This window comes from Lepidochelys olivacea (assembly GCF_965140295.1).
Source record: "Lepidochelys olivacea isolate rLepOli2 genome assembly, chromosome: 1".
Taxonomy (NCBI): Eukaryota; Metazoa; Chordata; order Testudines; family Cheloniidae; genus Lepidochelys; species Lepidochelys olivacea.
In genome coordinates this window covers 188,120,755-188,181,702 of record NC_140411.1, presented here as the reverse complement: position 1 = coordinate 188,181,702, position 60,948 = coordinate 188,120,755, and the positions used below count along the sequence as shown (strand labels likewise).

Genomic DNA, 60,948 nt, shown 5'->3' with positions numbered 1-60,948 from the left:
TGTGGCCGCCATTTCCTCAGCAACTGCAGAAAGGGATCCCAGAAGTTCTGGAAGCAGGAGGCATGTTCAGGGGTTTTCCAATGCCTGGCCATAAAAGTTAATTGAAGCAAACGCCCGCTTTTGGCACGCAGCCTCTAATAAGGTCATAGAGAACCGTGGGGCAGGTGCTCCGGTCTCCCGTTAACCCACCTCATGGTATTAAAGGGAGCTGGCGGGGTGGAGGTGGGGAAGCAGGCAGCTGTTTTCCAGCTGCAGGGCAGATAAGTGGAGGGGAGGCTTCCATCAACGAGGCCCCGGAACCCATATCTGTGTTGAGATTTAAAGCAGAGTGGGGCTGATGGTGGAGATCAGTACATCAGCGGGCCTTTAGCTGTCCCGCTAAGGGGCTGTCATCCTGTGAGCGCTAATAAGCTGCACAGGTTGGGCCTACTCAGCATCTGGATACGAGAGAGATTCTCTTCCCCCGCTGGAAAATGTGGTTGCCAAGAGTGGTGTTGGTGGCTCAATCAAATGTGGTCTTAATCGGAGCCAGTATGGAGTCCGTGCCCCAACACTGTAGTGGAGGTGCCCCGCTGCCTGTTGTATAAGTTGTGATGCCAAGTTCTTGGCCATACATGATCATGTGAACCCCCGTGGATCTAAGTAAGGGTTTTGTATTGCTCCTCAGCACCTTCCATGCACAATGGGGGGGGGGGCAGTACCCAAATCCCGAAGTAGTCTCCTATGGAATTGCTAACTCTTCTCCCTCTGCTGTGTGGGGGTGTGTCTGTTTTGGTTGGTTTGTTTGGGGTCTCTTTTTAGGTTTTTGTTTAATAACAAAATGAAGCACAGCGGTGTGAACCCCAGTGTTGGGCACATGGGGCTGTATGGTGAGCATTTTAATGGTGGCCACAGTGACAAACGAGGGGGGTGATCTCTATCATCCGTTGCAGAGCACTTGCTGCATGCTAGGTGCTGTATGGACAGCAGAGAAACCACAGTCCCTGCAATGAGAGGCTTACAGTCTAAGCAGGCTGCACCTCAGCACTGGGTGAGATGCATCACAAAGCACGGCAAGGAAATGGGGGCATCTGACACGTAACATCTTGGTTTTGTGTCTGTGCACTGGGACCCTGCCTTTGCAGCTCTGAAATAAGTCACTTCGCTAGCCTCTTTCTGCCCCCCCCCTTGAAAAAAGGGAAACCACGGCGTGAGCCGGCTGCCTTCCATCCGGTGGCTCTTGCAGGGCTTGGTGGCTGCAGCTGTCTGAGGAGAACTTCCTGCCACTTGCAGGGGAAGGACCCGTCTGCACCTGTTTGTAATGGGGTCTGTCCAGCGCTCGGCCGCTTTGCTTCTCTTCGTCCTCGGTGAGTGTCGTGGAGCTTGTTGGCTTTCCTCTCCATTCAGCACTTGAGAGGGTGGGGGTGGGAGGGAGTGTAGGCAAAGGCCAAAGGGAGGGCTTAGACGTGCAAGCCATCCATCCCCCTTCTCTGATTTTCATCAAAGCCACCCACTCCTTTGGCTCCTCTCAGGGAGGGGACTCAGCCCCTGGGGTTCTGGGTGTATCTGGGGTTCTCTGTCGCGCTGGCCACTGAGCTGGCAATGAGGTGCACTAGGGCTCAGTCGTGGACAGAGATGCCCCCATGTCAGTGGCTTAGCATAGCCCATAGGGGTGCTGAGAGCACTGTGGAGGTACGTTAGCCTGGACAGGTGGGGCTGCTTTCTGTCACTCTCCTTTTAGTTGCTTCCTCTTGCTATGCTCCCCTGGCTGAGCTACTCCTGATCTCCCCCTTCAATGTTCCCGCTCCCTTCCCTTTTCTGTCCATTTACCTGGTCCCCTCCCAACTGAAAAAGCCAAACCAAAAACTTGTGGCGCTAACATGATATTTGCTGCCATCCCATCATTCACGCTGCTTGTGTATGACAGCCCTTCCCCTGCCCTGGCTTGGCTATTTGGACTGGAAGCACTCCAGGGCAAGACCCCCTACTACTCTCTCTGTACAGTGCCTAGCTCAATGGGGCCTTGTTCCTGGTTGGCCCTTGATTAATATGATGACGATCTCTCCAAAATAAATGGCAAAAACTCCTGTCTGTTTCACTCCATTTTGTACAACTGCTGAATGCCCGACTGGCACACGTTACATCACCTTACTGCATACCCCCATTTATCACTAGCTTACACTGGATCTGCATGTTGCACCATAAATTCCATCCCAACTTAATTTGGCCCACAGCCTCCCTTGGGAGCTGCACCTGCTGTTATTGGTCCTTTTGCTTATGGTGCTGTTTGTACTTTACTCAGGAGACTAAGGGCTTGTCTCCAAGGGAAGCTATTCCAGTATAGCGCAGGGTGTGACTATAAGGGCTGTAGTTATACTGATATAACTCTCCAGGTGGACACTGTGTTCCAGAATACAAACACCTTTCTCTGGGTTAGTGTAATCTACTTAATGGTCATTCTGGTCAATGTCTCTGTGTAGACAAGCCCTTTTTGGGACTCTCAAATAAAATGTAGATTAAAACCACTTGCTCTGTGAACTCCACTTGTAATGAGGGGAGAAAAACTACCAGCTGAGTAGATGACCCTGTTGCTTCCCATTCCCACTCCATTCAGGCCCCATGCAGACAGAAGGAGGATGGGTCATACAGCTGAGGGGTGAACCGCCCTTGCAGACTATTCACCTCTGCTGGGATGTCCTTATCTGTCTGCTCTGATGAGGCCTCCTTTGGCACGGCTCATCACCTGACATGTTCCTATAGCTGTTTTTCTAATGGCAAACCAGCCTTATCCCCCACTGCACTTGCAGCCCATCAGATGTGCATGCTGGCTAGTGAGATCAGTTTTTTCTGCCCTCTTTCTAACATCCCTTATGATACTGATAGGAAATTCGGATATCCACTCACCCCAGCTGTGTTATTCACAGGCTAATCACGCCCAGTTCTCTTAACCTCTTCATAAGACCCTACTGAAACCTGTTATCTTCTTTGGTGCTCTCCTCTGAACTGGCCCCACTTGGTCTCATTAGAACTGTGGGGCGTCCATCTCAACCCCATGTCACTCTGCTCTCCCCTCCAAACAGAGATCTAAGCAGCACCAAGGCGGGCAGAATAATCATTAAAAGGGCGCCATTCCTTAAAATGTGAGGCGCAGTCACTGGAGCTGTATGTGCCACCTGGGTATCCGCACTTGTAAATGACAGTTGCGCTGATACTTGATTTGCTCTCGCAATTGTGGTAAATGCACAAGTGACTTAAGCCTGTGACTGCAAGCACCCCACTTCTACAACTCAGATTCCAGGTATTTTTAAATCCCAAATCCCCTCTTTTGGGATGTGCCTCTAGAAGAACTTGCATTGCCACATAACACTACTGCTGTTTCATTATTCATAAGCAGGCCTCTGCGTTGGCCAGAGAGTAGTGCTGGTTCAGAAAGGACGTCTTTACCGGGCTAGAGGTTATCACATCACCATCTGGTGCAAGGTCAGTGGCTACCAGGGGCCCTCAGAGCAGAATTTCCAGTGGTCCATTTACCTGCCCTCTGCCCCAGAGCGGGAAGTGCAGATTATCAGCACCATGGATCCCTCCTTCCCTTACGCCATCTACACCCAGCGTGTGCGGAGTGGAGAGATCTATGTAGAGAGGGTACAGGGGGACTCTGCCCTGCTGCACATCACGGAGCTCCAGGATCGGGATGCCGGCGAGTATGAGTGCCACACACCCACCACCGACGAGAGGTACTTCGGGAGTTACAGCGCCAAGATGAACCTCTCAGGTAAGAACTAGAGAAGGTTGCTAGCCTCACACTTGCCATTCGGCCACCTTCTATCGGCTGCTCTGAGGCACTGGGTGAGGGTGGCGAGATAGGACGGTTCAGGTTTTGCTTTTCTTTTGCTGTTGACGCTGTCCAGCTGTGGCGGTCCCAAGTTGGCAGTGAAACCCTGTATGTCAGCATCCCATTTAGTAAAGGGAGAGGCCAGTGAAGTGCAGGGTCTAAAAAGCACAGAGACATCAGATGGCTGTTCTCCCCACCTCCTCAGAGTAGATGGAGGGACAGGTGTCTTCTTCCTTGAAGGGAAGGGGCAGATGGTGTGGTATTGGGAGAGGAGGTGAATAGGGTCTCTTAGCTAGGCCTTTCTTTCTTCCCCATCTGGGGCTTTTGCTGCTGCTCCACCCGGGGGACTCCTCAGCCAGTCACAAACCCCTCCAGCGGCTCCCACTTCATGTTCCTTTCCTGGTGAATCCTCACTTCCAGTAGGGAGGAGGAGCTGAGCTCCCCCCCCCCCCCCCACAGCCAGAAAAGGAGAAAGGAAGGGGAGCTGCCGCTCTGCTATTAGTTGAGGAAGGGGAGCCGTGTTCTCCACACCTCATTTCTTGAACCCCTAGTCATGACAGAGCTCTAGCAGATCACATCAGAACATCTCCATGAATACAAAGGCCCTCAAAACTGACCCTCAGCATCCTTTAGGCCATGCCGATAGGACACAGGGTCACTCTGACATACGTGGGATGCCCATAGATGTTCCGGAAAGGGTGACCATCCTAAGAGACATCTTTGGGAAGCGGGGAGAGAGCTAGGAGGGGGAAGCATGACTGGGTGGGAGAGGCAAAAGAAAACTCCTTATTCTGAACTCTCCTATGTAAATGATGGTGCAGCATTCCCTAGAGGGAGATGCTCTGTGGTAACTTTGGTGGGGCCTCTGGGGTACCTCCCCCTCCTCCACACACGTTTTCCCTTTATCCTTGGGGTGTACCAGCCCATACTCTTTGGCCTACACCTGATTCTCTTTGGAGTCAGTTAACACTGGCTCACGTTGACTGAAGAGGGCGCAAGAGAGCGTTGCAGCAAAGGAGACATGCTCTGCCCACCCAGGTGCTGAGCCCCTTTATGTATCGGTGGCAATCAGCAGTGAAAGCTGCTAATGCCACAGAGTGGAAATCCCTGCACCAGGAGGAGGGCATGGCTGATAAGCAGGGTATCTATGTCTAGACAGAGAGTTGTTCCACTTGTGACCAGCATGGCTGTGTTTTTGTTGTGTTTAGTGATCCCTGACACCCTCTCCGCCACCATGACACCGCAGGCCCTCATCCAAGTGGAAGGAGATCCACTAGAGCTCACCTGTGAGGTGTCAAAATCCACAGCTCAACACACCCACCTTTCTGTTGCCTGGTACCATCTCCAGGGATCAGGAGATGGTCAGGCCATGGTGATCCTTTCCTTGTCCAAGGATTTCATCTTGACTCCGGGCTCCTCCTACACGCAGAGGTTTTTGTCAGATGTCCGGCTGGACAAGGTTGGGGACACCACATACAAGCTATCTATTGGCAGAGTGCAGCCCTCTGACCAGGGCCAAGTGTACTGTGAGGCGGTTGAGTGGATACAGGATCCTGATGGGACTTGGAAAGACATAGCTCGGAAAAAAACGGAAAAGACATCGCTGACCATCAGAAGCCATGGTAAGATGCATACAGCCCATTGGTGAGACGCACTGTCGTTATAAAATACCTCCGCTTCCATCTTAGGGACTGCAGAGGGATCCTAACTCGTGCTTACCCTTTCTACAAAGATGCCTTTTATGTAAATGAGAGTCAGGATTGTTGTGTGTCTCTAAAGCCTCTTCATCCACCCAGTCATTAAGCCACTGCACAAAATGTCATTTTACACAACAGCATTAATGTGAATGAGATTTCTGAAGGTCTAGGTCCTGTAACATTTGACTGACAGGGGCTCTAGACAGGAGACAGAATGGCTCCAGATGTACACAAATCCTGTGTGTGATGATCAGAAGTGCTTAAGGGAGGGATGACTCAATATTGCCTGGCCCAACTCTCCCATCATTAGTTAATCCCTGACAAATTTTAAGATCATCTTAAAAATCATGACATTTTAAAACAAACTTTGGGTTCTTATTTTTCTTTGGGCATCTGAGCCTTTAGGGTTCAAGTTTTCAAGCTTTTCTCTGCAACCATGAGGGCTAGAAACACTGTTTTTTTTAATTGAAAACTGAGATTCTCATATAATCACCTGACTCCACTAAAAACACCCAATAGTGTGAGACTTTTCATAAAATTGTGAGAGTTGGCAACACGAACACCTTCCCAGATACAAATGTAGGCAATACTCCCATTGACTGCAGTGGGTACAGCATTGAGGCATTGGTGACCAAGACAAAGGGGATTATAGCAAGCACAGAGGTAGCATGGAGGAAGGTGGGAAGGGAGCAAAGGCAGAAGGTTAGGCCTGGGGTGGGGTAGGGAAGTTAAAGCAGTGAGAGAGAAAGGAGCTTAATGGAGGATACTGGCCCTGGCGAGGACAAGGAGCTGGAGCGAGCCGGGGGATGCAGTGAAGAGGTCTGACTAGAAAGTGATGTGGTGGGAACGGTGCACAAGGAAGGCTATCACAGAAATATTTTGGGAAAGGGTGGCTGATTTGAGATGTAAGGGGGCCAGAGGAAAGGAGGATGTTGATCGCTGAGGTGAGAAATGACCATGGTTTGGGCCAAAGTTAGTGGCCTGGGTGGAGAGGAAAGATCGGGTTTTAGAGTGTGGGGTAAAGGAAGCTGGCATCTAGTAAAGACCCTGATTCAGAACAGGAAACCAAAGAAACAAATAGCTAAATCAGTGTTTTTCAACCTTTTTTCATTTGCAGACACCTAAAAAATTTCTAATGGAAGTGTGGACCCATTACCAGGGGTCCACGGACCACAGGTTGAAAACCACTGTTATATGGTAACAACTTTTTGCGGACCCCTGAGAAACAGTCTGAGGACCCCAGAGGTCTCTGGACCACAAGTTGAAACCCACTGAGCTAAATGGTTCAAACAGTTCATTAAGCTGTGGGCAAGATTCCATGCTGTGCACCCGTCAAACACTGCAAAAATTCTCTCTTCATGACCATAGATTTTAATTTGGAATGGCTGGCAGGTTTGACAACGTTTGTACCCCTCGTTCCCATTCATAGGAGAGGTTTTTGTGTGCACCATTGTTTGGAGAACAGCTGCAGTTCATATGAACATTCATAGCAGACAAGAATATTTGCTTTTCATTATTCTCCTGTTTAAAGTTTCGTCATCCAATCAGAAAGCAGAAACAATACCACGTAACTTCAATTACCAATCACATGCTATGATTCATGAATAGGGATTAGTCAAAGTAAAGAGTTTTGAAACTCCCTATAGGCTGAGAATTCTATTCTACTTAGATTAGTGTATTATACTCATCACCCAGGTACCTGAACAGTTTACACCATTGTGTGAACGTGGAGGCCTCTAGATCTCATTATGCCTATAAACTATTCAGCCAATATTTGGGAATACCAAGCATATGTGCAGGAATCAGGATGTTTCTTCTTGAATTGTTTATGAACCAAACATTTAAAACTGTAGGATAACTTATTTGCAATAAATACTTAAAGCAGCTGTAAATCTCAGGAGTTACTGTATTTTTACCTTTGGATGATAATGTATGGTATTTCCCCTGGAGCTAGGTGTTGTCTGTGTAGTATTAATCTAAGGAGTCAACGCAATGGTCATGTAAAAATGCGACCAGTATACAGACAGAGATATGTTCTGCGTTTGATTTTTGCGCAGAATTCTCATTGATTTCATGAGTTCCATGCATGGGAGTTTGGTAGGGGATCTTATTCCCTGCTCACTCAGCAGTGACCAGTTTCTATTAAAATCTTGTCCTGAATCACCTTTTGGGGCTTTGGTTCAAATCTAAGAATTCCTGGGAGATGCCTCAGCAAGGATGGAAGTTGGTCTACGTTGTACTAGACCTAAAAATACTTTGCCCTCCAAGAAGGGAGAATCTTATCCAAAGGAAATGGACTAAAGGACCCATTTGATAGAGGTCCCTTCTGACTCCAATGAAGCTAGTAATAGGAAGGGATGATTGAACAGGGCCTCTTGACATACACTTGCCTTGCTTTTGTTTTTCTACAGACAGAGATTTCCAAGCTAATATTGCTGCTGTTGAAAGTTCCCTTGCAGAAGGGGAGCCCTTGCAGGTAAATTGCTCTGTGAAAGCCCAGAATAGCCAAAACCGATGGTTCCAAGTGGTTTGGCTCTTCAAAGGAGTAGAAGTAGCTAGGATTGACCCACATGGGGTACTGGCCTTGAAGGAGGAGTATGAAGAGAGAGCTGCCTTGGGACATCTCCAAGTGGTGAAGAAAAGCAATGAACTGTATATCCTCAAAGTATACCAGGTGGAGTTAAAAGACAAAGGCACATACAGCTGTAAGGTTTCAGAGATGGAGAAGGCTTCCACAGGCTTTTCCACCACCCAGTTCAAGACATCGTCAGACATTGATGTCAATGTGATGCCAATAGGTCAGTGAAACTAAATGCCCTTTCTTCTAAGTGAAATCTGAAAAAGGTCCCTGGTCTGGGTTCCACTGCTATTTGGCCTCCTGCCTTGGCACAAGTAAGCCGTCCCCCAAAAGGGGTAGGTGGGCTATAGTGCTCGGTACAGTGATAGAAACCAAGGTATTCACACTGGCACACGTAACATTTCTACTGTAGCAAGGGAAGTGTGCGCTCTAATTCACTGTCTGCACCAATTCACCGGGTCACCTCCACAGAGTGTCCAGATGACCTGCTTCCTCTCTCCAGTAGGCATAAGAGTCTTTTCCCTCTCACCTACAGTCCCTCTTGCAGTTTCCACCACCTCTTCTGAGGCAGCTGCCTGTGCACACAGGGTGACTGAGATCCTACATTTGGTAGGATCAGTCCCAGTTTCATCAGGGCTCTCTACTTACTGCCTTTTTTATTGCCTATGCTTATGCATGGTACAATTAGTGCTTAAAATGTGGGGAGATGTGGGGGGAGAGGGCAGATTCCGCCCCCCCAAAGAAAGTTCAGGTCAAGCTGGGCTGTTGAGAGATGTACTTTAAGCACTGTCTTACCAAAGGTCCTGCTCCCAGATTGAGCCACCCCATTCCCCCCACCCCATACACATACTTTTCGCAAACCGCTTTAACCATTGGCTACAATAGCCTACATGGTAATGGTCCAAAGTCGGACAGCTTCCAGTATTAATACTGCCGTGGTGGGGCTATTATAGTAGAATACTGCAGTATTTTTTTTTAAGGCCTGGATGGCTAAATGAGCTTTACTGACACTCCCAATGACTTCTCCTACCATGGCATGCTGTTCTACCCAACATTGCAAAGGAGACAACCATCACCATGGTGTTCCTGTGAATAAACTGTCAGGGGTGGTTACAACATTGGACTGGGGCTCAGGAGATCTGGATTCAATTCCCTGCTCTGCTGCAGTGACTTTAAGCAAGTCACTTAATCTCTCTGTCCCTCAGTTTTCTATCTGTAAAATGGGGACAATAATACTACTCTCTTTCACCCTGCATTTGCCTGTTTAGATTGGAAGCTCTTTGGAGAAGGGGCTGTCTCTTATGCTGTTTGTGTGCGTGTGTGTATGTGTGTGTACGTGTGTGTACGTACACACAGGAGCACAATGAAGCCCCTGTCTTAATTGAGGCTTCTAATACTACTGGAACACAAATAATAATGAAGGTCATGCACATATAAGTCAGGAGTCCACTCTAGAAAAATATCCAAGCTAGAAGAGTTCTTACTGTTTCTGTATTACTTGGTTTTGTTCATACAATGATGCTGTGTGAATTTTTGGTTTCAGAGTAGCAGCCGTGTTAGTCTGTATTCGCAAAAAGAAAAGGAGGACTTTTGGCACCTTAGAGACTAACAAAGCATAAGCTTTCGTGAGCTACAGCTCACTTCATCGGATGCACGCATCCGATGAAGTGAGCTGTAGCTCACGAAAGCTTATGCTCAAATAAATTTGTTAGTCTCTAAGGTGCCACAAGTCCTCCTTTTCTTTTTGTGTGAATTTTGCAACTGTGCTAGGTGAAAAGAGGTATCTGACTGACTGATTTTGCTTTGACCATCCAGTTGTGCTTGGGATGCACCCTTTACTCCTTTTCATCCTTTGGTGTGTCTGCAAGTATTGACTACTTTTCCCTCATCATGGCTTGGCCCGACTTGTCCTTCCCTATTATCTCAGCTCCTTCTCCAGAGGACACCTCACTTTCTGTTCCAGTTCACCCATGCTCTTTAAACAGAGGCAATTGCTCTCGCCTCAGAGGGTGCTACATGCATTGTGACATGTAGTTAAAAGCTGGCGTGTGGAGTAGAAAGAACAGGAGGACTTGTGGCACCTTAGAGACTAACCAATTTATTTGAGCATAAGCTTTCGTGAGCTACAGCTCTCTTCATCGGATGCATACTGTGGAAACTGTTGCAACAGTTGGCCCAACTTGATTATCATACACATTGTAAGGAGAGTGATCACTTTAGATAAGCTATTACCAGCAGGAGAGTGGGGTGGGAGGAGGTATTGTTTCATGGTCTCTGTGTATATAATGTCTTCTGTAGTTTCCACAGTATGCATCCGATGAAGTGAGCTGTAGCTCACGAAAGCTCATGCTCAAATAAATTGGTTAGTCTCTAAGGTGCCACAATTGCCACAAGTACTCCTTTTCTTTTTGCGAATACAGACTAACACGGCTGTTACTCTGAAACGTGTGGAGTAGGTGTTTTACTGCAGGCCTCTTTTAGCCGTGACAGCTCATACGTTCTATTTAATACCCACAGGTGCTCAAATGCCAGGGTGATGGGCATAGTACAAGAACCTGAAGAGAATAATTTGTTTTCTTTAATATATTTGTCACAACTCTTCTTGTGTCTTTTTAAAAAAAAACCCTTTTAAAATGAAAGTTAAATGCATCTGGCTCAGTGGTGAAGAGCTGACGCGATGTGTCCGCACTGGAGCCCAGAATTTGCCTGTCTCAATGCAATAGGCAAGACTCTGCCAACTGAGTTTATTCACTGACACATTCCCTAATGCTACCACTCCAGGAATGCCACTGGCAGAAAGAAATGTACTTCAGGGTACTGAAAAGATGGCTCCAAATTTCAGGACAACTCCCCCTACCCTTTACATTGAGATTTACCTTGTCACGAGAATACTCCTGACTAGCTTGGAAAGATAATTGCTGCTGCTGTTGTTCACAGAAAGCCACATGCATGTGTCTGTGCTCGGCGGCGAAAGTCAGATAGTGGAAGGAGACACCTTGATCCTTCACTGTGAGGTGAGTGGAGCAACAAGCCCACTCTCGGTGAATTGGTGGCACCTGCGAAAGAACGGAGATCAACCGGAGCACATAGTTGGGATGGAACAGGATGGCATGCTGAGGCCAGGCCCCTCCTACCAGGAACGCAGCGCTAATAGGGACCTCCGACTAGAGAAGATGAACTCTACCACGTTCACTCTGGCAATCTACAACACTTCAGCCACCGATGATGGAGGGTCTTACAAATGTGAAGTGACAGAGTGGTCCAAGGACAGGAGCTGGAAACAGGCACAGGAAACATCAGTAGCCATTAGCCCTCTCAGTAAGTTGATAGAATCCCTTCCTTACGTTAAAGTTGGATGACCTTCTATCATAGGTAGGGTGGTCTACTGGTTAAAATACGGGCCTGCGAAGGAAGAGACCTGGGTTCTGCTCCAAGCTTTGCCGTTGACATATTATGTGACTGCAGAGAAATCGCTTAACAGTTGTGTGCTTTGGTTTCCCCACCTGTAAAATGGGGGGATACAACCTGCCTGCCCGCCATGCAAGCTGTTTTGAGAGGTTATCAATGAACACTGGTAACGTGCTCTGAGACCCCTGAATGCCAGGCACTGTGTAAATACCAATTACTACTCAGCAGGAACCCTTTTGGATCCTCAGCTTCTTGAAACGAGAAGGGATTAATCTATTGCCACAATGGTATATGGAAATGAAACTGAACAAAAGGGCTGGCTGAGTTGTACTACAAGAGTTCTCGGTGGGGGGTCCTTGATTTTGGAGCACTCTTTGCCCCCCCCCCCCCCAGAGCCTCGTTTGGTTAACTTTTCCAGGCAAGCCCCTTTTCTTTTTTCCCGTTTGGCTGTTGAGGAGGGTTTGGGTTGACGTGGATCTATTTAGGCACCTTTCTTTCTGTCCACGTGGTGACTCTTAGTTTATGGGCTAGTTTAGTTTAGACTTTTAGTTTACGGGCTAGTATGGGCTAGGTGCCTGTAGCACTGGATGGGCCATTGCATTTTAAAAAACGAAATAAATATGTAAATAAATACTGCGGATGGTCAGTGGGGAAAGTGTGCTTGGCAAAATGAAGCACCTAGCATTAATCGAAAACAGACCCTTCCGTTAGCAGAGCTGTGATGGAATTCCAGACTGTCCTGCAGGGCAGGATTGAAGTATGGTGTTGGCAGAGCTGCATGGGGGACCCAAAGCTTTATCTACATTGAGGAGCCTGTGCTGGCAGAGCCCCCTAGTGTAGACGCAGTGGATGCTGACAGAGTTTTTCTACCGGTTCAGGAATGCCATCTCCCTATTACGGTAGTTGTGCTGACAGGAGCCTTCCTCTGTTGACATAGCTGTGTCTGCTCTGGGGGTTTGTCCATGTAGGTCTGTCACTAAGGGATGTGGTTTTTCACATCCTGATCCACACAACTATGCCTGTATAAAAGTGTAGCTCAGGCCTGAGCCTGGAATAGCAGGAGATGCTGCAGCTCAGGATTTAGGCACAATGCCAGAGCTGCGCATGGGATCAGGAGTGGAATAGCAAGGTGCACGTCAGGAGTGAGATGCATTCGGAGAACTGAGGGGCACAGGAATGGGAGAGCAGGGGATGGATGACTTTAATCAGGATCGAATTGTATTGGCAATGTTTGTATGATCCAGAATAGCCTGGGCGCTCTGTGTCATGACGGAGGCACACTGACAGCGCGGGGCAGCCCAGATTGAAATAGCATTGAGGGGTAAGGAAGGAGCAAGGTGTGTTATCAGAGCTGTGGAATGGCAGGGAAGCTGGGTCAATGCTTCCTACATAATGATCAGGACAGAGCTATTAGTTTCCCAGTATCACAACCCCGAAGTTCACTTGTAAAATAAACAGCTAAATCCCAAATCACCCAATCAGTGTGGGAACAGCTCCCGGCAGGGGAGGATAGTGCTGCATGTGAAGGGATAAAAGCAGGGAGAATGACTGTACAATCTCTGTTATAATCTTACAAACCCAGTACCAATGATGTGCTTCCCTGTTAACAGGTCTGAATTTGAGAGCCACACTGAGAAGCCGAACAGCAAATGTCAAATTTACTCAGGATTTTGAACTGTTCTGCCAGGTCTCTGCCACCCATCTCGTCTCCCAAGTGCCAATATCGGTAACTTGGCAATTCAAGACCATCCCAGAGGCTAATGGTTATCAACAGCTGGTCAAAATCATGCCCTGTGGCACCATCGAGTGGGGGGCTGCCCAACCTCACTTTCAGAGGAAGACCAGAGTCACAAAATCTGCATCTTCCTCCGAACTTCTAATCCACAGTGCCACAGAGCAGGATGCGGGCAGGTACAGGTGTGAGGTGGAGGTCTGGAGGAGAAGCTGCCAGCAAGCACGACACCCAGCGATGGCAGCAGCTGCTGCTGTGAAGTCTAACGTTGTGGAGATAAAGGTCAATCCACCAGGTGAGCTGCAGCAAATGCTTTCCTCCGGAGCAGCTTCTTGCTGTGCGACTTGCATAAATCCAAAAATGTAATTAGCAGTTACTTTGTCTCCATGGTCCTAAAGCTGCTAGAATCCCTCCGGGCTGGATCATGCACCAAGGCCACAGCAGCAGGTGCTGCTTGTATTAATTCTGCCTCATCCAGTGTGGCTGTTACGCATGTTAAAGTGAACTTAGTGCTGGTGAGTGCAAGCCTCTGGTTATCCATAGAATGGGTACAATGTGGGGAATGGCTGTTGAAGATTCTCCCCACCCTTCCCCCCCGACTCAGAGAGAGAGAGAGAGAGAGAGAGAGAGACACACACACACACACAGCCTTGCTGGTGGGCTTTAAACCTAACCTCTGGGGCAAAGTGAGAGTTCATTCCGTGGCCTATTCAGTCTTTGGCCTCTCTGCTCACACTGTCACAAAATGGGGCCAGTGGAGGAGATTCTGAAACATGAACACCTCATTTCACTAGATAATACTTAGACTGGACTAGATGACCTACTGAGGTTTCTTCTAGGCTACATATCTATCCTAGGCCCCCGAATGGCTACCATATGGTCACTACTGCTTTGGGTTGGACAGGAACCAGTGACTTGGATGTAAAAAGCTCCATTCCCTACTACCAGTCCCTTGAGCCTTCCAGTCTCCACTTGTCCAATGTATCCACAACACGTTCTTCTCTTCTTACCAGCCTATATACACTAGAGGTCAATATAGCCTACTTGGGAGGTGTCATGGCTTGTGAAAAAGAAGCTGAGTGGATCTGGGTGTTTTGTACTTTTTACCCTTCTGACTCCAGTGGCTGGGAAGGATCCCTCTGAGGCATGGTACATCCTGGATTAAACAGCATCTGTATATCTGATTTTCTGTCAGTAACCAGAACTTTGATAGGGATCTGTACTCTGTGTCGTATCTCTCGAGAGTCTCCCAGTATCTTGTAGGAAGTCACAGACTGAAATTCCCCATATGGGACCATTGAATGTTGTTAGTGAATTTAATTCCTTGTGCAGATCCTCAGCTGGTCTGTGTAACTCCATCAAAATGGATAGAGCTACATCAACTTACAGCAGCTAATTATCTGGCCCCTTGAGAATACATAGTGACTGTCCAGGCCTGATCCACTAGGCCATTGAAGCCCAAGCCGAGGACTGTGTCCCTGTTACCATGGGGATTTCCTAGTACCAGTTCTGTTCACGAAAAATCAGTCTTTTTTTGCTTGAACTATTTCTAATTTTTCCACTTAACCTAAGGCTGTATCTACACTTAAACTGGACAGGAGGGATTATCCCATGGCTATAGTTAATCCACCTTCCGGAGAGGCAGCAGCTAGGTCGATGGAAGACGTCTTTGATCAACCTTGCACTGTCTACACAGGAGGTGGGGTCAGTTTAATTATGTCCCTCAGGGGTGTAGATTTTTCACACCCCTAAGCTACATAGCTGGGTCAACCCACTTTTTAGTGTAGACCTGGCCTTTGGCTAATAGGGAATGTAGTCCCATGAACTGAAATCTTGAGCTTTCTGCGGTCATAACTGAGGGGCTTGCTGTAGTGTATTTTAATATGTCCTCTCCTGTTCAGCCCGACTGCCATGACTCCCTATAGGTCCATAACTTCTTAGAACACAAGAACAGCCATACTGGGTCAGACCAAAGGTCCATTTAGCTCAGTATCCTGTCTTCCGACCAGGGTGCTTCCTACGGGGCTGCCGGGCCCAGGACATAGGCGCCGAGTTTCTAATCTACGGGGGCTGGGGAGGTGCTCCGCCCAGGCCCCACCCTCACCCTACTACTTCCCACTCCACCTCTTTCCCACCCAGTTCCGCCCCCCCGCCCCCAAGCGCGCTACACCCTCGCTCCTCTCCCCTCCCCCCAGCACCTCCTGATGCCACAAAACATCTGATCCGTGGCAGGAGGTAGGTGCTGAGAGGGAGGGGGAGGTTCTGGTAGGGGGGCTGCCGGTGGCCACTGGTAGTCTCCTCTCCCTCCCGCCCGACTGCTGCTCTCCTCCTCGCTATCTGCCTGCCTGCCTCCTCATCCCTCTCCTGCCTGTCTGCCTGCCGCTCGCCTCCCCGCCTGCCTCCTCACGATTTTACTGAAGCGCGGGTTCCCCTAAAGTGCAGGGCTTGGGGCAGTTGCCCTGATTCGCCATACCCAAGGGACGGGTCTGCTTCTGACAGTGGCCAATATCAGGTGCCCCAGAGGGGATGACCAGAACAAGTAATCACCAAATGATCCATCCCCTGTTGCTCATTCCCAGCTTGGCAAACTGAGGCTATCATTGCTCCCACCATCCAACATTGCTGCCCCTTTTCTTTCCCCAAGGATTTGGCCATTGTGACTCTCTGGTTTGCATCTGGAATACAGACTTTCAGTGAGCACGAGGACCCAGGGAAACAGTAACACTGAAGGGGAACAAGGGGTGATAGTGAAGCAAACTTAAATTTTTTAATCTAAAATGGCCACAAAAAACACCAGTGGAAGGCTGTAGGTTACTTATGCAGACATATCTTGGTCATGGAGCAGGAAGAGGCTAGGCTTGCTCTGTATGCTCCCAGGATGTTGTGTTCATTCCTGGAAACTGCAGTACAGGAAAGATACTAAAGTTGAGCGGAGAACAACAAAAATGATCAGGGGGATGGAGGGATTGATTGGAAAGCTAGCTGTGTACTGCTTTGGTAAGAAAGTCATCGGCTTATGAGTCTATCTGGTGGACAAAAGTACCAGAGAGGATAGTACAGGGGCTTGGGGAAGGGAAATTAAGCTAGGCATAACGGAATGAAACTGAGTAACAGAAAAAGGAGGCTGCAAATCAGAAAAAACTTTTGCAATGAAACCTACTAGGCTAAGTAATATTATCAAGTGGGAGATGGGAGCCCCATTGTTTGGGACACTTTAAACGGAGACTGGGCAAAATTCCCTAGAAAATGAAGGCTAAGAAACAATCCTTCCTTTGCAGGAGGAGGCTAGATTATAAAACAGATTACGTCCATATCTAATTTAGGCCCTGACAGTTCAGCATCCTACCTCCCTAGGGTTGCCCATACCCATTGCTTCAGAAGAAGTTTAAATCTACCCATAATGCACCTTAACACTCTACTGGAGAGAAGGATAAAGCTCCTTTCTAGCTCTTGCCCAAATGGATTCTTCCAGAACCCCGAGAGATGCCCTTCTGGTGGTGCTGTTGCTGCTGTGTGTGTGTCTGTCTGTCTGAGAGAGAGCGAGAGCAGGTAGGTTCTTTTGCATACTCCAGCTGTTCCCCAGCTTGTCAGAGCAGAAAGTGCATTGTCAGCAGACAGGGTTCAAAAACGAGACCATCAGTGGGAGATTCTGCTTAGTTAATTAAATTGAAATTGGTTCTGTTTTTGTGTTCACATCTTTCTATAGAGGGAAGTGGCCTGTCTGTTTTTTATAGTAATTGAACTTTAGCAATGTGGTGGTGAGAGACAGAAGCTTAAAGCAAAAGGGGTGGGGCTTTAGCAAGCACTCTGCTGCCTCTTGGGGACGATCTTTAGAGGAGTTGCAACAAAAATTCCTCTCATGGGAATCAAGTGTCCCTTGTTAATAGCAGGCTATGTGAGCAAATTCCCTGTGTGAGCTCTGCTGAACCCCCATCCGTTTCTCTGGAACATTTCCTGGGAGGAGACTGCCAAGCCACACACATTAAAGTGAGGTCCCCTCCCACTCTCAGGCTGCTGTAATACTAGCTAGGACTAACAACCCATCCTGACATTTTTGGAAAGGTCCCAGTTTTCAGTGAGTTCATCTTGAATCCCATGGGGCCGGATGGGCTGCATCCGAGGGTGCTCAAGGAGTTGGAGGATGTGATTGCAGAGCCATTGGCCATTATCTTTGAAAACTCACGGTGATCGGGGGAGGTCCTGGGTGACTGGAAAGGCTAATGTAGTGCCCATCTTTAAAAAAGGGAAGGAGGAGGATCCGGGGAACTACAGGCCAGTCAGCCTCACCTCAGTCCCTGGAAAAATCATGGAGCAGGTCCTCAAGGAATCAATCCTGAAGCACTTAGAGGAGAGGAAAGTGATCAGGAACAGTCAGCATGGATTCACCAAGGGAAAGGCATGCCAGACGAATCTAATTGCCTTCTATGATGCGATAACTGGCTCTGTGGATGAGGGGAAAGCAGTGGACATGTTATTCCTTGACTTTAGCAAAGCTTTTGGTATGGTCTCCCACAGTATTCTCGCCAGCAAGTTAAAGAAGTATGGGCTGGATGAATGGTGGATAGAAAGCTGCTTAGATCATCTGGCTCAACGGGTAGTGATCAATGGCTCCTGTCTAGTTGGCAGCTGGTATCAAGCGGAGTGCCCCAAGGGTTGGTCCTGGAGCCGGTTTTGTTTAATATCTTCATTAATGATCTGGAGAATGGCGTGGACTGCACCCTCAGCAAGTTTGCAGATGACACTAAACTGGGAGGAGAGGTAGATACGCTGGAGGGTAGGGATAGGAAACAGAGGGACCTAGACAAATTAGAGGATTGGGCCAAAAGAAATCTGATGAGGTTCAACAAGGACAAGTGCAGAGTCCTGCACTTAGGACGGAAGAATCCCATGCGCTGCTACAGACGAGGGACCGAATGGCTAGGCAGCAGTTCTGCAGAAAAGGACCTAGGGGTTACAGTGGACAAGAAGCTGGATATGAGTCAACAGTGTGCCCTTGTTGCCAAGAAGGCTAACGGCATTTTGGGCTGTATAAGTAGGGGCATTGCCAGCAGATCGAGGGACATGATCGTTCCCCTCTATTCGACATTAGTGAGGCCTCATCTGGAATACTATGTCCAGTTTTGGGCCCCACACCACAAGAAGGATGTGGAAAGCGTCCAGCAGAGGGCAACAAAAATAATTAGGGAACTGGAACACATGCCTTATGAGGAGAGGCTGAGGGAACTGGGATTGTTTAGTCTGCAGAAGAGAAAAATGAGGGGGGATTTGATAGCTGCTTTCAACTACCTGAAAGGGGGTTCCAAAGAGGATGGATCTAGACTGTTCTCAGTGGTAGTAGATGACAGAACAAGGAGTAATGGTCTCAAGTTGCAGTGGGGGAGGTTTAGGTTGGATATTAGGAAAAACTTTTTCACTAGGAGGGTTGTGAAGAACTGGAATGCATTACCTAGGGAGGTGGTGAAATCTCCTTCCTTTGAGGTTTTTTAAGGTTAGGCTTAATAAAGCCCAGGCTGGGATGATTTAGTTGGGGATTGATCTGCTCTGAGCAGAGGTTTGGACTAGATGACCTCCTGAGGTCCCTTCCAACCCTGATGTTCTATGATTGAGACCACCATGCAGGTTAGCCTGAATCTGTGTTACAGTGTGAGACATCTTTTCCCTTCTTTCAGTTCAGATTATTGACCCTGCTATAGCTCTTTGTCTCCAAAGGTCTCAGAGTGCGTTGCAAATTGTATACAACAATCAATTTGCCACTGCTGCAATAGCATCCACTCTGGTGTGGGTCACAAGCAGCTGCTTTACCATGCTCAAGGCTGCCATCTAGAGGAAGATTATTCCAAATGTCTGAAGCCCACAAGGAGTTTGAATCTCAGATGATGAGCCTACTCTTATGAGACCACAGTTATGGTGGCCATCACAGGGGATTGAACCAGGGACTTTCAGAGCTAACCATGAGTTGTTATAGATTGAGCTAAAGAGCCTGTCTCTCGAGCTGAGAATGGTATCTTCTGTGGATCAGACACAGAAGGGGACACGACACACTGACCAGCAGGATACAAAAGTCACAGCCTTTCAGGAAAAGAAATGAAGAAGAATAGTGTAACCCTTTGAAAGTGGAGGTGGAAATAAATGGAATCAGAATGCGATTGTATAAATAGGCTAGGAGTCTGGAATTCATAGCCCTATTCTAATAAGGAAGCCTAGTATCTTTAATGACCACAAGTGATATCACAGCCTTTGCCTTTGTCTCATCTAAGAAATGGCTCACTATTCCTCTGAGATTAAGGCAATTAACTCAGTATTGAACAGCACCCTCTATTAAGCCATCACACCACTTCCTCTGATATGCAGGTGTTCTCATGCCATTGACTGTGGCATAATTTTGAAAGCCCTATGGTTTGGGTCCTAGCTTCCTGAGGAAGCAACACCTTACCTCTGCTCTGCCATAAGAGCTGAGATCCGCTGGTGCTCAAGTCTAGATTTAAAAGCCTGCTGGCAAGGTATTCTCAGTGGATGCCTCTTAACCCTGGAATTTCCTTCCACTTTTAGTTAGACGGTGGCAGAGTCTGTGTTTGGCCTTCAGGGCACAGAATAAGACTTCCGGATCTGGGCTGGGGGCAAATGACATTTCTGTTATATTTAGCAGTTAGGTTCTGGGGTTGAATCCGTTTTAGGTTATGAAGAGTTAATCTATGCTGCATTAGATCTGTGCTAATACCCAGAGCTGGCTCTGAGGGGTGCCATTTTAAGGATGGAGAAATAAACAAATGAAGTCAAATCCGAGTCCTGCCCATGCTCAGCTCTGCTTAGCCCATGGGATCTGATATGGAACAGTCAGAGGGGTGCATGGCAGCAGGACAGATGACTAAAGTGGGTGACCCTTGAGACAGAAATGCATTTGCTCCTCTTTGCTTCCTAGCCATTCTGTGCATTCACGCAGGAGCAGCCCTAGCTATTGTGCTGGCCAGGGTGGAAAATGTTTTTTAGCAACTATGCCTCTTTCCTCTCCCCGCAATCCTCCCCCTCAGCAGTCGAGCCAAAAAAGTCAGAGTTAAAATGGTCAGCCAGCCGGAGCAGAGCAAAGAATGAGGGGGAAGGAGGAAGGCTAGTGGTACGGCACCCCCCGGAAGTTGGCGCCCCCAGAGAAGCTGCCCTGCTTGCCTGCCCCTAGAACCGTCCCTGCGTTCACAGCCCAGCTTCAAAGCACAGATGTCATCTGCTGGGAAATACAGAGCAGCAAAGCATCCTGCCACCCCATTTAAAGCAGCTGTCTTTTTTCTTTCCATCACCCCTTTATGACTCTTGTCACAGTAGGACCCAAATCCTCGCTGCTGTTCTCACTCTGACGTGGCAGCCTGCAAAGAGTCGGGCTGCGGAACATGCCTTTTCCACCTGCCTGAAACATTTATGAGGCTGATCCCCGTGTATTGCGTTTTCAATTTGAGAGCGACATGTGCTAATGTCTCCAGTGGGATTTGAGATGCGGGGTGGGGAAGGGAGAGAGAAATAGAGAGTAAGACATAGAGTTGAGGGGGAGGGGAGGATGCAGATGCATTGAATAGGGAAAGGAACACAGGGATAAAGGCAAGAGAGACTTGGCTAGCAGATGTGAGAGGGAGGCAGAGGCACCACCCAAGCCCCAAGAGGGGTTAGGGAGGCTATCTGAGTCAAGAAGCGGCAACGATGAGCTCTGAAGGGAGACACTCCTCTTTGGCCGGAGAATTGAGGGGCTGTAACACCTAGGTTTAGAAGGGAGAGGCACACAGTGGGGCTGGGGGGGAATGTGAGGCTCTTGGGGGGCACTGGGAGATGTGCAGAGGAACTCTCGGAGGGAAGGAAGAGGAGAAGGGGAAACATGAGGTGCTGGCATACATGAGGGGCCCTCTGGAGACAAGGAATGTCCATAGGTTCTGAGAAGGAATAGGGGTGCTGAGGGGATCCCCAAAGGAAAGAGGAAATGTGGGGGGGCTCTGAATAGTGAGGGACCTCTGGGAGAAGATAGGGTGTGGGGGACACCAGATGTAGAGAGGGATGTTAGAGGAGCCTTCAGGGCAGTGGGGAAGGAAGGGAGGAGGCAAAAAGCCTTGCTCCTGAGGAATAGGGGAAGATGCCAAGCTCCTACATCTCCCAGTAACATCAGTGGGAGCTGAGGGGACACAGTACCTCACAGGATCAGAGCCATAATTCTTACCTCGTGAATTAATAGTTCCTTGATGCAACCGTTCCTGACTCTCACTGAAGTGTGTGTGCATGTGTGTTTGTAAAATTGTCCTGTTCCCAGGGTGGCAGGATGTTGAATGCCATGCACCTCATCTACATCTTCACAGGCAATTTCTTCTGCTTCTCCTGAGATCCCACTGACCATCATAGCTGGGATTAAAGACCCCAGAGCTAATTTCCGTCCTCCGCAGTCCTCTGTATGTTCAGTATATGGCAATGCCATTCAGTTCTCTTTGCCATGGTGGCCAGCAAAGAGAATAATGTCCCAGTTGAATGCATAAGGGGGGGCCTCTAGGACAGGATGCAGGAACCATCTATATGGACAAAAGAGTCTCCCTTGCTAGCTCCTCAATCCCACCCCAAAATGATGATCAGATCCCAACTCTAAGGCAACAACTCCCCAGTCCAACCCACCCAGCCCTGCAGCTTCTGGGATGGGATAGTTTTTCTATATCCTCAGCACCTGCTGTCTAAGAGGGTGAATGAGAGCCTGAAAAGGGAAAGAAGAGAAGGAGAAAAGTCCCCAAAGATGTGATCTCCCTGCTTTGTGGCTAGTCTTGCCATCTAAAATAAACGGGCCTTTAGAAAGCAGGATGTGGGGTATGTATGCATGGGGGATGGGAGGATTACGTGAGAGACCTGCATGTTCACATGCTTTTTATTGCTTTCCCAATCGATTTAGCAACAGGTGATGCAATCGGAACTAAGCCCCATAAACAGAGACTGTATTAGCAGGATACACCTCAGTATCATTCCAGTGGGAGATGGTTGCAGAATTGAAGACGGATTAGGATGTTTCTTTTGTTGGCACTAGAGACATTCAGCACTTAATTGAACAATTACCAGGTATAATGACTAGGGACATTCAGAAACACATTACCACATTTCTAGTTATTAACCAAGGCAGACAGATGAGGCAGGAAGTGTTAGTGAAACCCACGCAGACTCTTTAGTTTGTCTGAGATGAAAGGCCCTCATTGTTCAGTTTCCAAAGCTGCACTTTTGTGTTAATTCATCTCTTCCTCCCTGCCCCATTGCTTCACCGAAGAGGACTGGCACCAGTGGGATCTTCATTCCCGGTTTGTCCCCCTCCATTATCAGCTCGTGCATCAATCCCATGCCAGTAATGCCGCCTGGAGGGCCCACCTACTGCTGTGTGAAGGGAGTAAACCTCAAGAAGGCAGGTGAATTGTTTGGGATGGTACACAGGGGTCTGACTAGAAGTAATGGGTTTAACTGGCTGGGGAAATTTTCAGACAGTGAGATAGCAGAACAGTCTCCCAAGGGAAGGACTGGAAGCCCCGTCGCTTGAGAAAATTTAAAACTAAACTGTATTGGCGTTATTAAAGTATGGGAAATATGCCTGGAAAGGAACAATCCTGCCTGGGCAGGGAGTTGGCTGGGTGACTGTAACAGGGTGACCGTCCCCTTAAGGGTAGTAGGGCCTGTAGTGGTCAGTCAACACCTCTTCAGTGGTGTGACCCTTATGTTCTGGGACTTTGCCTTCCCTAGGTCTTCATCCACTCTACAGAGCTAGCTGTTGGGAGAAGGAAAATGGTCCCGGGAAAATAGTTAAGGCTTGGGGAAAACCCAGGCTGTCATTTTTTTAAGGGCCTAGGACCAGGAGCCTTACAGAGTGGGCGAGGCAGGGCTCTGTGCTTTCCCAGTGAATTGGGACGCGCTCTGGGAAGAGGATTGTATATGTTTGGTTTCTACCAGGGGCAGAAGGTTTTGCCTGCTGAACTCTCCTAGCCTGCGGGTGAAGGGGACTGACTGGGGGAAGGGCCAGCTGGAGGGGAAGCTGGCTGTGGCTCTACAGCTGGCCTAAATTATAACTCTAGCTCCTGTCTTAAGGAGAGAGAGAGTCTGAAGTATAAGCCAGCTCTGGGAAGAGGGTGAGAGCCTCCTGAGCAGGGAAGAAAACTGGCCCCAGGACTCATGGGCCCAGAGTGGCTGTGAACTTCAGCAACTAAAGAAGTTACCCTCTGTAGAATGAGTTAATAAACTAGCCCCCACAAAGGTGGTATATGTTTGAACTCCTGTGGTCTGGATAACTGACTGATCTGGTCTGAAAGAACAGAGGCAGGGTGCTGCGGAGCCACACTTGGCCAGCAGGAGGTGCTGCAAGTCAGGCAAGTCCTTTGACAGTGACCATGGAGTTCTTCTATCTCTGACTTCTGTGATTCTCACTGGTGCATTCCTTTAGCCCTGGTGGTCGGATGGGTAGGTCTGTGCAGATTGGTTTGCTGTAGGATTGCTCCTGAGTGCTTGAACGTGTGTGCGCAGGCTTATTCTTGTAGGGTTGCTTGTGAAGGCTGAGTTGGACACACATCTTGTTATTGTAGGATTGCTCATGGGGGTTCTGCAAAGGAAAAACGTGTCCAAAGATTTTTTTTTTTTTAATTACCGAAACATTGCAAGGACTCCTAAAAGAAAGGAGATTGAAATTGGGGCCGGGCATCCTTCAGAATGCGGGGTTTCTAACACCTGAACAGAGCCTTTTATGTGTAATTTCAGACTTGTTCCCTCCAGCTTCTCTTCTCCTAAGGCTTCGTAAGCCATCATTTCAAGAAATCGATCCCTTTCCTGCTGGTGTTCTAGTACTGGTAGCTGCCATAGTAAATTCTTCTTTTTTTTTTTCCTGTTGATTTAGAGAGCAAGCTAAGAGTAAACACAGAAGATAGATCCCTGGAGATCTCTGGTGGCGCAGACACAGAAATCGAATGCAGAGTCACATCACTGACCCAGAGGGATTCTCAGTTAGCCATTACCTGGTACTTCTTACCGCCTTCTCCAGCTGATGCTGCCCCACTGCAAATCGTGAGGGCCAACTATAGCAATATCCTGGACTACGGGGCAGAGTTCAGCTCTGCTATACAGAAATCGAAATTCCACAGTGAGAGGGTCTCCAGCAACCTGTTCTGGCTGCATATTCTGTCTGTGAATCATGGTGACCGTGGCAGGTATTACTGCCTGGTAGAGGAGTGGCTGTGGTCACCAGACCGTGGCTGGTACAAACTTGGAAAGAAGGAATCAGGAAAGACCATGCTGGAGTTCAAGGTTTCCGGTAACTATGCTGTCCTAGAAGGGATCCTTTATCACAGCATGGATGTCCGTAAGAAGCAAAGGCTGGATCTCCAGCTGTACTGAGCTCATGCTAGACACAGCTCTGGTGGAAGGCCTTCCTTGATCAATTATGCAGGCTGGAATGGTCCCTCAGGGATTGCTTCTTCCAACCCCCGTCTTGTCCTCTCCCTGGCCTGGCGCGTCCTGCAGCCCGGAGCCCTGAGTGAGCGATTAGGAAGCCTCTGAACACTGTGGTGCGGAGGTCACCTGCCCAAGTGAGCCGGTGGGGCTGTGGAGGCAGGGGCTAGAGCCGTAAGGGTGGGAGTTAGGACTTGCAGTAGAAGGAGCCCCGAGCGCCTCACACAGGAGCCAGTTACATGACTTCCCATCAACCCTGAAAAGAATGCGATTCCAGTTCTTAAACAGGGGCCCTTTAACAGGCCATCCACACTGACCCCTTGCCCCTCAACCCCCCCCCCCACCCCCCACACACACATACTGTATGGAGACTCAGATCAGCCTCGAACAAGCCTGTGTGTGTCTCTTTGTGCTGTGGAACACAGTCCCTAAATGAAGGCCTCTTCCACTTGCCTCCCACACCAGAGAACAAACTCCATGTTGAAAAAACAAACCACAGCATCACAGCCACTGAGAACAAGGACGTGACCATGAGCTGCCTCCTGCAGGGCCCTTCCCAACCAGCCTCTCTCTTCTCTGCCATCTGGCTCCATGGTTTGGAGCACTCCGGGATGAAAACCCTGGTGAAAGTCCACGCCAACGGCATGGTGGAGTATGCTGAGGAGAAGATGGCGGGGAGGCTGCACCTTCGCCGCCCATCCTTCGGTGACTTCAGCCTGGTACTGCGGAGCGTGGAGCCGGGCGACGCAGGGCTGTACTGCTGCCAGGTGCAGGAGTGGCAGCAGGACAGCAGTGGCAGTTGGGTTCAACGGGCGTCGGAAGTGTCGGGGTACACGAGGCTCACTGCGCTGCCTCCAGGTAACGCTCTCCCCCCCACCGCCCCCCGGCTCATTCCCAGTTCCCCTGCATATGACGTTGCCCATCTCCAGCAAACATCTGCTGCCTCTCTGCAATGTTCCCATGCAGCCAGGGTCGAGGGGCACTGCAGGGTCTGGAAAGGGGAGCACAGCTGGAATAGCAGAGATGACTGCAAGTTAGGGTTCAGCTGTGCTGGGGTCAGTTGCAGGAATAGCCTGCTGCAGGGAAGGGAGGCAGAGCTATGTTGGGGAGGGAGGGCCAGAAGTGCATGGAGTGCTGCTGGTTGGTATGTAGGGAATAGAAAAGAAGGGAGGAGTGCCTGCCAGCAGAAAATATACCTCATGATGCTTTTGTTCAACAACCACCCAGTTCCCTGAAGCCTCTCTTCTCTCTCCTTGTGGGATAGCTGATGACCTGCAGGTGCAGGTTGCAAGCTCAGCAGCTGTGCTGCAAGAGAACCAGGGGGACCTCCACCTAGACTGCAACTTCATCTTGGGATCGCCCGGCATCGGCGGCACCGCCTTCTCCGTCACCTGGTGGAGAATGACCGGGGGAGGCAGAGAAGAGTTATTTAGTGTGAACCACAGCTCTATGTTTCAGTACGGCCCTGCCACCACCAGCACTGTCAGGAACCGGCTGCGGTTTGAGAGGCCTGGGGAGCTGCAGTACAGATTGACGCTGCTGAGGCCTGAGGTGTCTGACAGCGGGGACTATCAGTGCCATGGGGAGCTGTGGGTGTTCGGCCCTGGGCGCGGCTGGTATCAGAGGAGTGTAAGGCACTCAGGGAACATCACTGTGCTGATTCTTCCAGCAGGTAACCAATGAGCAACTTTCTAAGTCCTTCCAAAGCCTCTCCCTTGCCTCCAGCCCTGCAGGGGAAGGAGTGAAGATGGGGCCCAAACCAAACCCCGGAACGGAATGTTTTGGAATTTACTAAGGGGGGATCCGAACTCAGTCCCACAGCTGTCCCTTAGCTCTCTAGTGGGCCAGACCCAGGAGCTGGGTACCTCAAACTCTGGAGGGGAGGGGGTTTCCAGGTTTGGCCTGCAAGGTGCTGAGCACTGACTCCGATCCAGCAAAACACTTAAGCACATGCTGAGCTTTAAGCATGTGAACAACCCCACTGACTTCCAAAGAACTATTCTTGTGCTTAAGTGCTTTGCTGGATTGGGACCGAGCACTCAATGCCTTGTGAAATCAAGCCCTCACAGTCCTAACCTGAATCTTGGAGCTTGAACCTGTGTTCTCATTAGGCTCATTTTTTTTTTTTTTTTTTTTTGGAAAAACTTAGAAAAATCAGGGCTTTCATTCAGCTTGGATAAACTCTTGGGTGGTCATCCGAATCTCTAGAGATTGCAGAAAGCCCCTGGAAATCCTCTGGGAATAGGCTTTCATGGTGATGCTTCCAGTCCTGTCTGTTCTCATAGTTGGCCCCACTGGAAACAACCTTCCTTTGGGGGGTAAACTGGGGTGTGTTGAAGGCCTGGACAAAATTCGGAAATGCAGAGGGATTCTGCAGCAATGAAACTGAATAAACAGAACCAAAGATTTCAAACTTATTTAGTGTGTTTAGGGAGGTGCTGAAGATTTGTCATCACCCATCTGCGGTTAGGATCTCAGTCATCCTCGTAACTGGATGCTAGCTTTCTGTTGTACTGGGATGTTTCTTTCACTAGCTGTTCCTTTGTGTGGATTATTTATTAACCCTCCTTGTTGTTGCTGAGTGAAATAGTAATTGCTGAAAATTTCCCATGGAATTTGGATATATATTTTTGCCAAGTAGTTTTGCATCCTCAGTGTTTTGATTTCCGTAAAATTCCAGGAGACTGGATATTTTTCACAGCGAAGCACACAAACTTGGAAGTGCCATTCACTTGAAAAATGTGTGTGTCCTGGTGAGGATGCATCCCACAGGATTTATGATCTAGAGGAATGATATCTTAAATTCTAGACCCTCTGCTAACACTCCCTGGCCTGAAGAATTCTTATATAGTACTTTTACTTTTATGGAGTAGGGTAAATTCCTCCCATTTTACAGATGGGAGAATTGAGCCTCAGAGTGATGAAGTGACTTTCCCAGTGAAACACAGAAAGTCAGTGTCAGCACCAAGACTAGACATCAGGTTGCTTGACTCCTAGGTCCTGCCTAACTCTCTAGACCACATTGGCTTCCAGGCTAGTCACTTCCTGAACAATCCTAGATCAAAAAAACAACATATACAGCCCCAAACTCATGAACAACCCTATAGCAGCATGCCTGGGTGTTTTATGGCATAAAGGGGAAAACTAAAGGAAACAAACAAAGATACCAGGAATACACCAAAGGGACCATTCTGACCATCGGTGCTAAAGCAGGCCAGAGATGACTTTCTGTGGCCTGTGTTATGCAGATCGTTGGAAACTGCTGATTTCTCAAACCTGAAAGTTTATTGTGAAGGGTGTAGGAGGGAAAGAGAGACTCACACAATTGGTTGAGCTGGGATGTGGGAGACCTACATTCAAGCCCCTGCTCTGAATAAGGAAAAACATGGACATGAATGTAGTTCTCCCATGTCTTGTGCAACCCAGGTGAGTGCCATAACCACTGGGCTGTTAGCTATAATCCCCCATTAGTGCTGTGAATATTGAACAGCAGGAGAAGTAAGTATAATTAGCTGCTGTGTTCAATTGTTTTCTGTTTTTTGCAGAGTCAACAATTTCTTCCAGGGTCTGTTCGTCTCCTTCACTGCTCCACTTCATCCTTATCTACCCCCTGATTCTGTTCCTTGGCCTGATAGCTGCTCTCCTCTACTTGTATGTCAAGAACAGGCAGACCCACAAGGAATCGATCTATCAAAGGAAAGGAAAAGAGCTGTGGGTGGATTTGAAAGGGGCTGGAGATGTTGAGCCCACTTATTCTGACCATAGTAATCTGGAGGAAGAGATGAATAATCTGAAGGAGGAAAAAATGGACTGAATGCTCAGGTGGCATGCAGGGGGAAAGGGACTGTGTGCTGCTGTTCAGCATCATATGCTCTGAACCTTGAAAATGTATGTATGGAAATTTTCCTTCAGTCACCTTAATGTGGCAAAGTAAGAAAGTGATAGGAGACAGATTGGATGGCTAAGGTAATTGGGACTGGAGCTTTCTTGCCTCTCTACTTGCATAGGTGCCTATGTGGATCTCCTCCCATAATGGTAGTTTCTGTGGCCTTCATAATATTAATCAATTTATCCTTACAAAATCCCTGTGAAAAAGGAAGGTACGATGCCTATTTTACAGATGGAGCCTTGACACTGAGAGATCAAGGCTGAGATTTCAAAGGGACTTGGACATCTAATTCCTGTTAACTTTAATGGGAATAAGGCATCTAAATTCGAGATTCGACTTTGAAAATCTCAGCCTAAGGGACTTGACCAAGGTCCAACAGGAGGGCTGTAGTAGAGCTGCGACCTGAACTCACATCTCCCAAGTCCTAGTCCAGTGCCTTAGCCACCAGACCAACTTTCATCTTACGTTAGCTGGCTCTAGTGCAGTGGTCAGTGGCTAGGGGCCAAAAGTCATTACCAACTACTTACGCTTGAATGGTCTATGAGAGATGAGTTGGTGGGTCTCAGGGGAAAGGAGTCCTCGCATCAATAATCACAACTCCAGCTGCCACCAGTTTGCCTCCTTGTTGGCAATCGTATCTGAGTGGGCCCTGGAGACTGGACTCCCCTCCCCTTTCAGAGAGTGGTCCCCTCAGGGCAGGAGGGAAGCACAGTGGCAGAACAGCGTGTGTGTGTAGGGGGGAAATCTAGAGTCGCTCCTATTACTGGGCCTCTGCAGTGCGTAAGTAGAGGCCTTCACTCTCCAAAGCTGTCCATCCAGCATTAAATTCACTCCAAAAACATAAATGTAAAAATCCCCTCTATTTCCCATCCCATCCCACCCCACCCCACCCACTGGAACGCCTCTGTCCAATGCATGCTATGAATACCCCTCTTTCCGCTAGCCGCTCAGTGCAAAACGACCTGAGTGCCCTGCCCCATCTGCTAATTAAAACTCCAGTTGTACCAGCTCTGGCCCGGAACAGAGCTGATAGGCTCTATATTAGGTGAGGGCTAGCTGAGACTGAAAAGATGTCCATGTGGAAAACACCAAGCGCCTTGGAAAGGTGTCCAAGAAAAGGTCTTATTGTCCCAGCAAGGGAGTTATATGGAGCTGGGGATCACAGAAAGAAACCGCAGCTGCCAGGCTAGCTCTGTGTCACTCATGTAATCACTTTGCTGTGCCAGACTTTCTGTTTCCATCCTTTTATTGGTTGACTCTAGAGAAAGCTGCATATAACTCCCCATGGCTGGCAGGATGGCTGGGATGATGCAGCACCTTTCAGCAATGACTTCAGCAAAATTAATCTCCAGTTCTTTCAATGCAATGCACTGTATGTGTCCAGACTAGCCTGTAAACTGCTTAGGGCAGGGGCTGAGCACATAATTAATACATAAGTGGCAAATCGGGAGATCCTGGAGTTGTCTGGCAGTGTTTTAACTGTGATTCTGCTACCACATGGCTACTCCCACCAGTCTACACTGGTTATTTGGACAGCAGCATTCAGAGCCAGTCAGGCATGCCTCAGAGCCCTGCAGCACAAGAAAGTGAGAGATCCCAGAGGTTCTAACCTAAATATAGAGAATGTCTGTCTGCTCTTTACACCGAATGGACAGATGGACCCACAAAACTACGGTCTTGGAACACTGCCCACGTGTATGTGATCGCAGATTTCTCATTCTCCTGCAATATCACCTGTGCCCTGATTCCCCGCAGTTAGTGTTAATTCTTTTTAAAAATGAACAAACAGGGTTTTATTATATTTGCCTTACAATTACATTTTTCACACCATACACTCAAATCAGCATTAAAACCAAATAAGGACCAGCTGGCTCAGGGGACTGGTACTAATGGAATATGGAGCCTTTTTTTCTCTAGGTTGCTGGCTCCAATCCAGATCCATTTGGTCTTGACTGAAAGTCTCTGCCATCTGATTTGTCTTATGAAATGTGTGTGTGTGAGAGAGAGCTTTCAGCCCAATTGTTCGTGGAGAAGTGTGTCCGCTTCCCAAACCCCTCATCACAATTTGCATTAACTTTGGTTGGCTCTAGGCCATGGTCCCAGTGGACTAGGCACATTAGCAGGGGCTTGTACTGGGGGTGGCTTGCCCTGCTGCTTCATGTGCTAATACCTATGTGATAGACAAACTGGTTCCAATCTCCAGTTTCTGAATGGAGAGACGTGAGGGCTTTAGAGGCCCAGTGACCGCTGGGCTTGTTGCATTCTTACTGGTATTTAAATAGCAGATCCTAACATCCCATTGGCACAGTAGCTTCCTGGAGAATTCCACAGCCAGGCCGGGTGGGCTTCTTTGCTGTGGTCCGATGTTTGTTGAAAATGTTTGAAATCTGCTAAAATAAAACTGCACCTGGTATATCCGTGTTTATTCCAGTGGGGAGAATTATTCCCTTCTTATTGCCGCCTCGCCTTTGCCTGACTAGCTACAGGCCGACCCTCAGAGCACTTCCTTCATCCCTGGGTTGGGAGGCTTAATTAAAGCTTGTAAAGTGCTCTGAGAGCCTTGATTAGATGGGGCTAGAGAAGCACAACACCTTGTGTTTGAATTTCCTGGTTTTGCTGCGTTTCAGCCAAACCTTTGACTTTATTTTAACAAATTTGATTTTCTTCCGCGAGTGAACTGACCTATCACTCCTAAAAACCTCCAAAACTTTCCTATTTTTAAAGAGACCATTTTGCCCAGCACTGTCTGAGAAGGAAAGAGACAGAGGGCTGCCAGAACCCTACTTAGCACAGGAATAGAAATAGGGGAGGAGCCAACTTTGTGCATCCCCCTGTTCTGGCCCCTGGTGTAACTTAGACTAGCCTCCAGGCTTCTCTCACTTATGTTGAGCTGCACCTGCCCCCTAGGGAGCATTGCAGCAACTAAGAATAATCAGAGAGTGTAACGGTGCTTCTGCCCCTCCATGCTTTCTGTCCCACCTTGGGAATTCCCTGGGCTAGGGATGTAACACGGTGGGCCGATCTACTGCCTTTATGGCCCTTTTACACCATAAAGCAGCATAGCGGTGGGGATGTTAGAGGGCAATGGAGAGTGCGGCCAAAACAAATCAGTCAGCTGTTAGTCAGGTTTTGTGAAAGCTGCCAGAGAAATACACTCGCTTCCCATCTTGCTCTGATAAGCTTATCTCTCGACTTGCCTGTCGGCACAAAAAAGAAGAAATCAAGGGAAGGTTTTCTTCAGTGAGCAATTCCCTGTTTTCCAAGCTCTTTTTCATGGGGTGTGAGGAAGAGGGTGTGGATGTCCGAGGAAGCAAGGTGGAAATGGTAGTGGGAAGGAGAGAGCCAGTTCGCATCAAACAACCAGACCCAGCCCTTCAACTGTCAGCCCTGAAGTTCAGCTAGCGATTTGCAAGCTGCGTTCCCTTGTTGCAGTTGTTAGTGGCAAGCTGGCTTTGGAGAGAAGCAGAAATGCTACAATGGAGATCAGCTTTACGTGCTGCCACCCCAATGGCTCTTTCTTGGGGTGGGGCAGATGATTGCGGAGGGTGAGAAAGGAGCTGTGGGGCATGGTGTGCCCTGGACTGCAAAGCTGAGGAGGTAGATGGGCAGGGTTACGCTCTCAGCAGGGGCAGCACGGGGTGCAGTTTGCCATGTTGGTGAGTTGGTAGGCAAGTAGTGCATCCTGGAGCTGATAGATCAGTATTTGCTTCCCTGCCATACAGAGCGGGCACTAGGCATAATTTCTAAACAATTGCTTAGGGCCTTAAGCAGCTCAAGGGCCCCCGTTCACTTTTTATTATAAGAACTTCCCTGTTTTAGTATGGGCGGGGGAGGCAAAATATTCCTGCTTAGGGTCCCCCGTGGGCTAGCATGAGTACTGCTGCCATATTCAGGAAACAGGGAAAACCTCACCAGCGTGCTTCCTGACAGTGCCAAATCCAGGGCTCTTGGAAAAGCTGCTGAACCTTCAGGTACTTCTCAGAAACAGCAGAGGGGCTTTCCTATTGCTCACCTTGTAGGGTGTCCCTCTGGGCCTGTCTCAGCTCCTAGGCCAAGTATGGTCTCTTGGTTCCTTTCCATCAGCTCTCCAGGTATTTTGAAATAGGGTTTGTTTTAGTTCCTGTGATGAAATGTTTTAAACTGCAGATAAAGTGTCACAAACAAGGGCATGTTTTCGAGTTTGCTTTGGTCTTACTCAGACTTTCAACATCCTGGGCTTGGTTTCCTCAGCCCCCACTGGTCTGTCGTTCAGGGAGTCCTTCCGTTTATTAGACCTTGGAGCACCAAGGCAAGTAGATTCTTTCCTGAGTCTCCAACATTCTCTTGGCCACCAAGCAAGTGCCTCAACCCCTCACAAAGGCTGATCCCTTCCTCCCTGCTGCTGGAGGAGAATTGGAAAGAACCTATTTCAACTCTCTGTCACTTCCCCCTACAAATCCGGCTGATGTTCGTTTTTCAAGTTGCAGTGGGGGAGGTTTAGGTTGGATATTAGGAAAAACTTTTTCACTAGGAGGGTGGTGAAACACTGGAATGCGTTACCTAGGGAGGTGGTAGAATCTCCTTCCTTAGAGGTTTTTAAGGTCAGGCTTGACAAAGCCCTGGCTGGGATGATTTAACTGGGAATTGGTCCTGCTTCGAGCAGGGGGTTGGACTAGATGACCTTCAGGGGTCCCTTCCAACCCTGATATTCTATGATTCTATGATCAGGGCCCCGTTGCACTGGGCACTCTATGCACATGCAGTAACAGGACAGTCTCTGCCCCTGCAAGCTCACAATCTAGGTTATGACACAATGTAACTGGTGGACACAAACAGGGTAGGAGGGGAGAAGATGCAGTGACAGGAAGGTACCCTAGTGTTTGCTCAACACGCAGGAGGTCCGAGCTCACCGCCCACCTAGCCAGGGTCAGTTTTGCCTGGCTTACCTCCCACTGCTGGTTTTCAGGCTGATGGTCAGGTGGAGCGTCAACAACACGGAGGTCAGGAGACCATGCCTGTGGGGCTCAAGGAACACTGTCTAGTCATGAACAGGCCACAGCTGCAAGTGTGAGAGTCTAAGAGGGCTAAGCGAGCTGCAAATAACTGCCCTGTGGCTGTCCTCAGGCGCCCACGCTGTCAGTGATGTTGCTGGCCGTGTGTCTTATTCCAATAAATAATCTCCCATAGTGCACAGGGGGCTAACTGGAGCCTATTGGCTAGAAATGCCTGCCAGTGGATGAGGTGGTGATAGTGTTGCACCTCGGCAGAGAGGGCTGCGAAGTGCTCCTGAGCAGAGAGAAGTTATTTCGGGAAGCTGGTAACATAGAGCTCTGGGTCGCTCCCTGCGAACCTGTCTCTCTGAGATGAATAAAAGGCAGGTGAACAAGGCAAAGAAATCATGATGGGAGCATTGTGACGCTTCAATGCACACTAGCGTTGGTCTCTGGAAAACTGAGGGAAAGGGGTATTTTTGTCTCCTACCCCTTTGATTGATTTTCCTGTTACAGCCCTGAGAATACTAATCCACAGCTCCTTATCTTCTCTCCCCACAGCAAGCTCTCCTAGCTTCCCCTTTGAGGCTGCTGAGTGGCCCCTCTTGACCAAAGACCTAGGCTCCTTTCCAGCTGGTAGTTCTCCAGACCCGCCCTCAAAGCAGCCCTGATGCAGGTATACCGGCTCCCACTGGTCCAACAGGTAACGCTGCTGGTGGTACTAGTTGCTCTCGTGGCTCACAGGTGGCGAAGACAGGGTTTGGAAGTGCCCAAATAACTGGGTGCATTTTGAGCAGCTGCTAGTCTCCTGCGTTCCCAATAGATTAGGGCGAGCACATTGGCCGTCAAAGAAGTGATGCGTTTCTGAGGTTTGACATTCATGTCCATCCAGGCTGAGAACATGATTTGATCTTTCCTTACATGCCAACTTGGTAATGACAGTTTTCTAATGACCTTTGTCCTGCCTGCACCATCCTGAGTACCAGCAAGCAGCAGTGTGAGTGGGTTAACACAATATGTCTCAACCTTTAGATACCAGAGACTGGCTTGCTGCTTTCCTAAACTGTGGCAGGCAGATCTCGGGGACTGGCACCAGTCCATGGACTGGCTGTTGAGAAACACGGGGTAGTACACTTGCACAGTAATGTTTTCATTTCTGTTTGCCTCTCTCCCTGTGGTAGCTGGTGGCACTGCACTAAGTGGTCTCACTGACCTCAGTAGCAAAACTTTCATTGGCCTTGTTGAGATCAGGACATGGCCTATTGAACGACCAGGCATTGGTTCGGCAGCATTAAATTGTCTTGAGGAGTGTTCAGATTCTTAAATAAACAGAGTTCGGGGCCACTGTCACTAGTTGTGGTTGGGAAGATTTCCGGCAGTGGGAAGGTGGTGGAGCTCAAACCAGAAAAGGTGTTCGCTCTGTCCCACCCTATGGCCCCTCTCCGCATCTCTAGACTAATGCCCTCTAACTCAGGGGTGGGCAAACTATGGCCCACAGGCCCATCAGATCTTTTAATCCAGCCCTCGAGCTCCTGCCGGGGCGTGGGGTTGGGGGCTTGCCCCACTCTGCCTGCCCGGTGCTCCCCAGCCCCCAGTGAGCACCATCTTCCTACACCCAGAGCCACACTGCGCAGGCACCTCTTACTGAGACTTCACGGCGCTGTTTTCGGGATCGGAACCCCGCCCCTACCCCGCACCGCACCCAATCCCCGAAGAGCCGGCTTCCACCCAAACTAGCCAATGATCAAGGCCAGCAGCAATGCAGGATGCCACCCCTAATTGAGTCCAATTAGGAACCACGAGCTACTTCATCGACCAATCCCTGAGGCACCGTTCCTCCAAGAGACTCCCCTCATTCCTCATCAGCCAATCACTGTGGCCCAGACCCTTCCAGTCTCCTACGGCCCCACCCTCGAGACTGTCAAAACTGCCCAGGGGCCATCCCTGTCCCAGCTAGGGTGTCTCCTTCCATGGCGGTGCCTAGTAAGACAGCCTTGCTGTCACTGCCAGCAGAGCCCCTAGGAGTCCCTGGGACAGCTCCTGTAGAGCCCCCCGATTCACAGCCCCATGAGTTCCTCCTCCCGCACCTTGGTAACATCCCTTATAGGGCACCCCGCCCCCCCGCGCCACACCCCATGAGTCCTCCCGCCACACCTCAGTAACATCCGTTAATTTTGTGAGAATTCATGGCCCGCCATGGAATTTCCATAGCCAGATGTGGCCCTTAGGCCAAAAAGTTTGCCCACCCCTGCTCTACTGAATACATTCTAAAATCTACCACTTCACAGATGTCACAAGTAGTTCAGTCTCCCAAAGGTTCCCAGCTAGAAACGCAAACAGGAAAGCCACCCTGGCACCAGACAGCACAAACTTCTGCAATCCACGCAGGGAACTCAAAACCACAAATGAGAAGTTTGAGGACGAGCTTCTATTTATACTTTGCACAACTTAGATGGTTGCTTTACACCTTGTTGTTAGGGGGCTTATTCCTTCACCCACCTACTTCCCTGGTCCTTCTCGCATGAACAGAGAGCAACAATACCCGAAGTCCAAAGGTGCAAAGAATTCGATGTTTATTGGGGTGAACTTCCAGCAAGCATGATTCCAGTTTCCGTCCTTCGTGTCCCCCTTCCCAGCTCTGACACCACAGAGCCTTACGCCTGTGTCCCTGTTCCCATTCCTGCCCTTAGCCAAACATGATTCCAATTTCCTTACCCCCATTCCCTGTTCCCATTTCCCCTTTTAGCCAAACATGATTCCAATTTCCACACCCCTGTTCCCATTTCCCCCACCCACACCCACCCACTCACCTGCTGATTGACTACAGACTATATAGTAAAACTTGAGTTCAGCCTAGCTATACCTTAACCAATCATTTTCCTGAAATTTAACTAACCAATCCTAACATATTGTAACATGATTATGTAACCAATTATATCCCACCACCTTAATTAGTTTACACCCAGCAAAATTAATTATACAGCAGACAGGAACAATCACAGAACCAGACAGAGATTATACAGACAAACAATAGCAAAGTGGGAACTATAATGACAAAACAATACAGATATGAGGATTTCACATCCCAACTATTGATAAGTGAGTTCTTGCCAGACAGGATGCTATCAAACTAAGTTTCCTTTTACATTTTCTAGGCCCTTCCCTTTCTCTGGAGGTGATAGGCACTATCAGGACAGAATTGTATTCCTAACAGCCCAATAGCACCTTCTTTCAGTGTGACTAGTTTGGAATGTGAGGATGTGACCGGTCGCTTCCCAGTTTATGGCTGCCTCTGTTGCTTAGCCAAAGGCCTTAGCCTAAGAACAGGGCCTCAGACTATCACAGTAAGAGAAGGCCCTTACACTGGCAGACAGTGATTTTGATTCTTTCTTTTATACCTCTATAACTAGCCAAGTGATAAGAATACAGCTAAATTCTTAGAGTATAGGCCTTTACAGACAGACCTGAATATCTATATCCTAACACTTGTCATTTACACTGTGAGAGAGATTTACATGTTTATAAATGACTGCAACAGGGAAAGGTCCTTTCCAGATAAAAACCAGCTCCTTCCCAAAAGCCCTAGAATGATGAGAGTGCTGGCAAGCAGTACAAACAGTTGCAAAACATTCACCTCCATTTGCGACCTCACTGAAAGTAATGCAAGTGTGTGTTCATAATTGGCAATGTGCTTATTACTTCTGTAACCTTACAGGAGCGGGTTTTGTGCCAGAGATGCTCCGAAAGGAAAAGTGTTTTGGGGAGGGGCTCCTGGCACAAAGGGCCTTATATATTCTCCTTTCACCCCTGGAGACCTCAGTTCACATGAAGTGAGTTTAGTGCTCTCGCCCTAATCTCTTCATTTGCAAATATCACCCAGCTAACCCAGTATTTTGGCTGGCACAATTTGATAGAACTCAAAGGGCAGAGAATACTGTGAGGTTGGACTGATGTCCGCTTGACAAGGCTGGGTGACGATTATTCTCAGGCCTGGATTAGTGGGAGTTACTGAGAAACATTGGCACGGCTGAGTGAGGGCCAAGGCTTGGGCTAGCATAAGAACATAACAGCGGCCATACTGGGTCAGACCAATGGTCCATCTAGCCCAGTATCCTGTCGAGGTGCTTCAGAGGGAATGAACAGAACCAGGCAATCAGCAAGTGTTGTCCATGCCCAGCTTCTAGCAGCATGCATTGTAGTTCAGGATAGTGGTGCATTGATGGAGCTACGTGTGTGAGGCCCTGATTTGGCCAGAGTTTTGTTAGCCCCTCAATTTCATGAACACCAAATTCTGTTCAGAATTCTACAAAAGGAAAACAGCAATCCCATGTCCACCGTAAACTATGAAGGAAAAAAATGCTTCTCTGCTTCCATTTTGCTCAACACAAATGCCTGCAGGCCTGGAGGGGAGAAAAGAATGTCAAGTATTCCGAATTTTGGATGGGTGGTAGTGAGTGACCAGAAGTTATTATCTAATGGCTGTTCAGTGGCCTGTGAATTGAATTTGGTGGGGCTCTGTCCAATTCTTAGTGGGCAGGATTTCTTATAACAAGGAAATACACCAGCACCATATCTGAGGCTAATCTAGAACTCTTGTCAGCACTCTCTCCGCAGGACCAGGGAGACTGAATGGACCAGGTAGCCTGAATTCACATGTCAGGACTGAGTCCTGTGGATGAATAGGGCCGGCACTATCTTTTCCGTACCAGTTCTGCAGATAGAGTGAGCACTGCCATTTCTGAGCACTGCAGATAGAGTGAGCACTGGTGTCAATAGAGCATGAAAACTGACAGGCAGGGGAAAAAAAGTTGTATTATTTCTTAAAAAGCTCCTGGGAATGAATCCGTGAATACCAACAGCGGTATGGAAAGATAACCGGGGTACCAACTCTTTGTGTCCGCCTTGTGTGGTGGTAATGCCAACAAGAGGCATGCTGTCAAATTTGAAAGAGAAGGGCCATGACCAATCAGTGTGAAACGTGGCAAGAATGCCTCACGCAGTGGCCAGGGGCTAAAAGGCTGAACTGTAAGACTTTTCATTTCTCCAGCAATCAGTGAGACACTCTGTGGCAATGAAAGTGGAGTGAGAGAGACTGAGATATTCTAATTGCTGTTCCCGCTTCTGCTGCTTTGATCTGAGGCATATGCCCATTTCAAATTGCAAACGGCTGTCAGTCAGATACCATCAGCCACTGGCTTATGGGCTTAACGAAGTGGGACGTACACTTCAGTCAGATAACATTATGAGAGGCAGGAAATCCAGAGAGGAACGACGAAAGTCTGAAATGATGGGAACTCTGCAGCGTAGCTCTCACTGGCATCAGTGTGGGCTGTGTCACGGACGTCCCCCCTCACCATTCTGAAAATTCCCTCCTGTGCACCAAGTCAATCCCATTGTGCCAAAGGGGAATCGCAGAGTTTACGGTCCTGTTGCCTTATCCTTGATTATGCAGATACTGGTTTGTGCTGCAATATGTAGGCAGAGGGAGGCAATGCAGCTTTTCTGGCTCGGAGCATGAACACTGCTTAGCGCTATTTCAACCTGCTTGCAGTGGGGTGGATTAGCTGGCAGGAGACTGGCTGGGGATTCAGTCCCAGCTGAGGAACAAGATTTTCCCTTTGTTTCAGGGAACAACCGTGGGGATTACAGGCAATGCCGGCCACCTCGTGAACCAGGTCCCTGCCTCCATAGTTCTCACAGATCTGGTACTCAGGGCTGCCCCTGCGTGGTGCCTGACTCTCCCCAAAGACAAATGCCCTATGGCACTGAGCACTCAACACTGCCTATCCTGAGACTGAGATGCCATGCTTGCAGGGTGTGTTGTTCACCCGCCAAGAACACTTTCACCTTCTGTTTCTAGCTGATAAGGACACTGGGCATCTGGGACGTAGGATTGGTTTTTCATAAACCTTCAAGGTGCTTTTCCTGGTATTAGTAGGGATATGCTGTGGAGTCAGCTTCTGCCAATGGATGGATCTTCGATTGTTAAGCGTATTAAAAAAGGTGTAGAGTAACGCTCTGGTGAGGGTGAGAGTGGACAGTTTGGATGCTGCCTTGTCCCTTGCCCTCAACAGTAGGGGATTCACCAAGCGGCAGTCTTGAGCCTTCTGTTCAGTTTATACTATTTTGGCTGAAATTGTCCCAATGTTAGGAGATCTCAAATGTCTAAGTCTCGTTGGAGGGCAGCAAATGCCAGCTGGTGCAGTCTTACTGTAATTAGATCACTTCATTAGACTTCTGCAGGGTAACGGGGGCTTAGGACTTCAGTAGCATCGTGAACAAGGTGAAAGCAGCTGTGTCTGGTTGTTGGAAGCCTCTGTGCATTACTGCAGATTACCCAGGCTTCGGGGGTATTCAGTGGCTGCTGGGTCATTTTTGCTGCCGCATCAGACTGGGTTTGGCATGTCTAGCTAGTCAGAGAGCTAGTTGCAGGGCTCTGAGGGCATGATAAGTTTCAGCCACATGTCAGAGGGTGGGCTGGTGAAACCTTTTCGAGATGTTTGTTTAGGCAAAGGTCCAAGTTGTGTGAAGACAGAACTGTAGAGTATTAGGCAGCCTAGCTAGGCATTTATACCACACTCTGCACTGTTAGGGGCTCTAAGGTAGAAGCAGGCTACAATTCCTTTTTAGAGCAGTACACAATGTCTTGAATAGACCTGTGAGCTGTTGTGTAAGGTCGGGGTAGTGTTTTACATCTACTTTGCACTGGATTTGTACGGAGATAAATAACTGCACAAGGTGTAAGGCAATGGTATATCAGCTCCTGCTGTCTCCCTTTCATAAAGGCTTCATTTGAATGTGAATCCTATTTGCATAAAGTAAGGAATCCTAGTCTGTGCGTCACTAGGCAAGGTTAAGGTCTGAGAGATTTATATTTCGCTGTTCTATAGCACTTTCCATTTAAGGATCTCAAGGTGCTTTGCAAACTGCTATTTAGTTTCCCAGTACACTGGTGGGGCACATGAATTTATCCCCATTTTTCAGATGGGGAAACTGAGACACTGTGACTTGCCAAAGACCCATGAGTCAGTGGCAGAGTTAGACAAAGAACCTAGGAATCCCTCCTCCTCTCCACAGAAGATCTTAAAAGAAAGATGCAGGAAGAAAATCTCTGCCATAGCAGGGAGAACCAAATAGAATCTCTCTCTCTCTCTCTCTCTGCTGCATCTAACATGAATTTAGGAAGAAGTGTCTGATCCTGGAAGCTAATTGCTTTAATATAAAATCAGGAGCCTATGGCCCCTGTTTCTTCAAAACACTGAAGCACGTGCTTATGTCTAAACCTATTCAACAAAGTATGTAAGCATGTGACTTCTATATATGTAAATTGCTTTGCTGAATAGGGATAGACCCAAGCCTGAGCTTAAATGCTTTGCTGAATCCGGGCCGAAAGTTACTTGAGAATCCTGATCACTGATCAACTTGCTGCCCTGTTCCTTGTGATTCTACCTGCTGCTTTGCTGCTAACCCTACAGCCCTGAGTAGTTCAATCAGGGAGTTGAGCACAAAGTTCTCATAGACTCTCCCCTTTAATGGGGAGTAGAGTCACTGGAGTGCTCACATCACTGGGTATTTTGATCCTTGCGTTAATTAACTCTTACTCTATTTACATGCAGATTTAAATTTACACGGGGTGTTTATTTTGCAAATGTACGCTGTGGTGATTATCAGATAATTAACTTGAGAATTGATGGCAGAAGAGGTTGAGATTTGCTCCTAATCTATCCTTCATGCATCTCTATTTATGACCCACAGACTTTTTAAGATGGGATAGGTTTTTAATATCGTGCATGCTAATTGCTTTTATTATGACTATGTGCCTGTATATAATTGTTTTGTTTCAGCTGGTTGGACCTGTTTTTTCCCTCTGTTATGTTGTTTATATCAAGCTGAATTAATAGGGAAAATAAGGTCTGACTCAGTTTTATTTTAATTTAATATACTAAGAGTAGAAAAAGGTTATATGTACTCAGAATTCAGCTACCCCTGATCCCAGCAATTTCCTTCCTCTGAGTTCCTTTGTCTCATAGACAATCTTTTTTATGCATGACGCTTACAGAAACTGTGACATTGTCTAGTGGCCAGTATTAAATCTCAGGACAGTAAAACAGTGCACTTAAGGGGTATCATCTTTTAAAACGAGATTGCTATTAACTTGCTGTTTGGTTTATAAGAGCAGCTTACCCTAATAAACTGACACATCTGCTCACCAACCCTGCAGACGGTCACTCAACACTTTCCTTCTCCATCCTGAATTGCCTCTGCAGACCTCCATTGTAGCGGTCTCATACCATGTACGGGAGCCACAGAGCCATGACCAGCAGTACAGAGTGGGCCTAGTTAGGATTTCAGTGTTGGGGGACCCAAGCTTATAAAAGATCCTGCTCTACAGCAGTCCCTAGATTCCAGTTTTCCTGCCTTCAGAATACTTCAGCACCATCTCTCGCTCCCATTTCCTGCACTCTCACTTTTCGAATGAATAGATGAAAATAGGTTTGAGTAACAGCCGTGTAAGTCTGTATTCACAAAAAGAAAAGGAGTACTTGTGGCATCTTAGAGACTAACCAATTTATTTGAGCATAAGCTTTTGTGAGCTACAGCTCACTTCATCGGATGCATACTGTGGAAAGTATATAAGATCTTTTTATACACACAAAGCATGAAAAAATGGGTGTTTACCACTACAAAAGGTTTTCTCTCCCCCCACCCCACTCTCCTGCTGGTAATAGCTTATCTAAAGTGATCATTGTCCTTACATGGCCCAACTTGATTATCATACACATTGTAAGGAGAGTGATCACTTTAGATAAGCTATTACCAGCAGGAGAGTGCGGTGGGGGGAGAGAAAACCTTTTGTAGTGGTAAACACCCATTTTTTCATGGTTTGTGTATATAAAAAGATCTTCTGTACTTTCCACAGTATGCATCCGATGAAGTGAGCTGTAGCTCACGAAAGCTTATGCTCAGATAAATTGGTTAGTCTCTAAGGTGCCACAAGTACTCCTCTTCTTTTTAGATGAAAATAATGTCAGTTAGTGGTAGCTATGTTTTAAAAGGGGCGGGGTTCCATGTTTAGAGTCCAAGGCCATGTCTACACTATAAAATTACCATATGTCAACCTAACTTACATCAGCATACAGCTATTGGCATAGGTAGCGTCTTCATGTCTACGCTACAGCGATAAGTCAACCTATGTTAGGTCGACTTACAGCCACCGCATTAATTACTGCGGTGACTGATGTCCACACTATCCTCCTTCTGTCCATGGCGTGCACCCTCACCAGGAGCACGTCCACCCATTGAAGAGGGGCAGTGTGGGGGGTGGAGAGCCAGAGCTTTCAGCTCCACGCAGCTCCTCACCAGGAGTCCTACTGCCCCCTAGGGTTTCTTGCCTCCACACTCCCAGCATGGGGCAGCCACCCAGGGCTTCTCACCTTCAGCGGTGAGATGTGAGCCCAGAGTCCAGTTGGCTGCCATGCTCCCAGTGGGGAGCCGTGACCCCCGTGACTGGGGAGCCGTGACTGGGGAGCCATGACTGGGGAGCCTGGGCAGCAGCCTGGCCTGGAGCAGAGACTGGGCAGCAGGCCAGCTCAGGAGCCAGCTTCACTGGAGCCATGAAATTGACAAGAATGACAGCCAACCGCCGATGTAAGGAACTAACTACACCAGCCTAAGCCCTATGCCTCTCGTTTAGGTGGTTTTATTATGTCAGTGTAACAGGGGAGTTACATCGGCGGGAGGAGCTTTGCAGTGTGTACACCTCCACTGTTCTGTCAACAAAAGCTGACTTTTGTCAACAAAACTGTGTAGTACAGACAAGTCAGTGCTATGGTGGCGGAATCACACCGATGGAGCGCTGCAAGTGTACGCAAGCCCTTAGTCAGCAAGGGCCAACAAAACTGTTCTATGAATACATCTTTTGTTGTAATTTTTACATAAACACCAGCTCGCACTCAGCCTTCCATTACTTTCCCTGTGAGATTATTTTTGGACTCTGCAAACCCATGCTTCCCTGTGACTTGATCTTCAGGAAGCAAGAACCAGCTAGGCCTCCTGTACCTACAGAGGTGGGTGATGCAGTGGAGTCTTACATCGATGACCTGAGGAGAGCATTCCAAAAGGTGGAGCAAGAGATGAGCTGGAAGCAAGTATGCCAGGTACAGGAAGCCAGGAAAAACAAGAATTATGTGCCCATCCAGGAAGGAAATAAGATGTGGCTATGTAACTGGAAAAAGCATCCTGGTTTAAAAAAAAAAAAATTCCATACTTACTCCTTTTTGGAGGGGACCTAACGAAAGAGTTAAGAAAACAAACAATATATCCTTGCTGATATAAAAAGCAAGAGCTCCTCCCTTTCTGGTGCATTGAAAACCTAGTGCACAGATCCATTGAAAGAAAGGGGAGGGCAACCACTGAGCATGCTCAACAGCCATCCCGGGGGATGCAGAAGAGGATTTGGAGTTACCTCAGCAGAATCCTGTGGCTCATGGTAGGAGACCAGTTGTGGACGAAGAATTGCTGGGGTGTTGTTGGTACCTCAACCCACTGCAGTCTTCAACAGAAAGTCTGTCTACAACTGGATAAGCCTAACCTGGAGGACAAGAAACCTGTATATACTGATAATCTAGGTCCAACTATGAGTGATAGCTCCACAACTGAATATAGGACTCAAGTAAGTAAAATTGTCGGACACATAGAAGAACATAAATTGTTGCACAAAAGTCAACATGGTTTTTGTAAAGGGAGATCATGTCTTACTAATCTATTAGGTCAGCAGTTCCCAAACTTATTCCGCTGCTGGTTCAGGGAAAGCCCCTGGCGAGCTGCGCCAGTTTGTTTACCTACGACGTCCACAGGTTTGGCTGATCGCGACTCCCACTGGCCACATTCGCTGCTCCAGGACAATGGGGGCTGCGGGAAGCAGCGGCCAGTATGTTCCTTGGCCCACGCCACTTCCAGCAGCTCCCATTGGCCTGAAGCAGTGAACCGAGGCCACTGGGAGCTGCGATCGGTCGAACCTGAGGTCGCGGCAGATAAACAAACCGGCCCTGCCCATCAGGGGCTTTCCCTGCACAAGCGGCAGAACAAGTTTGGGAAACACTATATTAGAGTTCTTTGAGGGGGGTCAACAAACATGTGGACAAGGGGGATCCAGTGGACATCATGTACTTAGATTTCCAGAAAGCCTTTGACAAGGTCCCTCACCACAAGCTCTTATGTAAATTAAGTTGTCATGGGATCAGAGTGAAGATCCTTTCATGGATTGAGAACTGGTTAAAAGACAGGGAACAAAGGGTAGGAATAAATGGTAAATTTTCAGAATGGAGAGGGGTAACTAGTGGTGTTCCCCAAGGGTCAGTCCTAGGCCCAATCCTATTCAACTTATTCATAAATGATCTGGAGAAAGGGGTAAACAGTGAGGTGGCAAAGTTTGCAGACGATACTAAACTGCTCAAGATAGTTAAGACCAAAGCAGACTGTGAAGAACTTCAAAAAGATCTCACAAAACTAAGTGATTGGGCAACAAAATGGCAAATGAAATTTACTGTGGATAAATGTAAAGTAATGAACATTGGAAAAAATAACCCCAACTATACATACAATATGATGGGGGCTAATTTAACTACACATAATCTAATAATAATAATAATAATAATAATAATTAATAAAAAGATCTTGGAGTCATCGTGGATAGTTCTCTAAAGACGTCCACACAGTGTGCAGCAGCCGTCAAAAAAGCAAACGGGATGTTAGGAATCATTAAAAAAGGGATAGAGAATAAGATGGAGAATATCTTATTGCCCTTATATAAATCCATGGTAAACCCATATCTTGAATACTGTGTTCCAATGTGGTCCCCTCATCTCAAAAAAGATATACTGGCATTAGAAAAGGTTCAGAAAAGGGCAACTAAAATGATTAGGGGTTTGGAACAGGTCCCATATGAGGAGAGATTAAAGAGACTAGGACTTTTCAGCTTGGAAAAGAGGAGACTAAGGGGGGATATGATAGAGGTCTATAAAATCATGAGTGATGTGGAGAAAGTGAATAAGGAAAAGTTATTTACTTGTTCCCCTAATATAAGAACTAGGGGCCACCAAATGAAATTAAGGGGCAGCAGGTTTAAAACAAATAAAAGGAAGTCGTTATTCACTCAGTGCACAGTCAAGCTGTGGAACTCCTTGCCTGAGGAAATTGTGAAGGCTAGGACTATAACAGAGTTTAAAAGAGAACTGGATAAATTCATGGAGGTTAAGTCCATAAATGATTATTAGCCAGGATGGGTAAGGAATGGTGTCCCTAGCCTCTGTTTGCCAGAAGCTGGGAATGGGCGACGGGGATGGATCACTTGATCATTACCTGTTCTGTTCATTCCCTCTGGGGCACTTGGCGTTGGCCACTGTCGGTAGACAGGATACTGGGCTGGATGGACCTTTGGTCTGACCCAGTATGGCCATTCTTATGTTCTTAAGTAAGCAGACCAAGATGGAAACCTGTGTGGATGACAGACTACCTGGATTCCTAGGAGTCGCAACAATATTAAAACTTTCATTATTGTTTTAAATTCTTATTTAACTAGAGGGGGGAAGTTGTAATGATCAGCGTAGGCAGCAACTCCACCAACAGGTGGTGCTATATCTTTATTTTAGTGGTGTTGTCTTGTATGTTGTATGGTTGGAAAATGGTTTTTTGTAGTAACTCTGAATCTTACCGGTGTGTGCTGGAGTTGTTACTTGCAGTATCCCAATAAATCCTTAGAGTTAGAATCATAGAATATCAGGGTTGGAAGGGACCTCAGGAGGTCATCTAGTTCAACCCCCTGCTCAAAGCAGAACCAATCCCCAATTTTTGCCCCCAATCCCTAAATGGCCCCCTCAAGGATTGAACTCACAACCCTGGGTTTAGCAGGCCAATGCTCAAACCACTGAGCTACCAAAGCTCAGGTCTCTATGGAAATATTGAGCCTGGATTTCACATTTTTAATCCTGGAAGGTGCTGAGCATCCTCAATTCCACCAAAATGACCACTGCACCCACTGCCAAAATGCAGCCATTCTTGTGGACATCAAAGCCACATGGGCTTGAGGATCATACATGATCACAGAACACTAATAATGGGTGGGAATAGCAGGAATTTCAGCTATCATGGCTGGAAATGTCAAATCCCATCAGTTGAGACATTTACATTTGCACTGAATCACTGGGGATTATTATAAAAGGGCAAGTTCTTGTCTGCTCCGAGTGGATACTAGGGGTGTGTCTACTATGTGGATACTATGGGGGTGTGAAGTGCAGAGCGCACCAAAATGTTGTGCTGTAACTGCCCTCTGTGGATGTTGCTGGTGTGAACTACAAAGATAGCTAGTTCCTATTAATGTAGTCCTGAATGAAAGAGGTCTACACTAACCTGAACTAGTTACCTTTTACTCCATGCCAGCAACACCCATATGGGGCAGTGACAGCACAATACTTTGGGGCACTCTGCCATTAACACCCCCATAGTGCGGACTGCAGAACAGTGTAACCGTAGCCTGAGATTCCACAGCCCCTACTGGAAGAATATCCAGTGTCCTTGGTCAACATTTCTTTCTCTGCATTGTGCTGTGCACCAGCTAGGTGCTACCCTCCACATCAGAGATGATGTGCACATGGTATGCAAAGCTCTTGTGAGACAGGAAAGGGACCATACAAAAATGAAATGTTGTTTTTGAATGGAGCCAATGAGCCAGTTGTCCTGGGAGATCTTTTCTGTCTCTGATCTGTCCCCCACAGAATGGATCAGACAGGCAAAGGACAGTTCTAAAGGAGACAGCATCTCTCTACAGACCTGTAAGCTTGGTGATGGAACCATGAGGAATGATGAGAGACAGGAGATTTAGAAATGTGGCAGTTGAACAGGGTTTTGATAGAGGATAACAACATGCAGAGGGAGTTTTGCCCACAGGTGACAAGAGTCAGTGCCGCAGAGTGTAGTGGGCCTTTTAGATGAGCTCAGGCCCAAGCTCTCACCTGTGCCTGATTTCCCCTGGGTAGGCTGAAAGCAAGGCCTGTTGGGAAGTGGGAACCAGGATAAAAGCCAAGCCACTTTCTCAATGGCTGTGACCGGGGTCTGTATCAAGGCCACCCTCCTATCCCGGCTGATTAGGGGCTGAGGAAGGAGTCTGACAGGGGCTTTGCTGTATGGCAGAGGAAGTGGCCCTGGGGAAAAGGGAAGCAAAGTAGCTTAGAGTTTGGGCTGGGCAGCTGCTTCGCTGTTTAGGGTCCCTGGGCCTGTAGCAGAGGGAAGGAATGGGCTTCCCTACAGCACCACTGACTGGTGGCATGGAAATCCCTGCAACCATGGGCAAGGACTTGGAGGGGAAATGGTCACGCAGCAAGGAACTGTCTGAGAGAGAGGTCATACGGGGGCCATGACTAATGGGTTGTAGCCCAAAGAGGGTGATTAATTCCATTGTGAAAAGCCATTGAGGTGTATTTGGACATCTGTTTGCTGAACAAAAGGAGTTTTTGGTTTGGCTGGAGCTCTAAATCAGCCAGCCTACCAGCCACAGGGCGGCCTGTGGCCAGGGAAGGGAATCAGAGGCACAGCTGTACTCAGACAGTGGATGAGGTAAGTCGCACTATCAGTCAGGAAAATCTTGACTGACCCAGGCAGCTGAGGGTATCAAGATGTGTGAATCTACTCTTACTGGAAAGTTCCTTCAAGTTTAGGGAAGTGTCATAAGCTTGTGGTCAGGACAGCAGTCAGCAACTGGCTCCCTGGTTCCAGCACTGAGGAACTGGCTTGTTGATTGGACGGCGCCCCAGGCCTCATGCTGCAGCATTGGCCTGGCTGTGGTTTACCACTCCTGGGGCTTGTAGTCAGTGCTGCCTGCTCCCACCCACCTTCCACTGATTATTACTCCAGAATGGAACGGTACTGCTTTCAGGCCGAAGTAGTTTCTTGTCCACACTGAGTTATTCTCTCGTTGTGGGCTCTCCCTCCAGTCTCAGGGTGTATCAGCTGTTGGGAATGGGCTCAGGAATCTTAAATCCAGACCCCCATATATTTAATACTGGCAGAAGTGTGCCTGGTGTGAAACACTGTGTGTGACAAAATGGTGTTTCACTTTTGTGGCACAGGACACAGTGTTGCCACTAGCTGTTGGGACAGGCCTGTGCTGAGATGGTGCAGGCCCCTGCCCACTGAAATACGTGTTTTATATTGCACTTTTCAACCTAAAGGCGCTCAAAACACATTATGTTACAGATTGTAGGCCAGATCCTCAGCTTGTGTAAATTGGCATAGCTCTGTGGAAGTCAGCAGAACTATGGTCGTTTACAGCAGCTGAGAATCTGACATGCAAGTATAAACAAGAATTGCATCACCCTTCTGTGAAATGCAGCCACCTTTTAGATGGAAACATAGGAATGGTACACTAGCATGCATCAGTGTTATGCAAATTTAGAACTGGGGTGGACAATAATATTTGTCCAACTGGCAGTGGCATCTGAGAAGTTTCCCCTAGAGAATGTGTGAGAGCCTAAACCATCCATTTCCTCAAAATTTAAGCTTTCTTTTTAATTCCCCCCACCCCCCAACCCAATTATGTATCCCTTATGACTGCATAGCAAGCCTTACAGTGTCATCTTCTTGAGTCCAGTCCAGGGTCTGCCTTTCCAGTTGTTTATTATCTTGCCAAACCCTGAAGCCTGAAATTGACAAGAGCCTGGTCAGTTTCACTAGCAGCTACCTAGATCCTTGTGGGCAGCTGGGACACTGCCAAAAACCATGTCAATTTCAGCACTTTTTTTGGTGAAAACTCTGAGCACCAGCAAAGTCAGGTACTAGAGCTGTTTGGCTGCAGACTCAGGAAGTTGAGCAATATCTGGCACTGGAGCTATCTACTGGGGAGACGAACCAATAAAATTGAGGCAAGGGGGAGGGCTAGAGTAGTGGAAAGGAGAATCCACCCATCTTGTAGCAGCCAGTGGGTTGTGGAGGGGAGAGAAGAGACTGAAGCACCTTCTCTTTTTCATCAGATAGATGGGATGGAAGTTTCAGAGGATCAGACACCTACTAGCCACAGAAGGGTGACAAAGAGGGAGTCCTCAAACAAGGCTCAGAGGTCCAGCTCCGCACAGCCAGGGATGGGAAAGGAGGCTGGGCTTCTAACCATGGTGTTGTCCCTGCCAGGACCTTGTTGTGCACCCCTTTCCTGAGACATAGGTATCTGGTTAACTTTAAGTTCTGTTTAAAATGAATTGAAGATAAATACTGTAGCCAACTGAAACTTTAGGGGAACTCTAGTGAAGCAGAATGTACTGATCTGTATTGAACAACAACAAAGCTAATGCTTTTTCTGTGATGATCTGTACCTCGAGGGAACTCCCAGCACCCGCATGTTCATCCTTATAATATGATTGTAGTCCCAGACTGACCAAAGGAAGGGGGGTTATTCACTTGAGAGTCCAACAGATCCTTTGTTGTAGCCTAGGCCAGTGTCCTTTGTTCCTGTGAGGCTGGGCTAGGTTTGTCCCATATATGCCCTGGTGAAGTGTGAACTGCCTCTCTGATTCTTGACATTTTTTGCCGGGGCTTGCTTTAAGTCATGAGGACACATTTGCAGCCTCATAACTATATACATGAAATTACAACCTACAACATTACTATAACAATGATTACTATAACACTACCATAACAATGGTCAATACACCACGAGCCTTCCAAAGACACCCAATATGACAAACTTTGCTGTGATGAGGTAATAAGAACATAAGAATGGCCATACTGGGTCAGACCAAAGGTCCATCCAGCCCAGTATCCTGTCTGCCAACAGTGACCAATGCCAGGTGCCCCAGAGGGAGTGAACCTAACAGGTAATGATCAAGTGATCTCTCTCCTGCCATCCATCTCCACCCTCCAACAAACAGAGGCTAGGGACACCATTCCATTTATGGACTTAACCTCCATGAATTTATCCAGTTCTCTTTTAAACCCTGTTATAGTCCTAGCCTTCATAACCTCCTCAGGCAAGGAGTTCCACAGGTTGACTGTGCGCTGTGTGAAGAAGAACTTCCTTTTATTTGTATATTCAGAGGGCATAACTGGACACTGCAAGATAGAGGTTCCTAGGGTTGTGTCTGGGACTGGAGATATTGTCTAGTGTCATTCAGTTGCACAATCCAAGGAGCAGCTTACTTGCCAGAGGCTGTGTGTGAACAGCCCGGGAGTGAGGGCTCTCACAGCAGAGCAGGGTAAGGCTGGCTCTCAGAGTCAAGGATTGGAGTGACCTAGCAGATCACCAGTCCAGGTAACACCAGAAGGGAACGTCACATCTTCCCCCTGCTAAAAGTGTCACAGGGTCTTTAAGAAGCATAATAGGTCAGGACCTTGACTTTGTGTCTTATTGAAAAGGCGGGGCTTTGGCTCAGGGTTGATTCAGAGGGGAAAGCACCACTTGCTGAGCCACACACACTTCCTGGACTTTCCTAGCCAAGTCTTGCCCAGATCTGAGCCTGCTTAACATACGCTTTTGGGCAAGATCTCAGGACATCAAGATGGCAGTTGTAGGATGCAGACTTGTCTTCTTGCTCTGTGTTACTCTTGTCACAAAACACGTCAGTTTTTCCATTTAACTGTGGCCTCCAGTCAGCATCTCTAGACTAGCCCAGCTACATTAAGATCTCTCATGTCAACCACAGTACAGCATTTATGTCACATCAGAACTTCTTACCATGTGACCTTTCAAATGAGCTGACTTTCTCATCAAGCTTGCAGTGTGTTTTTCAAACAGAAAAACCACCACAGCCACTCAGACGTGTGTGCTAACATCGAGGCACAAAGTAGCGTGTGGAGTAGGAAACCACTGCATGAGACAATGAACAGCTGCAGTCACCACAAGGCCTGACTTGCCAGAACATGGTTTCCAAATGTCACTTGTTCAAAAATTCACCACTATTTCCCCGCTTCTGTCAGCAGATGCATGGCAACGTGCCATGGTTTTGTTATTCACCTCTTAATAGTTTCCTAGTAGGCAAGTGTCCAGTGTCTCCCTGGCTTTTTATTGTCAATTAAATAAAGGAACAACACTATGGGTAACAAAATAACCTCCCCTCTGATTCTGCCTTTGGCTTGGAAGCGGGGGTTGGCGATGTGTGTGCAAGTGTGTACTTACTGTACCTTCTGTTGAATGAGCATGAAGGGGTGGGTGTGTAGATTTTTGCTCATAACACATGCGCATCCTCTTTGAACTCTAGCACTAAGGAGCTCTGGCGGCTGATTGGTACGCAAGACTGACAGAACCATATAGTCGCCTGTCCTCATTGTTTACTTCCAATAAGCACAAATTCGAGCTGACTGTGTAGCTGTACCAATAACAGAGTGAGAAGCAGTGGAGAATTGCCTCCCACTTTCAGCTGGATATTCAGAGGCAATGAAAAGAGTGACACCAGTGAAGCTTGATTAATCATGAGTTCAGGCATATGGGTTAGGGACATTCTCGCTGTTTCAGGATAGCTAGATGCTATGCAGGGATCACATTTCTACACTAATCCTTAGAATACCAGACAGTCTCCACTTGGGTAACACCTCGGAAGCAGCTGTTTGTTAGTATGGGTGTGTGTTGGGTAGAGGTTGCATTTGGAATTCATGGATTTTAAGGCTAGAGGGACCATTAGATCATTTAGGTTGACCTCCCGTATAGCAGAGGCCAGAGAATTTCACCCAGCTACCGCTGTATTGAGCCCAGAAATTTGCCCATCTAAAGCACGTCTTCCAGCAAGACACCCTGTCTTGATATGAAAACACCAGGAGATGGAGAATCTGCCATTTCCTTTGGTAGTTTGTTCCAGTTCTCAGTCACACTCACTGTTAAAACCGTGTAACTTGGATGTGCCTGGCTTTAACTTCCAGTCACTGGTTCTTGTGATGCCCTTTCCCTCTAGATCAAGGAGCCCTTTAGAAACCCAGTATTTTCTCCTGGTGAAGGTACTTATACACTGTCATCAAGTCACCCTCCATCTTTTTGATACGCTAAATAGACTGAGCTCTTGAAGTCTCTCTGGAAGGCTTTTTTTAGTCATTTTTTGACTCCTGCAGGCAGTATATAAAAGGGAAATCAGAAGGGTCAACATGGATTTTGAAGAGCAAAAAGCTAAAAGTGTAAAATCAAACCAGATTCTTTAAGTCTATGTGAAGCAGGAAGCCTGCAAAAGAATGAGTGGGTCCACTAGATCACCAGTGGTTAAAAGGGAGCATTTAAGAAGATAAGGGTGACGAGAATGATCAACAGCCTGGAAAAATGCCATGGTGGCTGAAAGTTGGGAAGGGAAGTTGGGATGGACAGCTGCCAGTTGGGGCAAAGGACAGAGTGGAAATCTTCTCTGAGTCCCTGTGTCCCCATCTCCAGAAAGCCTCCATGATGCTTGGACACCTCCACATTCCCACTCCCCTGCGGTCAGTTCCCAATCCAGAGGATTTGATTGTGAGGGGAAAAAGGGGGAGCCGTAGAAGGTCAGAAAGGTGAGAAGGTTCATTTATATATAGGCTGAGGGGGGAAGAAGGGAGGGATCAATAGTCTGAAGGGGATCGAGGCTTATGCTGGGGGGAGAGAGGAAGGAATGAGGATGAAGTAAATTCTTGGTGAATATACTGCAAGAAAGTGTAGCTTTTCCTGGTGTTCTAAGGCTCAGCCTCCAGGCGTCGATGTGAAGGAAACCAGCAGTCGTGAACGGAACAAGAGACTTAGAGAGCTGCTTTGCACTAGTAGCCCTCAAGGACTCTAGCTGAAGGAGATGGGCAGAAAGAGACCTGCAGCAGGTGGAAATCTGAAGTGGGGACGATCCCAATCTCCGTAACGATGAAGTGAATAATTCCAAAAGCAGCCTGTGAGCTCTCACTGAGCCATTAAAATGCAGCAGATCAATAACTCAACGTCTCGACTGGCACATTAGCACAGTCAATTGTCAGCTCTGCTCTCAGCTTCCTTGATTATTATTTCAGCATGTAGCAGCTGTTTTGCAAGCGTTATGGCCCATCACACACCAAAGGGACTTAGTTAAATGCAGATTATTGACCTGTGAGACTATAAGAACATACTGTAGAGTATGCCATCGTGCTGTCCCAAAAATCCATAGCAAGAGCATTTATTTTTGTGAGCGGAGTTTTCTGTGTCACTGTTGGAGCCTTGAGAAACCCTTTCCCTCCCCATTTCTGCATTTAAACAGCTACCCCTCTTCTAGCCTGACTGTTTTTATTGGCATTTCATCTCCATGTGACTGAACTGGTTTTGTTTTTTTTCTCGCTTAACATTTTGTATGTGTGTGATTTAGGATTCCTGGGTCCTGTGTTACACTGTACGGGGGCAGACTGCAATAAATATAAGGTTGAGTTTCAATTTCCATTCCAACTCCACTTTTTCTGTGGCTTGTAAATTTCTCAAATTCAGTTTTGGCTGAAAATTTCCATGCTTGGTCTCAGTCTATGTTCTGGAGAATTTAAGCAGAGTTAATTATTTTTCTTGACATGATCTAATTTTATTTTTTCCCTTACGTTTCAATCACATATGTTGGGACAACAAATCCCTGGATCAAGGGATGTAGAGATATTAAACGTGACTTGTTCTGTAAATCTCATTGAGCTCTAAGAGTCAAAGCAGGTTTTTTGGGGGGGAAGAGTTTTAAGGGAATGAACATTTACGTTGGGGAATGCTGTACGTCTGGGTTAGAATTTTGTCTATTTTTGAGAGGTTTTTAGTGTTGCTCAAAATGGTGGCTGTGCTCAGTAGCACACTAGCTGCACCATACCCTGAATCTAAAACTTGGTCTTGATTGGGCCATTGTCCAAACTAGATTATTAGTAGTTGATTATTCCGAGGGTAATCCATGCTGCCACTGTGCGGATCTTTGTCCCCCTCTAGTGGCTGGACCATGTAAGAGGTTTATGATTCTGCTACTGCCTCCAAGCTGATGGATCCAGTCCTTTTAGCTCAAGTGGCAGCATTTCATGCTCTTAGATCAAGGTGTTCTAGTTTCCATCCCTGTGAGTGACCCATCCAAGAGTGTTATTTACATAATCACTGGAGGGGGAGGGGGGAAACAGTGACTGCAGCTGCTTTGTAGTGTATATTAACAACATGGGTAATTCCAGTTATGGAAGGTTTGGTTCCAGAGGTATCAAGCCAAACAGCTCCAGACCAAGAAAGTTAGGAGCTCCATGAGCCTAATAACCAAATTATGGAGCAATAGCTGTACATTTTCCTGCATTGAGTGTTGGCTTTTTGAGGATTGAGCGGACTACTGCATTTCTCAGGGAGGCTGGCAGGTTTGCTTCCCAGCGGGGGCGGTTGATTTTTGTTACTAGTAGCCATAGTTGTTCTTCAGTGGTTTTCAGCAGCCAGGAGGGGGGTAGACTTGTTGAGTAGGTAGTTGTGTAGCAACTCAAGTGTGGCTCTGTCTCCCTCCAGTCATGGCTGAGCCACATATAGTGGTTAATAAGGCTGCAGTAGGGCTGAGTCTTTTAGCTCAGGCAGTAGAGGCTCATGCTTTTAAGGCACCCCTTCAAGCAGAGATCCCAGGTTCAATCCCTGCTGTTGACAACTCACTTCAGGGCATGCAGTGTTACCGCTGCTGGAATATGAAGGCTTGTCTCTCTCCCCAACAGAAGTTGGTCCAATAAAAGATATTACCTCACCCACCTCCAGTCTCTAGGTCTGGAGCATGTAACTTGCCTTAAGCAGAGCCATTTTGAGATGGATATTTCAGACCCTGGTTGAAAACAAAACATACATATACAGATATATGAACCAAACCACCCCTCAGCAGGGTCAGTCTCAGAGGGTTTATATTAAGGAGCGCTTCTACTTGGAGTAACTAGAACAACCTCAGAGAATCCAAATTACTACAGCAACTAAATTGGTCAGTCTCTAAGGTGCCACAAGTCCTCCTTTTCTTTTTGCGGATACAGGCTACTCTGAAACCTACAGCAACTCTGTAATTCACACAAATAAAAGCCCTCAAGGAGGGGTGGGAGGCAGGGCTTCCTCACTTTCCACCAATGTTGAGGCAGCGTTTAGAGCATCCCCCTCTTGTGAAGAAGAATTCGATTGTGTGTTTGTCATCTGACACTAACAATTCCCTCCCCTCTCCCCCCTCCCATCCTGGTGCTTTGAGAAGACCCTTTGGTTCTGAAAAGATCACGGTCTGTTCTGGATATTTGTAGTGGGAGCAGGATCATGGAGAGGAATGAAGTTGAAGCACTTGTGCCTTGATGGAGTGTGGGACTTTAGGAGAAGATAAGTGTTTCTCTGCTGCCACCTAGTGGTAATGTTTCATAAGAAGGACTTTGAGAAAAACAAAGGCTGTGTGGTATAGTGGTTTGGCTATGCAGCTGGGAGTACAGAGCTGGGGGGAGGGGGGGTGTGGTCCTGGCTCTGCTACTGACTCAGTATGACCTTGGGTAAGTCATTTAGTGTAAAATTTCCAAAGGCCCCAAAGTCCAAATCTGACCCATTAACCTTTCTGCTTCAATTGACACTGCTGCAAAATTGACCGAAAAATACCCACCTCCCAAGGGAGCTGAGTCTAACTGTGTGTCCAAGTGCTTGGAGGTCCTTCAGGAAAGATGGTGTAGCTTTGTGACGTACTGTTTTCAGACGTGGCAGACCTGTCCCAGGGTACCTCCTGTGCTCATGCTGGAAATGTCATCTTACACACTTTTCCTGCTTGTTGCAGAGGACCCAGTAGCTGGCAGTTAGTGGTGTTAGACGTCTACGGGGATGTATTTATGTGGCCCACCCAGCACAGTCAGATTCTATAACCTCTCTGTGTTCACTGAAATAGAAAAGACAGGTTTGTGGCTCTCATGACCGACAGCAAAGGAAACCCTCCAGATGTGAACGAGTATAAACCGATGCAGTGTTATTGTCTGCAGGCTGCAGAAGCCTCCATTACTTTGCTAGGGTGAACAGAAGGGAGGGATGAAGGCTGCACAATTCCAGGATCAAACTAAAATCTGAGGTCACAATGCTGCATCTACCCTGGATTATTTTTTTAGGACTCTTCCCCCACCCCCCACCTCCAGTGGTAGCCCCACGGGTGGGAGTGCAGCTGTAATACTGGCAGCTGCCTGCATTTTTATCCCACTTCATTCAGCCTGGTGTGGCTGGCCATGTCTTGCGCTGTCCAGATGGCACCTGTGGGACAGCAATGAGGACATTTTAGGGACGTGTTCAGTGTAGACACAACCTTAAAGTATCGTACCACGGGGTCATTACTCAGCACAGCGCGTGAAACAGAAGAGCAGATATACTCTGTGCTGGGCCTTGGGTTCTCACCCCAAAACACCCCAGAGCAAATCTGCAGAAAAGCTAATGCACCTGCAGGCTGTCCTGCTTTGTCTGTGACTCCTCTCTCTCCGTCTGCACTAGATCCCCTCTCCCCTCCTAAATTGTGTTTCACTGGCATGAAGATCTGAGCCGCCGGGGCAGGCAGGACAATTACAGATGTTCAGTGCATGGATTGGGGTGGCAGGGTGCTGGCTGAGAAGCCCATAATCAGCTCCTGCCACGCCAGCCCCGATCAAGGGGAATGGATTGGGGTGGGGTGAATAGCCCTGTGCCTGCCTGCTAACCGGCTGCACCTGCCAGTCTTCTTAGCCCGGAACTGTAAAGGCTGGGGGGAGCCAGAGAAGTGGGGAGAGGGAAAGAGAAAGGTCAGGCACAGAAGGAAGCGGGAGCCTCCTAGTATGTTGCTGGCCAGGCCTGTGATAGGCAAAGTAGCTGTGAAGCCTGTATCTAGTTGGGAACCGGTGGTGGCTTCTGAGAATAAAGAGCATGGGTGTTGCACCAGACTGAAGTGTGCCTGGCTCATTGACGAGGGAGGCCCAGGGGCCGAATACCCAGGGGCGCAGCGTGAACCCTGTTACAATTGGTTACAATAGCAGTACTCTCAGTCTCTGCTTCTATGTCAATGCCTTAGAGTCCCTGCTTTATTTTTATTTTTTTGTTTTGCGGAAGCCTGTTTTCTTTAAGTCCTTTTTTCCCGTTTGCTCATTTCACACAAATGACACCTAGCCCCAGGGATCCTGTTCAGAGCGTGAAAAAGCTGGCATCAGACCCTGTGTGAAACTCCCAACTGCACTGAAACACCTTCGTTTAAATGCCAGCCTGCTGAGAGGGCTTTGCTGGGGATTCTGTTGACCTCTGCAAGTCGGGCATTATTATGGGATGACTGAGTAAAAAGAAGGTACTCGGAGAGACTCTGGGAAAGGAACATCTTGAAGGGCCCATGTCCCAGGAAATGGGTCTGTTGGGGAGGAGGGTGGTATAGGGAAAGAACAATTAGTTATTGAAAATATTTACCACTTGTAACTGTTAGAGATATTTGCCAATATTGATTGTGTGTCTTCCTTATAAATCTGGACTATAGAGACCTAACGTAGTCTCTGTGTGTATGTTGATGCTAAGTGCTCTGCTCATTTTATAATGGGGTGGAGGGATAGCTCAGTGGTTTGAGCATTGGCCTGCTAAACCCAGGGTTGTAAGTTCAATTCTTGAGGGGGCCATTTAGGGATCTGGCCCAAAAATTGGGGATTGGTCCTGCTTTGAGCAGGGGGTTGGACTAGATGACCTCCTGAGGTCCCTTCCAACCCTGATATTCTGTGATTCTATGATAATGTCAAGTTGTACACAGACACCCTCCTGGTGTGGGATATAAAGACTTCACTGACATGCCTTTGGGGTGGATGCACTTCTCAGGAGTGGTGAAGCCATGAGTGAGTTAGGCAGCTCCTCCCAAGCACACGTCACTAAGCCCTGTGCCCCAGCACACCATCCAGGATTCTGTCCCTGGCATGTAAGTTACGGGGAAACTATTTCGGGTGTAAAGTCAGGTACCGCCATTGCTATGGGCCAGACACTCTGGCGGTGTAACCTGATGTCGCTCAGTTGAAGTTAATGGACCCACCCCAATTTCCACCAGCTGAGAAACTGCCCCCATCGTCCCAGTTTTCAAATGTGGGGTCTAATTTGCCTTCCCAGGAAATGTGCATGCTCCCTGGGCTCACGCAGTGTGCATTTGAATGCCGACTGGGCAGCTGCACACGTTCACCGTTGGGCATACTGTTATCTGATGGTTTCAGAGTAACAGCCGTGTTAGTCTGTATTCGCAAAAAGAAAAGGAGTACTTGTGGCACCTTAGAGACTAACCAATTTATTTGAGCATGAGCTTTCGTGAGCTACAGCTCACTTCATCAGATGCATGCCGTGGAAACTGCAGCAGCTGTGTATATATAAAGTCTGCTGCAGTTTCCACGGCATGCATCTGATGAAGTGAGCTGTAGCTCACGAAAGCTCATGCTCAAATAAATTGGTTAGTCTCTAAGGTGCCACAAGTACTCCTTTTCTTTTTGTTATCTGATGGGTACGCCAAGCACATGGCTACACAGACTATTTTGGAGGTGCAATTTATGTTCAGAAATGGGCCCTTTAATGTCAAGAGCGGGGCCCAGTGAACCTGTCACTGACTACCTGCTGCCCAACTGGGCTTAAGGGAAGGTACCTGGGCCTTATAAAGAGAGAGAAGAGCTGCCAAGAAGGCTGAGGAAGGAAGCAGCTGGGGAAGCTGCTGGAGGAGCGGCCTGAGTCCAGCAAACATATGCCCGAGAGCAGGGCCTGTGCTACCTCCTGGCCCACAGGGGAAAGACTGAGCAGAGCCTGGGAAGGGTTAATAACTGAGTCTAGCAGAGGAGCTTGGAGCCAGACAGACCTCAGGGAGGAGGGGCTCTGTGCCGTGGGAAGCTGGGGTAGAAAAGATTTTGGGTTTGGGGTTGTTTCATATTAGTAAACCAGTCCCCAGGGAGGCGGAGTTATTGAACATAAGCCTCTGTGGATTATTCCTGTGGAGGGGAAACTAAGGCAGGGTGTCGCAGCGGCCAGCAGGGGACACGAGAGGGCAGGTGTGCCCGTTTACAGGCTCCCAGGGGCTACCGTGATACAATCAATACATAATAATGGCATGTAGGGATATTGTGCAACTTGATTAGCTAATGTTTGTAAAGTGCTTTGAGATCTGTGACTGGAAGGTGCTAAGGAGAGGTGATGCCAGGAAATAATTTGCGGCAATTCCCTGGTAAACATCGGGGGACCAGAGCAAAGCCTGCTCGACATGCGAAAAGCTGTCTGCTAGCTGGCCTTATGCTGGAGGATCACTCCGTGTCGAGAGAGCCCAAATGCTGAGCTCTGAGCGTGCCAGAATGTCAGCAGAAGCTTAGCACTGTGCCCTCAGCTCTCCTCAGAGAGCAGCATATGTCTCAGGTCATCTCCATGAGGGATCATGGGGGTGACTGTTAACACCTCGTGGACGCCGCCGGGGTGCTATCCATGCCATGCTGGCTGGGGCTGTCTGCTTGCTGCCGGATTAATGCCGGTGAGCCGACTGAGTCCTCTAATACGCACAAACGGTCTGTGCAGCACACCACGAAGAGGCTGCTTCAACAGCTGAGCCCTTGATGAGATGTGTCAGCGGAGAGGGGCCGAAGGGAAGAAGACTCCCCCGGATGCGGGAGCCAAGAGACCCCGAGCAGCCCTCAAGAGGGAGCTGCAGACTTGGGCGCGTGGCCCAGAAATGCCAAACAAACGAGAGGGTTACGGACGTGCCAGTTGCCAGGGTGATGTCATGGAGTGGCACTCGCGTGTGGGGTAGTGGTGTCTCCATGGCATGTAGGTAGAGAGACATGTTGGATCAATGCTCCAGAAGGGAGGGAGGGAGGGGGGTGCTGGGCAGAAGAGGGTGTAGCGACTGGGTACGGGTAAGTGCGGAGACCCCCTTAATACAGCACCTTCCAGGGGCATCAACTGTTGATCTGACATTTTGTATTTAGTGGGCCCAGGACAGTAGGACGCCACCCTTCCCTGCCCTTGAATCTAGATCTATGTAGCAACGCACCTGCTGCTGACAACTAAACCACTGCTGAACACTGCTTCAGCTGTGAGGAGGGTCCAGGTGTCTCCTCTGATTGTTTCTCTTGCAGCCTCTGCCTCTCCCTAAGATGCCTTGTTCTATAGAAGCCCAGCATGGCTGGATGCAATACTGCCGGACTCCCCGAGCTGCTTTGCCAGCTCCAAGTCCACACCCCCAACACTCCCTCTTCTCCTGCACCAGTCAGTGTGTGCCCCATCCCTGTCAGCCTCTCCCAGACCCTTATCAAAACCTGGCTCTGTTCCTTGCTCACCTGCACTCAGTTGTTTGTTGGGAGTGGTGAAGGGAATCCAGTCTGCCCCTGGAGCATTTTCAGGGTGCACAGCGAGTGCGGGGCTGTTGCTGGAATACCTAAGTCTAATCAGAGGCACGACTGAGGCAAGTGCTAAGTTTGGACAGGACCATCTCGAGGCGTTTTGCTGCCCTAAGCAAAAAATTTGCCACCCCAAGCTCCGAGAGCACAACTGCCCAAGCCAAAAAAA

At 48.0% G+C, this 60,948-nt stretch overlaps 1 protein-coding gene across 1 annotated transcript; it reads left to right on the top strand.

The window, feature by feature from the left end:
- Positions 1-869: 869 nt before the first annotated feature.
- Positions 870-28,464, top strand: LOC311528756 (immunoglobulin superfamily member 2-like; the record flags this gene model as incomplete). Its single annotated transcript, XM_084644157.1, has 10 exons — positions 870-1,346; positions 3,371-3,751; positions 5,020-5,433; positions 7,920-8,306; positions 11,024-11,404; positions 13,105-13,521; positions 24,100-24,513; positions 25,116-25,508; positions 25,915-26,322; positions 28,196-28,464. The coding sequence occupies exons 1-10, from the start codon at positions 1,301-1,303 to the stop codon at positions 28,462-28,464; spliced, it is 3,510 nt and encodes a 1,169-aa protein (XP_084500283.1). The 5' UTR covers positions 870-1,300.
- Between the last annotated feature and the right edge of the window lie 32,484 nt (positions 28,465-60,948).